This window comes from Pipistrellus kuhlii, unplaced genomic scaffold (genome assembly GCF_014108245.1).
Source record: "Pipistrellus kuhlii isolate mPipKuh1 unplaced genomic scaffold, mPipKuh1.p scaffold_m20_p_3, whole genome shotgun sequence".
In the NCBI taxonomy this organism is placed as follows: domain Eukaryota; kingdom Metazoa; phylum Chordata; class Mammalia; order Chiroptera; family Vespertilionidae; genus Pipistrellus; species Pipistrellus kuhlii.
The window spans coordinates 26,609,896-26,681,984 of record NW_023425529.1 but is presented as its reverse complement, the minus strand read 5'-3'; the positions used below and the strand labels follow the sequence as shown (position 1 = coordinate 26,681,984).

At 38.5% G+C, this 72,089-nt stretch overlaps 1 long non-coding RNA gene across 3 annotated transcripts; it reads right to left on the bottom strand.

Moving 5' to 3' along the window:
• Nucleotides 1-23,384: 23,384 nt before the first annotated feature.
• Nucleotides 23,385-58,770, bottom strand: LOC118730643. 3 transcript variants are annotated; one of them, XR_004991544.1, is made up of 6 exons: nucleotides 58,733-58,770; nucleotides 43,459-43,466; nucleotides 42,933-43,062; nucleotides 32,824-32,829; nucleotides 27,445-27,448; nucleotides 23,385-23,395 (listed from the first exon to the last, which is right to left on the bottom strand). It is a non-coding gene; the product is annotated as an uncharacterized LOC118730643 (long non-coding RNA). The 3 variants fall into 3 exon arrangements; XR_004991546.1 differs by lacking the exons at nucleotides 43,459-43,466; nucleotides 58,733-58,770 and adding exons at nucleotides 48,416-48,418; nucleotides 51,578-51,592; XR_004991547.1 differs by lacking the exons at nucleotides 43,459-43,466; nucleotides 58,733-58,770 and adding an exon at nucleotides 43,222-43,245.
• Nucleotides 58,771-72,089: the final 13,319 nt, after the last annotated feature.

The following is a 72,089-nucleotide window of genomic DNA, read 5'->3' as shown; positions in this document are numbered from 1 at the left end:
ACTAAATTAAGAAATACACAAATTCTCTACTATAACAAAAAGCTTTAATATAGTTCATTCGGTGGCTATTAGAACAAGCTGAAAAAAAATTAGTAATGATATAAAAAGTCTGAATGACACAGTGAATAAACATGACCTAATTGACATATATAGCATGTGCCCCCCCCACAATGATATTAGAATTAACATTCTTTTAAAGTATTTGTGGAACTTTAACCAAAATTGATAGAAAACTGCACCATAAAGAAATCACTCGCTATATATTTTCTGATCCAATGGAATTGAACTACAAATAAACAATTAACATATAAAGAAACTAGTGAAATTCAACTGCATGGAAATAATAGCATAGGTCAATCAGCATATTAATTTCTTCCTTGCTTTTATTTATTTTCTTGTACCTCAGATAACTTTTACTGCCTCACCACATTTCCTTTGTGGACTTTTATCTCAATTAGAATATCCCTTTGAGCTTCTTCCTTCCTCCTCCATGCTCTCCTCCCTCAAACAGAAAAGGGTATGGAAAGAGAAGACATGACCTTGGTGGCCTCCAGTTATTGCTTGACTTAGATCATGGCAACAGGAAGTCTGAGTTCACACTAGTGTAGTTCACACTAGTACTGTTCACACTAGTGCTAAAAACCTGTTACCAAATTCAGATTTTCATCCCACGGTGAGGGTGTACTCATTTCCATTTCTGGGTAATACTGTTTTATTTTTCACTTCTTCCCAACAAGTATGCAAATATGTATTCAAAACCAGGTGGCCAGGCTAGATCCTAATTGTGGCCATTTGTTAGGTAACTGTGATCTGGTTGATTCAATCAAAGGAGGAGGCTCTTCAGTCACCCCGATGTTGACCAAAGGGGTTATTGTCCATTTCAGAAGAAATTCTTTTTTTTTTAATATATATTTTATTGATTTTTTTACAGAGAGGAAGAGAGAGGGATAGAGAGTTAAAACATCAATGAGAGACAATCATCGATCAGCTGCCTCCTGCACACCCCCTACTGAGGATGTGCTCACAACCAAGGTACATGCCCTTGACTGGAATCGAACCTGGGATCTTTCTGTCCACAGGCTGACGCTCTATCCACTGAGCCAAACCGGTTTCGGCAAGAAGAAATTCTTGTTTTTTGTTTGCTTGTTTTTAGTACTTGGGAAAGGAAGACTTTATTAGACAAGAATCCCAGCAACAATGTCAGTGAGTCATCTGCAGTCCTACTAAGTAATAAGCTTAAAAAAACACAACCCACACAGAGAATAAAGAGGCCATGTGTTCCAGAGGGTACAGCTCAAGCATGTAGACCCTCTGTCAACCTGGGTCCTTGAGTGACTGGGAAGCCTCCACCTGTGAATTATCAGACCAAGACCCAGCCCTTGACAATTCACAAGGAATGTGTAATGTAAGAAATAAAAGTGTGTTGTATTAAGCGGCAAAAACAAAACAACCATCACAATCCATGCCCAGTAATAATTAATATGTTCTGTCCTACAATTGACTTACATTTTTAAATCTCATCGACTTTTTAATCCCAGTCTACTCATGGTTTATTTTCAAAGGGAACTTTAGAATTCCCCCTCCTTTCCCCACCATCGGTGACTCTTGCTGGGCTCCCTGTGCCCCTTCTGATTGCTCCTACAGTTTAGGCAGCCCAGCTGCAGGACTCCTCCAGCCACACTCCCTCACAATAAGCTTAATGTCTCAGGTGCTCCTTCCCATTGCCACATTAGGCACCCACAGACTAAGTTCACCTGTGCTTTGATTAAGCAACCAAAATCCCTGTGTTTTCTCTATAAAAATGTTGTAGATTTGCAGAAATCGGTTTGGCTCTGTGGTAGTGCATCAGTCTGCAGACTGAAAGGTCCCAGGTTTGATTCCAGTTAATGGCATGTACCTTGGTTGCGGATACAGTTCCAGTAGGGGGTGTGCAAGAGGCAGCTGATCCATGACTCTCTCTCATCGATGTTTCTAACTCTCTATCCCTCTCTCTTCCTCTCTGTAAAAATCAATTATATATATATATATATATATATATATATATATATATATATATATATATATAAATGTTGTAGATTAGAGCAGCGTTTTTTAACCGCTGTTCCGCGGCACACTAGTGTGCCGCGAGATGTTGCCTGGTGTGCCGTAGGTGCAGACAAGACAAGAATTTTATAATTTTTCACTATTTTGTTTACTTAATATCTCATAATAAAGTAATTATAAAATACTTTCTTTGTGTTTATTTGATTCCTATTCAAGAGAATTACTTTATATATAGTCAATATAGGCACAGAGTTAAAATTTTTAACATTTTCTAATGGTGGTGTGCCTCGTGATTTTTTTCATGAAACAAGTGTGCCTTTGCCCAAAAAAGGTTGAAAAACACTGGATTAGAGAACCATATATATATAAATGTTGTAGATTGGAGAACCAAGATGGTGGCATAGGTAAATACCTGTACTTGCTGCCTCTCACAACCACATCAAAACCAGAACTAAAAGACAAAACAGCCAAAACCGGTTTGGCTCAATGGATAGAGCGTCGGCTTGGGGACTGAAGGGACCCGGGTTCGATTCCGGTCAACGGCATGTACCTTGGTTGCGGGCATATCCCCAGTAGGGGGTGTGCAAGAGGCAGCTGATCGATGACTCTCTCTCATCGATGTTTCTGACTCTATCTCTCTCCCTTCCTCTCTGTACAAAAATCAATAAAATATATTTTAATTAAAAAAAAAAAGACAAAACAAATATCATCCAGAATCATGGGAAAGCTTGCTGAGTGGAAGTTCTACAACTAGAAGGAAAGAAAAAAGCCCATTGAGACTGGTAGGAGGTGCAGAGGTGCAGAGGTACAGAGGCCCTCACAAAATGGGCTGGCAACTGGGTGCACTGTTATTTTTTTCAATCAGGAGGGAAATAAAAGCTCCTTGCTGCTCTGAACTCCAGTTCTGGTTGAGACTCTGAGGACCCAGTCTTATACGGGGAGAAACTGGACTGTCTGACATGGGGCCAGAATGCAAGGGTGGCTTTCTCTCAGAGGAGCTAGCTAGGGGTCCCTGCACAGGGCCTGAGCCTCAGTCAGAGGCTTGTGGCCTTGGCCGGAAGTGGAGCTGGACAATTGGCATGAGCTGGGGGTCCCTTGAGCCTTGGCCAGAACTTGAGGCCTTGGCTGGGGGCAGAGCTGGGCAATTGGAGTAAACTGGGGTCCCTTGCCTAAGGCTGGAGGCTTTAGGTCTTGGCAGGGTCGAAGCCAGAGATTGGAGAAGACAGGTGTGAACTACAGAGGAAACACCTTTTCTGACCGCTTATTGGCTAAACTCTCTGTATGCCACTGGTAATATTCTTAGTAGCTTGGGTATAAGAATCCAAAAAGGTGATCTAGGACTTTTCCACCACACTCCTGGAGAAAAAAACAAAGGTCTGCTCCTGGAGGGCTAAGAAATATCATAACCTGCCCTAGATGGTTTGGCACAGTGGATAATACCGTGTTTCCTTTAAATAAGACATCCTCCGAAAATAAGACCTAGTGCAACTTTGGGAGAAAAAATTAATATAAGACACTGTCTTATTTTCTGGGAAACCGGGTACCTAGGTTTGCCAACCACAGGGTCCAGGTTAAATTCTGATCAAGGGCATGTACCTAAGTTGCAGGCTCCTCCCTGGCCAGGCCCAGTTCAGGGCTCATGCAGGAGGCAACCAATCAAACTATTACTCTCACTTTGATCTTTCTGTCTTTCCCTTTCTCTTCCACATTCTCTAAAAGTCTATGGAAACATATACTCATGTGAGGAAAAGGGAGAAAGAAGGAAGAAAGAAAGAGAGAGAGAGAGAGAGAGAGAGAGAGAGAGAGAGAGAGAGAGAGAGAGAGAGAGAGAGAGAGAGAGGAAGGAAGGAAGGAAGGAAGGAAGGAAGGAAGGAAGGAAGGAAGGAAGGAAGGAAGGAAGGAAGGAAGGAAGGTCATATTCTATGAAAGACACATCTTGAAAATACCTAAAGAAAGTTGTCATGGGAAAGCTTGCTGAGTGGAAGTGCTACAACTATAAGGAAAGAAAAAAGCGCATTGAGACTGGTAGGAGGTGATGGAGCTGGTGCCTTTCTCTGATCAGCCCAGTTGTCTCCCACAAAGGGAAGCCAGACTGCTGTCAGTAGGACATCCCCTGTGGGTTCTCAGTATGTGAGAGGGGGCAGACTGGGCTGAGGAGAACCCCCTCCCTAGTCCACAAATTTTGTGCACTGGGCCCCTAGTTTATAATAATAAAAGCATAACATGCTAATTAGACTGGACAGTCAAATGACCTTTCAGACACGCTTCCGGTCAACCTTCCAGATGAAGCCAGGACTGCAAAGGCCAAGTCCTTACAGGAATTTCATGCATTGGGCTTCTATCAGGCGTCTTCAAACTACGGCCCGAGGGCCACATGTGGCCCGCAGAGGAGTCTGATCCGGCCCGCCAGGTTTTTTTGGGCAGTGAGCGCAGCTGAGGTGTTACAGTAGGAATTAGTAGTTCAGATAGTCCGGCCCTCCAGCTCTCTGAGAGACCGTGATCTGGCCCCCACTTTAAAAAGTTTGAGGACCCCTGTCTAGCTTGTTGTTATAATGGAGGAGGATGAGCCATGATAATTTAATCTACAGAGCTTGCACAATATTTGTGTGTGTGTGTGTGTATTTGGAGGTATCAGGTATCATTTTGATTGTTTCACAATCCTATTTCCACAGGCCCCTTATCTGACTCTTATCTAATCTCTCAATGGTATGTCCTTCTGTTATCATCATAATTATATTAAAAATATAATATTGCATTTATTATCTGGCAAATTTGTTTTGCTAATGAGACTTTGCTTCCTTGAAGGAAAGAGTGTATTATATATTCTCTGGTGTATATTCCCAATGCTTAGGATAGTACATAGCACTTGACAATAAACTTTGCAGAATAAGTAAGATAATAAAATATTGGGTGGATGAGTGATGGACATGGGGCTTCACTAAGGGTCTTGTGCATAATTTAATACCAATGAATTTGTTCTTATCTGTAAGAGCAATTGTTTGAAAATTAGCTTAAAATAATTAAATGATTTTAATGACATCAATGCTAACTAAACTTTCAAAGAATGACACTCACTGACACTTGATAACTTATCTCCAGGGATAGGCAAACCACAACTCAGCCTATAGGTACAGATCCTATTAAAGTCTGAAAGGCCATTCTTATTAAACTTGTTAACCTAAACTGAGTGCATACATTCCTTAAACAGTCTTTAATCTTTCTTCCTAACTTTGGGGTTATGCTTTAATCTTAACTTTTTGAAAAAAACTAAATTGAAGAAGACATAATTTAACCATTTTATTACACACAGAGACAACAACAACAACAACCAAAAGCTTGCTTTTTGAAACCAGGCCTTTTGGGGGGGGGGGGGAGGGAGGGGGAGAGGCTGATAGGGGGTGGGTATGAAAAGTAGCCTCTCAGGTTGACCTGGTCATAAATATCTAGCTGGGCAGGTCTCAGTGGGTAGTCATGCCCCAGGCCTATATCTTCTTTAGTAAAAGGTTTTAAACCAGCCCTGCCCATTATTCCCATGCATAATCTCATCAATTATCCTATAATCCAATCCCCACCTTGCTTTCTATGATCTTCTTAAATCCCCTCCTTAATTTCAAATGCATAAAAGAAGCTGCAAATTATTTTTCTCTGGAGCATTTGAGATCTTGCTCCCCTAGGCCCATCAGCTTGGCTCAAATAAACTCATAAATATTCTCTATAGGTTTGGACACTTTTTATGTTGACCACTTCATAGCATTCCATGAAATATATATTTCCTTTCTTAAAGAAAGATAAAACTCTTATTTAAAGAAGAATAAAAGAGATTTATTGAAACTGCCACTTTCCCTGGGCATCTCTATTGATGACATTCTGCCTCTGAGGTTTTAGAAAATACTTCCCTGGCTTGCTTCGTTCTCTCTTTCATCACTGAGCAGAACAACTTACAAGTGGGTTGATTTTGAGAGGAAGTTTGCAAATCTTTAGATTTTAATTAATATTCAACCTCTGTCAGTTTCCAAATAACACCTGAAAGGAACACTGAAGAAAGGAAGTAGAAATGATTTTGATTCTCAAAGATTCTTTTGTCTCTTTCCTGATAGAAAGTGAAGTTATATGTAGGAGGTGGGTAGTGCCATCATAACCTACTTTATTCTGCTTGAATAAGGAAGGTCAATGTATTATCCTATCAGAGAGGAGAAAATTGCATAGACAACTCCCAAAATGACAATAAAGACATCTTTGACAGCATGTTGAAAACAGTGGCAAACTTTCATTTTTTTCCCCATGGGAAGGGAAAAAAAAATCAGTATTTAAATGACAGATGAAAGTAAATGATGGGCAAAATGCATTATTCTTATAGTGTCTCCCAGTTTTCCTGAAAGAACTATTACATTTTGAAGACTGAATTCAAGTGATTTGAATAATAATATATCAGTTTATCAATAAGACAGTGTAGTTGTTCTGTGAAGCCATTTTCAAATTACTTGTAACGTTGGCTTTGTCTCCAAACAACTGAGAAAAAGAAAGAAGAAAAAAAAAAAAAAAAGAACCTCTTGCTTTATTTTAATACTAGAGGCCCTACTTATGCATGAAACTTATATAAGAGTAGGCCTTCACAGTCCTGGCTACCTCCTCGGCTGACCCAGGCTTTGTCTGCAAGGTCATCTGGATGGTCATTCCACTGTTTGGCCATTCAGTCAATTTGCATATTATACTTTTATTATTGTAGATAGAAATTTTTACTTAGAGTTTTCATTTTATAGACATTAATCAGGAATAACAAATGATGGAGTTTATTGTTGTTGTTGTTTTTAAGGTTAATGACTATTCTCTTGAAGACTTTAGCCAAATATAAACTATCTTTGTTTGAGTCAATAATCTTGGGCGACTTAAAACTCATTGTTATAATTTTTAATATATTTTTATTGATTTCAGAGAGGAAGAAAGAGAAAGATGGAAACATCATTGACGAGAGAGAATCATTGATGGGCTGCCTCCTACATACCCACACTGGGGATCAAGCCCACAACCCAGGCATGTGCCCTTGACCAAAATCAAATCTGGGACTCTTTAGTCCGCAGGTCAATGCTCTATCCACCAAGCCAAACCAGCTTAGGGCCATTTTTATAATTTGTAATAAATCTGCAAATTGCCAAAATGACAGTACAACTGGGTTAGTCTTGATTTAGGCTAGTATGGCTCCACAGGGCAAGTTACCCTTCTATTTCTATTATATCAGAATGGACTTAACAAAAAATACAGATTCAGAATATAAAAGAATATATTTTACAAAGTGTTCCCCCTATTTCTGCCAAGACATAGATTTCAGGTTCTTGTCTTTTTGAAGAAAGGATTTCAATCAAGAGACAACCCTAACTGGTTTTGTTCATTGGATAGTGTGTCAACCTGTCCACTGAAGGGTCCTTGGTTTGATTCTAGTCAAAGGCACATGCCCAGGTTGTGGGATCGATCCCCAATAGGGGGTGTGCAGAAAGCAGCTGATCAATGATTCTCTCTCATCATTGATGTTTCTATCTCTCTCCCTTCCTTTCTGAAATCAATACAAATATATTTTAAAAAGAAGAGAGACAAATGGTAGAAAAGAAAGCAAGAATAGAACTTTGAATCTCAGAAGGAATGCAGGGAGGAGGGGTGGGAAGAGATCAACTAAAGAACTTGTATGTCTATATACATAACTCATGAACTCTTACAACAAGTTGGTGAAGGTAAAAGGGTTAACTTGAAACATAGGCAGACAGGGCAGGGGTCCAGTGGAAAACAAAAGCAGGTGGAACATAGGCAGGGGTAGACACGGAAGTCTGAGCAGCCTAATCACAGAAACCAACCAAGCAAAAATAATAAAATGTTTCTGGATTCAAAGCAGGAGGCATGGGAAACCAAGAGAGGGCCTACAGTCACAAGGTGTTTGAATGCATAGAAATCGAGAAAGTTCGGTCTGTTGCCGGGCAAGAACAATAAGAGAATCAATCAGGTGAGGATAAGGACAGATATAGAAGCAGGCTTGTGGCCAATATACATCTGTGGACTACAAGGCTTTAATGGACAGCCCATTATTATGTCTCCCTCACCTTGAGAGGATTCTGAATCTGCTCTTAATAAATTTTCCATACTTTTGCTTAAATCTTCTGGTCCAGAGCTCATTGTTAGGCCTCAAGAGATACACCCCAGGAAAAGAAGCCACTTCATTCTTCTGGTCATCAAAGGTCAGAGGTGAGTGGCAGGGGTGCATTGGAAGACATTAATGAGTGGGGGGAAATGGGGCAAAAAATGGGGCATATGTAATACTTTCAACAATTAAGATTTATTTAAAAAAAAAAAAAAAGTGAAAGCAGCCGAGACCGGTTTGGCTCAATGGATAGAGCGTCGGCTTGGGGACTGAGGGACCCGGGTTCGATTCCGGTCAAGGGCATGTACCTTGGCTGCGGGCATATCCCCAGTAGGGGGTGTGCAAGAGGCAGCTGATCGATAACTCTCTCTCATCGATGTTTCTAGCTCTCTATCTCTCTCCCTTCCTCTCTGTACAAAATCAATAAAATATATTAAAAAAAAAAAAAGTGAAAGCAATAATATATTGACCACAACAAAAACATGCTTAGGACAGTGAAACAAGGACATTGTTTCCCTGGTTGCAAGTCTCATGGGATCCCTTAGAAGTTAGGGACACATGCCTGAGGGGGAAAGAGAGGGGAAAGAGAATGGTACTGGTGTGCTCCATGGAGGGAGAGCATGCTGAGATATTCTTACTCAGGGGTTTTAAAAGGCTGAGCATCTAGGGGAGGTCTTAGAGGAGAATCAATAGAATATTCATCAGATTTGTGCTCTTAATTTATTACCTTAATTTGTCTGTCCAAGTGGCACTTAATTGGATTTCTGTTATCTGTCTCCCTGAGTATGGTGATTTAAGCCATTTACCCTCTGATTGGAGAGGAGATATGCAAACCATTTACTTTTAAGTGTCCTTGTTTTAGGGAAGTTAGGATTTACCTATCTGTCTTAGTTTCCCTGTTGTGCTTGCCCTGAAATTTTCCTGGCTTTTTACAGAATAGTAATTTTATAACACCTCTGATATTCCCAGTACCCTCCTGCCACCATACACAGTTATTACAATACTAGTGGCCCTGTGCATGAAATTTGTACACATTAAAAGGGGATTAATTAGAGAAAATATTTTAATATTGCTATTTACCCTTTCTCTATAATAGAAGTATCAGAGATAAAAGAAAATTAGTAAAATGTATAAGGAAATCTTCCTCCTGTCAGAGTGGGGTGTGCCACGGGACCCAGAGTCAAGTCTCTGCCCACCTGCAGAGCCTCAAAATCACACAAGACCCAGAACCAGCAGGCCCTATCCCCATTGGTTGAGATCCAGACCCAGATAGCCTCACCCTGTCAATCCCCACTGGGTGGGGGTGCAGCCTCAGGTCCCTTAGCGCACACTCAGGTCCCCAGACCCAGCACCATGGTGGGGGGCACAGCCTTAGGACCCCATCAAGCCCCACCAGGTGGGTGATGTGGCCTGAGATCCCCCGTTAAGCCCTGCTGGGTGGAGGTGCACCTTGAGGTTCCCCATCAAGCCCTGCTGAGTATGGGACACAGCCTCAGATCCCCTAACAAGAACCACCAGGCAAGAGGCATGGTCTGAGATCCCCTGTCAAGCCCTGCCGGATGGGGGATGCAACCTGAAGGCTCCCATCAAGCCCCACCTGGTGAGGGAGTAGGTGCAGCCTCATGTCCTCCATCAAACCCTACTGGGCTAGGGGTGCAGACTCAGATCCCCTGGTGCTGGGATGGGGGGCATGGCCTGAGGTCTCCTAGCCTCAGGTGGGAGGAGTAGACTGAGGTTCCTGGCCCAGCACTAGGGCAAGGGGCACACCTAGAGGTCCCCTGTCAAGCCCTGCCAGGTGGAGGGCATGGCCTAAGGTCCCCTGTCAAGCCCCACCATGCGGGAGTGGGGAGGGTGCACAGCCTCAGGTCCCCTGGCCCAGTGCCAGGGAGAGGGGTGCGGACTAAGGCCCCCCATCAAGCCCTGCTGGGCAGGGGACATGACCTGAGGTCCCCTCGCCTAGTGCCAGGGCGGGGAGCTTGACTTGAGGTCCCCTGTCAAGCCCCACTGGGCTGGGGAGGGGGCGCAGAGCCTCAGGTCTCTTGTCTTGCCTCAGAGCCATGCAACACCAGGTTCCTGCTGATTGCTCATTTAGGCTCATTATGGGAACTTGCCTCTGCTATGGGTGCAGCCATTTTGTGTTACAGAAACTCTGCCCATCTTGTGTTATGGAAACCCTGCTTCCACTGTGGGCACCACCATCTTTGTGGAGTGATAATCAATTTGTATATTCCTTCTTTATTAGATAGGTTATATTCTCTATGCTATCCTTTACATTCCATGACTATTTTATAACTAGCAATTCATATTTCTCAATCCCTTCACCTTTTTCATCTAGTTCCTTAACACCCCTCCCCTCTAGCAACCATCAGTCTGCTTTCTGTGTCTGAGTCTATCTGTTTTGTTTGTTCATTTATATTGTTCTTTACATTCCACATATAAGTGAAATAATATGGTATTTGTCTTTCTCTGACTGACTTATTTCACTTAGCATAATACCCTCTAGGTCTCTCTATGCTGTTGCAAATTGTAAGATTTTATTCTTTTTTATAGATGAATAATATTCCATTTTATATATGTACCACACTTTTTTATCCACTTGTCTGAAAATGTAACTTCCATATATCATTGCCCATTCTAACTCATCAGACAGGCAGCTGCTATGCTATTAATGCAATCATGGCTTGCTATTTTTAAAATCTGTTTTCCAAGCATGGGAGACAATAGTTTGGAGTCTCTGGTACAGATGAGGTGATTTACCAGGATAAATCTGGTCAGGAGTTTGCCAAACAATGACTTCACGAAGAAATCAATTTCTGTTCCTTTCAGCTAACATTAAGACTACCTTCTCAAGCTTGCTTTTCTCCATTGTTATACAAAAATTAAATTTTAATATTTATTAGTAAAAAATAGAGGAATGTCAATTTAAGATATCATGATCTTATGCTATCTAATAAAAGAGTAATATGCAAATTGACCATCACTCCAACACACAAGAAGGCTGCCCCCATGTGGTCAAAATGGCTGCCCCCATGTTGACACAAGATGACTACCACAAGATGGCCAGCAGGGGAGGGCAGTTAGGGGTGACCAGGTCTGCAGGGTAGGGCAGTTAGGGTTTACTAGGCCTGCAGGGTTGGGTAATTAGGGGCAATCAGGAAGGCAAGCAGGCGAGCAGTTGAGAGCCATCAGTCCTGGATTGTGAGAGGGATGTCTGACTGCCTGTTTAGGCCCAGCTGCCTGTTAAGTGGTTTTCAGGCTGCCCCACCCCAGATCAGGGTAGAGGTTCCCGCTGGGGGATAGGGCCAGCCCAGGCAAGGGGCCTTGGGTGGTTTTCAGGCTGGCCATGCCCACAATCTGTGTGGGAGATCCCCGTTCGGGGTGGGACTGGCCTGGGCAAGAGGCCACAGCAGTTTGCAGGCCCACCACACTCCCAATTGGGGTGGGGTCCTTTCTGGGGGGCAGGGCTGGCATGGGCAAGGGACCTCAGACAGTTTGCAGGCCAGCCTTGCCCCTTATCGGAATGGGGGTCCCCCAGAGGGGCAGGGCTGGCCCCGGTGAGGGGCCTCAGGAGGTTTTCAGGTCCATCACACCCCAAATTATTCTGGTCTCTGGTTGTTCTGGTCATTCTGCCATTTTGGTTACTGGGCTTTATACTAGTGACCCAGTGAATGAAATTCATGCATGGAGGGGGGGTTCCCTCAGCCTAGCCTGCACCCTTTACAATCGGAACCACTTGGGGGATGTCTAACTGCCAACCACTCACCTGCCTGCCTGCCTGATTGCCCTTAATTGCCTCTGCCAGCCTGCCTGCCTGATTGCCCCTAACCTTTCTGCCTGCCTGCCTGCCTGATTGCCTGTAACTTTCCTCCCCTGCTGACCTGATCTCACCCCCAACTCTCTCCCCTGCTGATCTGATCTAGCCCCTTACTGCTGCTGCCTGCCTGGTCACCCTAAACTCCCCTCCCCTACAGGCCTGATCTCACCCCAACTGCCCTCATCTGCTAACCAATTGGTTCTGATTGGTTGGTTTCTATGCCAATCAGTGTCAAAAGCTCCACCTCCTAGACAGCTATTGGCTTCTCATAGTTCACCAAGATTTGATTCTGATAGGTTTGTTTTCTATGCTAGTCAGCATCTCAGGCCTATCTCCAGAGAGGTGGGGCTCATCAGCAGCCCCAGTGGAGGCCTGGAGAGAAACAGAACCATGGCAGCTGGTGAAGCCTGGAGAGAAAGAGAAGAAATAGCTGATCAACAGCTGCCATGGAGGCTGCGGATCAGACCCTACCTCTCTCTCTGGGCCTGATCTGCAACCCCTTGGCAGTCAGTGCTGGTTTGCTGCGCCCACACGAGTAGTAGTCAGTGCTAGGTCACCATGGCAATCCAGCACCATCTGCAGGACTGACTTCCGATGTTTGGTTGTGCCTTTGGTCATTTTGGGCGTTACAGACCCTGGCTTTTTATATATTGTCATGATATAGTCACTTTGGAGTTTTTACCTCTGAAGACTTATTTTCACACATGACATTTTACAAAATTGAAACATAATAAATATAATATTTATTTTTCTTTTTGGATTTAAGTTTTTTGCATTCTAATTGAACATTTAGATAATTTTCAATCTTTGCTATATAAATAATGTTGTGAAATTTATGTATATAATAAATCATCATTGGTACTTCTTTTCCTTATAGATATTAACAGATCAAAGTGGTTGAAATAAAATTTTTCTGGTCAAATCTTTTTTCTAACAATGCAATATTTACATACTAGGATTTAATGTCCAGCTTCACTACCAGCTGAATATATAATATAACTTAGGGTGATGTATACTAAGCTTTACATCTATAAAATGATGTCATTTGACTCAGTGATCTTACCGTTTTCTCCAGATTCAAAATAAATTTTACTTACCACTCCCTTGAAGTCCTCAGTCAGAATTAAATTCTCTCTTTTCTCAGTCCCAATGGTAACATTTATTGCTTAACTGGCTTGATCAACATAGGTGCTGGGGAAAACAATTCCTAAATTATTGTATTATATGATTATTAAATTATTTAATAAATTCATAAACTTATCCATGAAATAACCAAATCACATGGCTTGAAAATATTAGATCTTTTCATTTTAAAATTTAACAAGTATAAGCTCAAACCCCTTTCTTAAAAAAAAAAAAAATTGCAAGGTAATATCTAGTAGCCCATCAATTTTATAAAAATTGCTAGGTTGATTTGAATATAGAACACAGCTTTATAAAACATGCATATTTAAAAATCGTTCAAAGGCTATTATCAAAAAAGCAAAAGTTTAGAAGGATTGGAAAGCATGTGAAGAAAAGTGAGCCCTTGTATGCTGTTGGTATACAGTTGGCTGTACTGGTACAGCCAATGTGGAAAACAGTATGGAGGCTCCTCCAAAAATTAAAAATTAAAAAGAGAGCTACCATATGACCCAGGAATCCCACTTTAGCGTATATATCTAAAGGAAATAAAATAAGTACCTTGAAGCAATATCTGCATTCCCATGTTCAAGCAGCATTATTCACAGTAGCCAAGGCAAGGCAACAACTAAGTGTCTGTTGGCAGATAAATGAATAAAGGAAATGTGAGATCTATCTATCTATCTAATCTAGATATATAATGGGATGTAATTTAACCTTTAAAAAGAAAGAAATCCTGGGGGGCACGGGGTGGGGGGGGAATAAATAAATAAATAAAAAGAAAGAAATCCTACCATTTGTGAAAACATAGATAAACCTGGAGGATATTATGCAAAATGAATACAACAGACACAGAATGACGAATACTGCATAATCTCTCTTATATGAAGAATCTAAAATAGTCAAAGTCAAAGATGCAGAAAGTAGAATGACAGTTGCTAGGGGCTGTGGGACAGGAAAAATGGAAAGCTGTTAGTCAAAGAGTGCAGTTTTAGTTATGTGAGATGAATTCGCTCCCAAGTTTCAATGTACAGTATGGTGACTACAGTTAAGAAAACAGTGATGTGTACATGAAATTTGCTTAGAGCAGTGGTCAGCAAACTGTGGCTCATGAGCCACATGCAGCTCTTTGGCCCCTTGAGTGTGGCTCTTCCACAAAATACCACGGCCTGGGTGAGTCTATTTGGAAGAAGTGACGTTAGAAGAAGTTTAAGTTTAAAAAATTTGGCTATCAAAAGAAATTTCAATTGTTGTATTATGGATATTTGGCTCTGTTGACTGAGTTTGCTGACCACTGTCTTAGAAGGTATATTATAAGTATTATTATCACACATATAATACAAAAGCAAGAAAAAACTGTAACTGATGGAAATGTTAGCTTGATGGTGGTTATCATTTCACAATAGAAACATATATAAAAATGTCCAGTGTTACACCTTAAATATAAACACATTTTATTTGTTAATTATTCCACAATAGCTGGGGAAGGGGAGAAGAACAATTGTAAGTTGGTCTTGCTAGAAGATAAGAAGATAATTTTTTCCTGCTGGATTTAAAGAAGCTGGATATAATGTCACATTCTGAGCTGCCCATGTAGAGGGCCAAGTAATAAGGTCTTCATGGCAGCCTCTGGCCAAGAGCTGGCAAGAAACAGGCTTTCCAGACCCTGCAAGAAATTTAATTCAACTAACAACCGCATAAGTTTGGAAGTGGATCCCAGTCAAGACTCAGATGAGACCGCAAACCCAGCCAACAACTTTGACTGCCACTTTGTAAGACTGAAGTAGAGAACCCAGGAGCTTGGCCCAGACTCCTACCAACTGACACTGAGAGATAATAACTGTGTGTAATTTGAAGTACAAGTTTAAAGCAATCTAGTTGGACAGTTGTAGATAACTACAACATAGTCCATTAATGGTCTTCATGGAATTGAAGAAATACATCAGAAACCCACCAATGTTTGTTCTCACATTCACTCTTCATGGAAGAGCAAGCTTAGTTTCCTATTTTCAGAATTCTCCAGAACCCAAGTTGATAATTGCTACTGTTATATGTAATTGAGAAAAATTATATTTTTATTACATCTAGATGCAATGATAGTTAGTAGCTATCAGATAAATTTTGAATCAAGCCATACTCCAATCAAGCCAAGTCTCAACTAAAAGAAGAGTGAGAAACCAGATAAATATGGCAGCTCTCTTCATAGTCAGTAATTAATTATCAGATGAAAAAAATGCTTTCAATATAATGAACAGGGTAGTCCCCGGTAAGGTTCTTACCAAAGTAGTTTGTATTATTCTAAATTCTACAATTAAAAAATTACCACCTTTCCACACACATTATTTTATTTCTTCTCCTAACATATTTTAGCCTGATACATGAACACAAGTTAAATTATTCTGAAAATCTCAGAGTCTGTGGCTCTAGGTATTGAAATTATTCAAAAGAAGATTTCACAACTTTTAAAGGGCATTATGGTCACTTTTGCTAAATAAAAATGAGCCCTCAAGAAAATACTATTTTGGGGTGACAAAGTGATAATGAAAGAAATGTGCTTAAAATGGACAACAAATATGCCTTTCAAACTGAAATGATTATATAAAGATACGCCTGTGGAAGTGATTGAAACTGGAGAAGTGCTGAAATTCAAGGCTGTGCTCAGAACATCTAAACTGGAATAGCGTTAGCAGTGTCTGCCAGGAAAATCAAACTTCATTTAAAATTTTTTTCTTCATGTCAATGACATTCTGTGTGCAAGGGCTTCGTTAGCATACAATCTAACAGAAGTTGTGTTCCGCTGATTGGGGAAAGAATACCATGGTTTACTTTGATATTTTAAAATGTGCTATCCTCTCCTTGTGTTCTGAATATTTCTGTTCATGGAAATGTGTGTATGTTTTTTTTAACAAGAGCATTTCTTTGTGACATTTTAGTTCCCAGACAATCAACTTGCCCTACTAAGCTCAAAAGAGCTTTTAAAAGAGTAAAGTGAAAGGAAAGTGTAACTCCAGGGTTATGTGACTGGTAGTGGTTTCTAACCTTGACCTTTTTTTTCTGACAATGAAAGGAAAGAATCAATGGATCACAATTACTTCCTGAATTTAAAGGCAAAAGGAATGTAAGAAGAAAAAAATGTATCCGTGTGTGTGTGTGTGTGTGTGTGTGTGTGTGTGTGTATGTGTGTGTGACTTCACAACCATCCTATGGTTTCCTTAATGGTATGGATTTTTATTATAACTTTTATCATGTTTTTAAGTCTGCAGTTACTTTATATAGTTACACATATTTCTATGAGATTAAGTGATGAATTTGACAGCGTTTGATAGTTCCTGGATAAGTCTTCTCTTCTGTACAATGTGATAGTGGATGTTTATATCTCACAAAATCTCCAGGCTTTTATGGTGATCTCATTGACCTGTTCTTCTAAACTTCATGAGATGAACAGAACATTCTTACTATTGCTTGAAATATTACTGAGAAATTAAAAACTTAGAGGTTGGGCCTTTATACATATGTAAGAGAATAAAATTGGACTTTATCTTACACTGTACAGGTCAGTGTTCTGTTAAAAATTTTACTCCTTTCTTCTCATAGCCACAACTTACTACCTCCCTTAACATGAATAATAACCTGATATCTAAAAGATTTAGAATTTAGCAATATAGTAAAACATAAAAATATATGTACAATATTTGTGAGAGACAATTTTTTAACCAAGATGGTATACCAGAAACCATAAAAGAAAAGGTAGATATTTCATTATTGAAAAATGTGACATTTTTATAGGAAAGGGTACTACACATGTAGAAAATGATAGACTTGCCTTGATTCATGTGGTTCAGTTGGTTGTCAAGTCCAGGTCAGGGCACATGTTGGGTTGCAGGCTAGATCCAGCATAGGGGACATGCAGGAAGTAGCTCACTGATGTTTCCCTTTTACATCATTGTTTCTTTCTTCTCCCTTCCTTTCTCTCTGAAAAGCAATAAAACATATTTATAAAAGAAAGAAAATTATAGATTTGGAAGATATTTGCAATTCAGAGGTTAATCCTATATAATAAAGAGATAATATGCAAATTAAACCTCATGCCTTCACAAATGGATGCCTACAACCAGGCCAGCAGGGGTGTTAGTGAGAAATGACCAAGTGACTGAACAAGCAGGATGCATGGGGTGACCAGGCCAGTGGGGAAGGGGGGCTATGAGGGGTGACCAGGCCAGTGTGTGGGGGGGCAGTTGGGAGTGACCAAGCTGGAAGAGGGCCAGTTAGAGGTGACCAGGATGGCAGAAGAGAGGGGGCAATTGGTGGCTTTTAGGTTTGCAGGGGGCATTGAGGGGCAACTAAGCTGGCGGGGGGGAGGCAATTGGGGGTGACTAGGCCAGCAGTGGGGACAGTAAGATGTGACCAGGCTGGTGGGGGGGAGGGGAGAGTTAGGTGCAACCAGGCCAGCAGGGAGGGTACAGTTGAAGGTGGCCAGGCTGGTGGGGGGGGGGGTCAGTTGGAGGCAATTAGGTTGGCAGGGGGGCAGTGAGGGGTGTCTAGACTGGCGAGGGGGACAGTTGGGGGTGACCAGGCTAGCGAGGTGGGGGTAGTTAGGGGCGACCAGGCTGGCAGAGGGGGGAAGTAGAGGGCAACCAGGTCAGCAGGGTGGAGGAGTTAGAAGTGACCAGGCAGGCAAGTGGCAATTAGGAGACGGAGGTCCAGGATTGTGAGAGGGATGTCTGACTGCTAATTTAGACATTTAGGCCCCTGGGATTGGGCCTAAACCAGCAGTTGGACATCCTCTAAGGGGCTCTGGATTGGAGAGGGTTCAGGCTGGGCTGAGTGGACCCACCCAGTGCATGAATTTCTAGTAATTATAATGAAGCTCTTATAATTTGATAAGAAGATAACAAAAACCTCAATTAAAAAGGAGCAAGGAACACAAGTAACAATTAACAATGGAATAAACACAAGTGACCAGCAAATATTTGAAAAGAGGGATGGAATTTTCTTGACAGATTAATAAGTGCAAATTAAATTTAAAATTAAAAAATCGCTTTACAATTATTATAATGCCTACAGTTAAAAAGATATGTAATATCTGTGTTCAATCAATGAAGAAATGTGGAGTTACAAACTTTTTAAAACACAAACTACAGCTATTTAGTGAAACATAGATACACACACACACACACACACACACACACACACACACAAACACGCACACACACAAATTGATAGAGAATGCCTGCTGCTCTCCAAAATCTAACTTTCTCTCTTTCCTTGGCAAGTGGTTAGATTACATTTTAATTCCTTACTTGACTTAATTCCAGCCAATGACTAAGGAGGATTGGTTTGTCAACTTGTGCTGCTATAACAAAATACCATAGATGGGGATGCCTAGCAGATTTTTTTCTGCTTTACTGAGATCTGACTAATAAATAACCATTGTATATATTTAAGGTGTACAACTTGATGGTTTGAAATATGTATATAACCCATGTTTATTTCCCACAGTTCTGGAAAATGGAAAGTCCAAGCTTAAAGTGCCAGAATATTCGGTTCTTGCTGAGGGTCTTCTTCCTGGCCTGCAGCCTTCTTGCTATGTCCTCACATGGCAAAGAGAGACAGATATCTGGTCTTTCTTCTCCTTTTTTTTGAGAATATTAATTATGGCTGGGCCAGTGCTGCTCAGTGGTTGAGCATGGACATATGAGCCAAGAGGTCATGGTTGGATTTCAGGTCAAGGCACATGCCTGTTGCAAGCTCAGTAACCAGTGGGAGGCATGCAGGAGGCAGCCAATCAATGATTCATTCTTTCTCATCATTGATGTTTTTATCTCTCCATCTCCTTTCCACTCTGAAATATATATATTTTAAAGAATAGTAATCATGGAAGCTCCAACCTTATGAGCTCTTTTAAACCTACCGTAATTACCTCCAAAAGATTCCACTTCCAGCTTTATTTGGTTTGGCTCAGTGGAGCATCAGCCTGCAGATGAAAGGGCCTCGGGTTCAATTCCAGTCAAGAATCTTGATTGCAGGCTCCTTCTTGGTCCAGACCCCAGTTGGTCGGGGCTCCTGCAGGAGGTAACCAATTGATGAGTTTCTCTCACATTGATGTTTCTCTCTGTCTTTCCCTCTCTCTCCCAATGTCCTTAAAAATTAATGAAAAAATATCCTCTGATGAGGACTAACAAAAGGGTTTACTTCCATATACAATTGCATAGAGGATTAAGGATTCAACATATAAATTGCGATGGGGAGAGCACAATATTCAATCCATAAGAGTAACATTACCTCTACTAGGCCAGGCCCATATAAGCCTCTCCCACAAGGGAGGTGCTCCTCTGTCTCTTTTCTCCTTCCAGCTGAGTAGGATGGTGAGGTAGGGAGCAACTGAAGATGGCAGAGCCTGAGCTGTAGCTAGCCTATAGTAGCTGACGTATCTTTGGACCTAATCATTTCTCTCTTGGGCATCTATTCTAAATAATTGAAAGCATCAATATGTATGAAAATATGTACAAAGTAATTATTACAGTATAGTTCACAGTTATTAACATTTTTAAAAACTGGAAACAAAAGGAATGACTATGAAAAGAGATATGATTGAACAACTTATGGTAAATTCATACTCTAAAATACTTTTTAGTCTTCAAAAAGAATGAATTTTTGCTCAGCTGGAGTGGTTGAGCATCAACCTGTGAACTAGGAGATCATGGTTTGATTCCAGTCAGGGCACATGCCCAGGTTGTGGCTCAATCCCTTATGGAAGCATGCAGGAGGCAGCTGATCAGTGTTTCTCTCTCATCAATGTTTCTTTCTTTTTATTTCCACTTCCTTCCTCTCTCTAAAATCAATAATAAAATATAGATTTTTAAAGAATAAATGTGTATCACACCACTTTCTAAGAGCTTTTGTTGAAGGAGAAAATCAAGATGTAAAAAGCATATTTACTATCATCCCATTTTTTGTAAACTAATCAAAGACCTAAAAATCTCACATCTGTGTATGTTTTTGTAGACAGTGTCATATATCTTCATTTAATATAATTATATAAGTATGAAAATAAATATATCACTAGCTATATACTAAACTGTAAGCTGGTTTCCCTGTGCCAGTTCTACAGAAGATGGTAACAATATAAGAATAATAAAGAAGGTTTTTTAGTAAATTCTTGAGTGAAAATGGAAAAGACATTTAAAAAGATAACATCCTAAAAAGCATACTTTAAGTATGCATTACAATATTTTATTTATGCATTTATATAATTTATAGTCAGTGTATATTTATATACAAAATAAATCAATAACAAAGTTGTGACTGAGGTATAGAATTTTTAAATAGTTCTCTCTTTGTGACCTAAAAACCTTTTCTCCCTCCTTCATTAGTCCTCTATTCAATTTTATTAAAATAAGATTTTTACAGGAAATTACCCTTGTATTAGAATATTATTTGCTTAACCAGTGATTTTTTAGAAATTGCCCTTATGCATAAGTAAATAAGAACAACCAATTAAAATAAATACAAATACACAAGCAGTAGATTTTTAAAATTCTACACATCGCCCATGTTCTCACCTGAAGGAATTAAGGAAGGATATTTGGCATCAGTTTTGTGGAGGATATTCTTCATCTTAAAAGAAACCTGAGTAAGTAAGCATTTGCCAAGAACAGATATAATTCTTCCATATACAAATTACTCACTGACAAAGAGCTTAGGGCAAGATGTAGTAATGGGACTGAGGTTTTTTGTTTTAGCTTTTTCACTTGGGCACATGCCCAGACGGTATAGGTCAAAGGTTTAATGACTTCGGATGCAGCTTTGGTTGAATAGATTACTTGGGACACTGAAGTATCCTTCTTTAGAATTTTTACCACTGCTGCATAGTTAAACAAGTTTCCATTAACAAAGAGAGGGAAAATAACCTTGCTGACCTCAGACTTCACTAGCAACGTCAAAAGTCCTGAAGCAAGTTTATGCTTAAGGCAAAATCAAAATATCAACAGAAGCTGAAGATGGTGGCCAAATGATCACCAATGGCTTATCTAATATTTTCTCTTCTATTAAATTTCAGAGACAGATAAAAACAAAATCACATGCCTATATTAATATTTTGTATCCTCCATATTGCTGTACCCTTTCAAAACTTATAGGACTATCTCAGTCAGTTTGGGCTGCTATAACAAAGGTAACAAAGACTGGGTAGCTTTAAAGGCAGATGTTTCCAAGATTCAGTGTCTGGGGAAGGTCTTCTTCCTGACCTGTAGATAGAATCTTCTCATTGTATCCACATGACTGAGAGTAAATACTCTTGCTCTAGACTCTCTCTTTTTATGAGGACACTAATGCCACTATGGGGGCTTTACTGAATGACCTCATCTAAGCCTAATTACTACCTCCTATTTGCATATTACTATTTTATTATATAGGCTGCAGTGAGATAGCAAGTTTTGTTGTTACTGAGATTTTTTTTCCAACTCTCAGAAACTTCCATATCTACCTTAAGTTAAGCACCCTCTTTGCTTAGGTACTCCCTGCCCCTAATATAAAGTTCGCCCATGTAAACACCCCAGCTCTGCCTTGAGAAATTTGTTTCCTCAGAATAAATATGTGTAAAGCCTCTTCAATCCAATTGTGCTAAAAGGTAATCAGTTTGGAAAAAAACTGACCATTGTACTCTTGCAAATGATTTGTTTGTGTCGCTTATAATTAGCTGGCTTCCGTGGGATGATTCTGGCTGAAGTTGCTTTCTCCACGTTAAACGTTTAGATTCCCTCCCATTCCACGGGCTGGGGTGAGTTTCTGCATCCAGGTTAGCAATTTCCAGTTTGGCAAGCACTTTGGCTTTTCAGTCTCTTTTGAGTGAAAATCAATTTACACTCTTTGCAAACATGTGACAGCATAAAGCAGGCAATTGAGTTCACTCTTAAAACACAATAGGGGCTTGTTTCATTTTGCTGAAGAGATGGACAAACCATTTTCTACTAGTTTCAAACATATCCCTGTCATACTGTGACAATTTGACAAGCATACTGTTCCACCATACTTAATTCCATAGCTAATGAAAACAGAAGCAAGATTATCTGTAGAGGGCGACACACAGGCAGGCGGGAATGGAGTCAGGTTCAGAATTCATAGGTTCTAAATACACTGACCATTCTGGGCTGCTTAATGCCTCCCTGTATTACCCCTGACATTTGATGCTCAGATTTGGTAGTACCCATTGTCCTAACTAACCTATTCGGGGACTCTTCTCATTCAGATGTCTTTTCATTAAAGATGAAAGTGGAGCTTTCAATCAAAACTCCAAAACAGTTGGGTGCTAGAAAACTAATTTAAAATGGAATAAAGTGGAAAATAAAAGAGCTGGTTACAATTACGCTATTTAGGCATTAAATGGCAAGTAATTCCAGTGATTAAGAGACCATTGATGTAATGTGGTTAAAAAGGAATACATAGAGCAAAATGGAACTGGGGTTGGGCCTGGGTCATTTTTCAAATCTGTCTGGGAAACACTGATGGTAAACTGAAGAGATCATTCTTTTGCAGGAAACTATCACTAAAAAATACAATTTTTTGTGCTATCCAATTATGCTCGCAAATTCTAACTTTGTTTATGTCATCTCTTTGCTAAATGTATACACACACACACACACACACACACACACACACACACATAAATATGTAGCTATTAGCTTCTCAATGCTTTGGAAGTAAATTATTTTTACCCCTTCCCCCCTCAGTTTCTTAGCTAGATTTCTTCAAATTAAGCCTTATATTTTTCACTACAGTGGACTAAATTTCTGGCAGTTTTTAATGATTTATTCCACTCCAAATATCTGAACAATCCTGTAAGTTTTGCATGAACTATTGTTTTTCAATTGCTTATTTTTTTAATAATTATTTATTGTTGAAAGTATTACATATGTCCCCTTTTTCCCCCCATTGATCTCTTCCAGCCCTCCCCCAAAGTCCTCACCGACCCATTGTCTGTGTCTATGGGCCTTGCATATGTGCATACAAAGTTGTATGGTGCATTTTTTTTTATTGTGTTTGTGCTTAAAACCTGCCAGCTTCCTCAGTATGAAGGATTATAAGGTGAGTTCTTCCTTTAGAAAAACTCAATTTGAGCTAAACTAAAGGGTACCTTTGCCCAGAAACAGAGTTCTCGGCTGACGGTGGACACATATTTTTGGTGTAATACTGAGCCACTGTGACCATCTTCTCCAAAATGAAACCATGGACTTAAAAGAGGGTTATCCTAGTTGTTCAGGACTCCCAGGGACTGAGTGGTAGTACCCTCTTGCCTGTTCAAAATCCTTTAGAGAAATTGTGACTGAACTCATATCAAATGTAAATCGGTCAGTTCTGTGGCATATATGTTGTGGTGACTCCAAGTAATTTAGTAGAAATAAAATCATTCTAAATTGATATTGTGGAGAGTGGCTACAGTGTTTGGACAGGTTCAAGTCTTGGACTGACTTGTGGCAAAACCACATGTAAGTCCCAGCTTGGAGGGCAAAGCCCTCTCAGCATACTTATAGCCAAAAGGCTATGGTTGTGAGCTTGACCTTACAGTCCGACCCCGCAGTCCTAGGTAGCTAAGGCGATGTGGGCTGCAGGGGGTGCAGCAAGTGCTGCCAAATCAAGGCTTGATAGAGTTCATAGAATGGCAGCAACAAGAAAGAAACAGATTTGAAATGTGCAAGAACATTGTAAACACCCTGCCCTTGTTTTGCTTTGTGTGATCAGACTATCAAATAAAGCTTTGAGTTATAGGTTGTGTCACTGTTTCCTCATCCAGGCCCAGTGATCCACCTCGTCCCAAATGTATTCTCTTGTCTGTTTTCTTTAATCCTTAGCTACCCCTCCTCAGGTTCACTGCTGGCTGTGCTGGATGTGGTTCAGATATGGGCAGCCTGATGACATATGAAACTTAGTCATGTGCAATGGTATGTCAATTTAAAACAAGGTCATATTTTAGCAACTCATATCCATTCAGAGATGTGTCATTTTGCATCTTTATCTCGACATCTTAATTCTAATATGCAGAGGTACTGAGACATAGGGGGAAAACTCAACAGCATCAAAGAGTAACCCTTGAGTGAGATGCTCAGGAACAGTTTAACATATCTCTACATGTTTTCTAAGCCTGAGGTCCCCTAGAGCAGCGGTCGGCAAACAGTGGCTCAAGAGCCACATGCTGCTCTTTGTCCCCTTGAGTGTGGCTCAGCGTTAGAATCACTTCTTCAAATTAGACTCGCCTAGGCCAAAAACTGACTTCTGCGCATGGGCCACGAAGTTTCAATTGCACTGTATGTGTGCTCCCGCACGTGGTATTTTGTGGAAGAGCCACACTCAAGGGGCTAAAGAGCCGCATATTTCTCAGATATAGTGGACATGAGAAAGTTTATGTCAGCCCGGGAACATTTGAATTAGGAAGCTTACCACATTGTAATTTCCTCTTCCCCAAGTGTGAGGCCAAGATCTTACCCTTTTGGCTTCTTTGCAGGTGAGGCAAAGCCAAGTGACCCAGGTTTCAACAATCAGATCCAATCATGACAATGACTTTCCTGCAGCAGAGAACAACATGAGGGATGAATTATCTGCAGCGGTCATTTTGCTGACATGTACAGAGGAATATGGCATAGGGGACAATGAGTTATCAGATGTGGCAGGGACAGAAGTCCTAACAGTAACTTTCCAAGGTTCTATACGCATTCCTCCCAGGGGAAGGATATGCCATACCTGTGGAAGCGGCATTATGCCTGCAAGCACTCCAGGGGCATATCTGGATATTTTTCCTGGTAGTGTAGCTTTTGAGGCTCGTTTGCTGGCTCTCATGGAGATGATATGAATTGCAAAGTATGACTTAATAAATTTGTTTACTACTTAAAAATAACTGGAGTGTTGTTTAAGAACTCTTACAGAAGCAGAAATTGGGATCAGAAGTGCTTGCAAGGAATAACCATTCAAGGAACAACAACAACAAAAAACAAAAAACAAAAACAAGAATAATCCACTGGTTATTCTTGAATATGGTTTTGGCAACCTACTGTGAAAAGTGGTAAAACATTTAACCAAATTATGACCTGGAATTGTTGTCCAGGGAGAGAAAATTACGGAGCCCTAACACTTTATCAAGACTATCAGGAATACTAAGGCTGCTGATTTGGAAGGCTCTTTTAAATTGCCTAGAGAATAAAAGGTATAATGGTATCAACTACTACATTTCATGCTCGAGATATAACCAGATGAAGTGAATGCTCCAAAAAATTCCTTTGACTAATACATTAGGGAAAAACTACTCATCTTATGACATTGTATTTCTCTTGGATACCAGAAGACACTGGTCAGTAATTATATTATACATAAACCAATTGATGTTCATAATACTTTTCACCTTACGCTACAACTCTGCAGTAGGAATTATTTTTATGGTACTTGTCTGTCTCAGTCTAACAACAAAACGTAAACAAGTTCATAAAATTTTACATTTGCTTTGAGTTTGGGGTCTACTTTCCTCTTTTCTTAAAACCTATTTTTACATTGTTCCAATAGTCAGGTTATAGGCATGCAAACTTTCTTAATGGATTCAAACTTAATAATGTGACAAAAGAAGAAATCTTTCAATTAAATGGATGTCTATTTTGGCAAGTGACAAAGGTTCAAACTGACATTTTTTTTAAAGAAAATACTGAAATGTCCTGTTAGTTTGTACCGACACTATGAACTAAACATTGACTTTCTTCAAAACATAAAATTATTTTTTGCTCTTCAAATAACTATTTTTAAAGGGCTAAATAAAAATGGTTTCTCATTTTGTGTTTCTGCTTTGTTTCTATGTTTATGCTTTTACAAGATAATGCTTTTACTCCTAATAAAATAGCATAGTCATTCATTAGGGCTCAAAAGGAAAAATGCCAAAAAGTGGCAATGATCTATTAATCCAAACCTGAAGGCTTGTAAAGCTCTCAAGTTTCTATACTATTTATAAAAGAAATTAATCTTGATGATGTAATTTTACATTCTATTTATATCATTATTCTTTATACAACACAAACATAGAACTCTGTGATGTTATTACATGTCATAAATGTCATCATAATTTGTCTTTACACATCATAAATATCTTAGTTTGTGACGTTATTATACCTTTGGGTGTCTCTTTCCATATTTATGGTAATTACATCAAAGTATTTACTATAATTATGTCATTTGATGAAATTACAGTAATTACTTCAAAAAATGATAGCCCATGACTAATGAATTAAAATAGCATGGAAATTCACATTAGAAATGACATTAAAATAATGCTAAGAATCTGTGATAACCCACAAGAACAAGAACATTCATTACTGAGTTTTTAACCTCCCAACTTGTCTCTACAGGTTTTCCCTGGTTGAAAAATTTATCTTTATTGAGGGCTGGGAAATGCTTTGTAATGGTGCAATAAAACTTCAACATGTTGAATAAAAAAGATTGAAATCTAGTTGCTAGCATTATTTTTGGCAAATTGGCAAAACCAAATTATAAATTTAAAATATAATTTATTAACCATCAAAGAAGATAATTCAAATCCTTCCCAGTCTGTGTTCTTACTTCTCCTCTCTCATACTATTATAGGTTTATATCTATATATATTATGAGTATATTATATATATATATATATATATATATATATATATATATATATATAATATATATTAGGTAACAGAGTGAATACATAGTGAACTCATTAGGGACTTGTTTTTCAAGCTGAAACTCATATTCATAAATCACAACACAACTTGAAAGAACCAAGTTGTGATTTCATTCGGCCTTGACCTACACATAGATTCAACTTAGCAATGGCTGAGAAATGACTTTGTTTTTAGCATTCTCCATGAAGATCTCTCTGATCTTCCATGACAACATGGAAGAATATGCCATAGCATCTCATGAAGGCCTATAAAAAGGTTACCTTTCATTACTATCAAGGATACCTTTCCATCTATAGCTCTGAAGCATGAAGGCTCTTCCAACCAAACTTAGCTTGCTCTTACTGTGTTTGCCTCCCCACATCTGTCCTACGAGTATTTTCTGCTCTTTCTGGATGTCATGACTTTCATATTTTAATATAAATATTTACACATTAAATAGACATTTGAGTGCCTACTAGATGCCATTCTAGGTTCTGGGAATAAAGTATTCCCCCCTCTATCTGCAGATCTGCTTTTTCTGGTTTTAGTAACCTGCCCTTTTAAATTGAAAATTTCAGAAATAACATATATTTTTTATGTTTTTAATTTATTGTTGACACTACTTCAGATGTCCCCCATTCTTCCACTTTTCCCTACCTCCATGTATCCCCCACCCTACTTTCCTCTGGCCATCAAAGCATGCTGTTCGGGATAGCATGATTGATCTTGTGCTGACTGGCTCTGTCTGCCCAGGATATGAACAATCACTTTGTCCAGCATTTCCACACTGTATACACTCTCTGCCCATTAGTCACTTATTGGCTGTCTTGGTCATCAGATAGACTGTCACGGTATTGCACTACTTGTGTTCAATTACCTTTATTTTACTTAATATTGGCCCCAAAACATAGTAGCCTGACACTACCTCACAAAACCACATCATTCACTCCATTTTATCTAATTAGTAGGCACTTTAGCATCTCACATCATCACAAGAAGGGTGAATATAGTACAGAAAGCAATTTTGAGAGACCACATTAACATTTTTTATTATACTATATTTTTATTATTGTTCTATTTTTAGTTGGTGTTATCTATTACTGTGTTTAATTTATAGATTAAACTATATCATAGGTATTGATGTATAAGAAAAAGCATTGTCTATGCAGGATTTTGTTCTATCTGCTATTTCAGGCACCCACGGACATCTTAGAGCATATTCCCTGCCCAGAAGGAAGAACTACCATACATACATTAGCAAATACAGCAAAAATTCTTGTCCCTGTGGAGCTTATTCAGAAAGAAAATAAAATTGGCACCTATGGGGGCAAAACAAATAAATAAATAATTATATAAAATGTTAGCATGTAATACATGGTATTGAAACGCGGGAATCAAACTGGAATGCATTGTTTTCCTCTGGGCAGGATGCAAAGGTGATTTCCTGGGTTCCTGTCCAGGTGGATTCAAAGAACGAAGCCATGGACAAAAGATAGGAATTTGTTGGGAATCGAGAACAGATTCCCACTGTGGGAAGGGGAAGACCCACTAAGTTCCTCTTCTTCCAGTTTATAAAGGCTGCAGTTCTTTGTGTCCTGATATCCCCTCTGATTGGTCATTATAGCTGCTTCAGAGCTCAAACCCTGCATGAGGTTCCCCTCTTTTTCTCCCTTTTGTTTTTCTATTCCCTGTGGCCTTCTTTATTCTGTGTATGGGAGGCTTCCTCTCCTTTATTCTGTGAATGTATACCTTTCTGCAGCTCCCAGCTTTGTAGCCCTGTGGTTCTCCCCCGTGAACCCTCTATTTCCTAAATGTAGAGGGCCCCTTGGGAATGCACATGGATGACTTTTAATTATCATCAGCTGAACTCAAGGCATAGGCAGAGCCACGCCCTGGGAACATGTTTCCCCAAAATGTGGGAGACTGTTATCAGTACTGATTTCTTATCTTTATCCATGTGCTTGGAATGAGGAATGAATAGGACCTTGACTTACCCAGGTCTTGATATGCTAAATCCTAGGAATGAGAAAATGAATAGGACCTGAACACACCCAAAACTTCTTTGACCTTAAAACCTCCTTTGGAAATAAATGCACTGTGTTGTCTGTAGTGGATGTTGACTATCCCTCAGAGTGACAGTCCCCTACCTGGATCCCAGCTTGAATCCATTTCTGTGTCTTGGTCTTTTTTTGTCTTTTTTTAATTTCTTAATCCCCAGCTCCTCCACTCAGTAACCTGTTGCGGAAAACAAAGAAACAGCCCTCCACACCTAAAACTTCCTAAACCGCCTATTTTACCCTTAAAAACTTCTTTCCCTTCGGTATAATATTACAATATAATTAGTAGTGTAGAGAGTGCCACTCTACACTAAGAGTGCAGGAAACAATGGGAAGCAAAGAGTTCTGATTTTAACAAGTTTGTAGGTTTTATGAGTTTTTAAAATGTTTTATTGATCTCAGAGAGGAAGAGAGAAGGAGAAAGAGATAGAAATATCAATGATGAGAAAGAACCATCGATTGGCTGCTGTCTGCACTCCTCTTACTGGGGATGGAGTCTGCAACCCAGGCATGTGCCTTTGATTGGAATGGAACCCAGAACCCTTCAGTCCACAGGCTGATGCTCTATCCATTGAGCCAAACCAGCGAGGGCTTGTAGGTTTTTTTCAAATCCTCACTGGAGGATATGCTCTTTATTGATTCAAAGAGAGAAAGAGAAAGAGAGAGAGAAACATTGATCAGTTGCCGCCCATATGTGCCCTGCCTATGAATTGAACTGGCAACCTAGGTATGTGCCCTGACTGAGATCAAACCCACCACCTTTCAGTGTAAGGGACAATGCTCCAATCAACTAAGCCACAATGGCTACGGGTAGTGTATAGTTTTTAAACAGGCCTAACTAAGAAAGTGACACTGAAGCAAAGATTAAATAAGAGGGTGCCACTGTATTTTCCGGCGTATAAGACGACCCACCTAATTTTACAGTTAAAACATAGGTTTAGGCCTATATTTGCTGTATAAGACTACCCCCCACTTCCGAGGCAACACCAGTTATTTTTTTTTAATAGACCGCCTCTCTGACTCTGGCCAATCTGAGAAGGCTTTTTTTCATTTCAAAAGTCGTCTTATACGCTGGAAAATACGGTATTTGGAGAAAGAGTGCAATAGGTGGAAAAAAGAGCTGTAGAAAGAACTTATTGGAAAATCAAGGAATCCTGTGCATCTGGATAGGAAGGAAAAAAGGAATAGGAGATGGAGTATTATATTCTTATTGGTCCTCCACATAGATATGCATGATAGGTAGCTAGTTATTTAATTTTAGGGGCTCACATTTGGGATTCATCAGCATAGAGGTGTTATTTAAGGTCAGGAGGGGGAATGATGTCACTTAGGAAGTAGTGAAGAAGTAGTAGAGAAGAGAAACAAAGTCTATGCCTTGGGGAAACCAACAGTAATTTCTCAGAGAGAAGAGGAAGAGCTGAAAAATCATGACCAGGTAAGAAAAGGAGAGGGCAGCATTCTGATTGATAGTCTGATTGACAAAGTGTTTAAAGGGATAGAGACTGACAGCCAGTGACAAATATTTCAGTAGGGCATGTGGGATGAAGGAAGACTCAAATGGATCATTGGACATAGCACTAAAATGGAAGATCTAAATTCTCTCTGATCTACACATCCACATGCTAATTATCCATTCTTTGAATCCCAATTCAAAGTCTCACTAAGGAAAAAAAAAAAATAACATTGGGTATAAAAAGCTTTATACTTCATAAATCATTATAATTTAGAAAGATTAACTAAAAAAAAAAAATCCCATTAAAGTTTCCGTATTCTTCCAGTCTTATTACTCTGTTTTGTCTCAGATTTCCTGTGTCAGAGATTCCCAAAGTGTGGACCTGGAGATTGGTGAGATCAAAACTATTTTCATAATCAAACTATTAGTAAGATCTTATTTGCCTTTTCTCTCTCATTTTCTCATGAAGATAGAGTGACATTTTCCAGAAGCTACATGACATATGAAATCTCAACAGAATAAATGCAGAAGCAAATATGAGAATCCAGCTGATTGCTATTGAGTCAGACATTTAAGAGAACTTTTTAAATGTCTAACACTAGTAAATACTACTTTTATTAATGACTTTTGAACCTAAATCCTTCTCAATGTATGACCTCTACTCCATTCATATATGTAATTTAAAAATAATAAAATTGTTTTCATATAAAAAATAAATAACTAAAAATGTCTAAGTGTGGTTCTTTTTCCTCATTTCTGTTTTGACAAATATATGCCTGCAAAATAAAATATTACCAAGAAAAAAAAAAGATTCAGTATTATGCTAAGACTCTAAAAAAATCCAACAGTTATTTCCATTTACTTTATTATTGAGTAATTGCTTATACATATTAAAAAGTATGACTTGAAACTAAAGCAAAAATGAAAACAAAACAAAATTAAAAAAACTGTTTATTAAAAATTAAATTTGTCAGAATAAAATACTCTATCCTTTGGGTGTAATACTGGTAAAAATATATTATTTTATTATACATTATTCTGTGAATGTTGTGACATAATCATTGTAATGATCTTTTTTATTTGGAGTAAAAAAACCCACAAAAAAACAGGAAAACAAATGAGGCAAATTTTCATTATTCTAGTTTCTGACCCTTTTAGATGAGGGAAAGAAATATAAAGGTTTGCAAACAAACAAAAAACAAACAACAACAAAAATAAAGAACCATAAATTATTTGGCTTACTATCTCTCCAAAAAATTGTTTATTTTTTGTATTATCCAAATTATTTACTTAATGTTGCTTTCTGGCTTCAAGTTTGTTTCTGCATTAATATTGCATTTATAATCATATCTTGGAAAGAGTGGTTAGCTTGAAAGGATTAGAAGTCAGATAGGGAATCTGGTCCCTTAGGTCATTTGTTTGCATCCAGCTGAAGTCAGCAGTGGCTAAAATTCATTACCATCTGGCAGTTTTTCCATGGCCTCTGTGACAGAACTTGTGGTCCTCGTCTAGTACATACTAGACAGATGTCCAGGTCATAAAAATCACAACGATACTTGGCATCGTGTCACCCCCTTGTTGACAGTACCATCACACAGGCCAGAGATCGAAGTGGAATAAAGAATGAGCTGTCTTTATCCCATCCAGTGGTCCATTGGCAAGCAGATACTCAGTCCTTATGTATTCTGTGTGTGGGGGTAATCTCTTGGCTATATTCAAAGGAAATGGAAATAATGCTAATGAATACAGCATCTCTCAGAACATGATCAAGTGTTCTGAATTATCTGCTGCACAAACTCAGAATCAGATGAAATGGTTAAGCTTTCAAATTTTTCCTTTTTGATGGCAAATGGTGTTTCATGTAATCATAATGTCTTAAAGTTTCCAAACTATTGGATGAAGTGTGGAAGGCCAGCCACATCTGTGATTGTAAACACAGCCTATAAAATTGAGCTAGCCAGGCAAACCACACTTCTTTACAAGCTCTGTATGTGCCATTCTGACCTTATCACATATCTGTCTCAGGCATCCCAAACATTTTCCCATGACAGACATATGCTCGTCCATCAGTTACAAAAAGTATTTATATCCTCAGTCTTTTATCTGAATATTTTCTTCACTTTTTTTTTCTAACTGAAATCTTCTGATTACAACAAAGATATTTCTCCTTCCATTTTCTCAAGTAATGCCTGGTTTTCTTTCATTGGCCATTTTGAGATAATTATACTTCCTGTCTATGTGATTTTCATATCCCCTTGGATGATCCAATGAAAAAGAGTTCTGGTCCCTCTCTGATCTAGTTGTCCATTAACCTTAGCCACTTACTCCCATGGTTTTACCCTCAATCATATCAACACCAGTAACTACACAATGTCTAACTACTCAGTTTATTTTAAAAAATATATTTTTATTAATTTCAGAGAGGGAGAGAAAGAGAGATACATTAATGACGAGAGAGAATCACTGATCAGCTGCTTCCTACACACACCTATACTGGGGATCGAGCCTGCAACCTGAGCATGTGGCCCGACCGGGAATCAAACCACGACCTCCTGGTTCATAAGTCTATATTCAACCACTAAGCCATGCCGGCTGGGCAGCCTCTCAGTTTAAATTTTTGTACTTTCTTATTGTTACCAACTATAATTTCATCTGACATTGTCTAATTTCTTAATTCTTTACTAAACCAATACCTCTAATCCATTAACCCAATTGCCTTCTCACTGATTATCATTTCTCTTTTGTAATCATATCCCATCCAGTAAATTCAGGTTGCAGGATCCCTCATCATTCCCATCATTACTACATTCCCTTATAAAACTACTACTTCATTGTTCTCCCCCTCTGTCATGTATAGCTGGTAATACTTGATTCTGTTAAGCTCCAGCTCTCCTACTATGTGTTTACATTTCAAAGAATGGCAAGTGGCAAACACAATCAAGCAATTGCAATCAATGGCTTCAAATTGAATTTATGACCACAAACTGGAAATGGGCCCTTGACAGTGACTATCAATTCTACTAAGTTTTCTTAGTCATTTTCCAATTAGTTCACATTATCATTTGTCCCAGAGAGACTAGTTCACACCTAAAGCTTTCAATATGCCTTCCTTCTCCTCTTTCACAGCTCAGAAGCATGTTTCATATTTATGTTTAAAAACAGAAGGAGGTCAATTGCAGGCTCCTCAGTTGTAGCAAATGTAGCACTCTGGTGGGAGCTGTGGGTAATGGAGGAGGCCATGCATGTGAGGGAGGAGGGGGTGTATGGAATATCTCTGTACTTTCTTCTCAAATTTTCTGTGAACCTAAAACTGCTCTAGAAGTAAGCTTTAAAACATCCCAATGAGAAGGAAACAACAACAAAAAGCAGCAATTAGAAGAGACTTCTAAAACCTCCCATCACATTACACATCAATTTATCTATATCTCTCCTATACTACCTCCTTATCCAACTGCATTAGATTCCCTATTAGTGTCATATACACTATAACATAATCCATTTTACAAAAAATTCAAGGACAGATCCTTGATCACATACTCTCTCCAGCTCCAATACCATTTATTTCTCTGCTTTTCTTTATGTAAAAATCCTTGGAATATTGGGCAATATTTGTTGTCTCAACGTTCTCTACCTTTCCTCTTCTCTCTTGAACTCTGTCCAATTATTTTGCTAAAAAAAAAAAAACTGTCAAAGTCAATTTATTGAATGATCCAATGCTAAATTTTGAATATTAATCTTATTCAACAACTTGCATCATTTAATGGAGTTAGTCATTTCTTCATCCTCAAAAGAGTTTCTTCATTGGGTTCTAGTGATTTACTTTCTCCTTGTTAGCCTTGTCCTTGACCATGGCTGCTCCTTTTTAAAAAAATATATATATATTTTATTGATTTTTTACAGAGAGGAAGGGAGAGAGATAGAGAGCTTGAAACGTCGATGAGAGAGAAACATCGACCAGCTGCCTCTTGCACACCCATTACTGGAGATATGCCCGCAACCAAGGTACATGCCCTTGACCGGAATCGAAGCCTGGACCTTTCAGTCCACAGACCGACACTCTACCACTGAGCCAAACCGGTTTCGGTGGCTGCTCCTCTTGATTGCCATATAATGTGATATTATTCAGAAATAACAAGAAATAAAGTACTGATTTATACTATAACATGCATAAATATAAAAATGGATTTTTTTACCTTTATATTGATGTTTTTTAATAAGATGGACTATCTCAATTAAAGTATAAATTGATTTATTTAAATTTCAAGTTATCATTTTTATCGCAGGAGATCATTTGTATAAAGTATACAAAACCACAAGTAGTATAGAGAATAATTTAAAGTGGGAATACTCATAACAAGAAGAAAGATTCCTTCTGGATATTAGCAAGATTTCTAGGATGAGTAACAAGGAAGACCTGAGAATCAGACCTGTCCACCCCACTTAACATCAACTATTTAAAACAGCCTATGTTATCTTGTGCTTCGTATTCAGTGACAGTAAGTTTTCATAGAAGGCAAGCAGTTTGTTTGATAAGCTTTTAAGAATCATAAGTAGATGCATTTTGTCTCTGGAAATTTAGAGAGTTATTGCTGCATCTTGCCTATAATCTTTCTTTTTAATCTCTAATTTGTTATATAATATCCATCTTAATTAAAATGCTCTGCAGATAGGATATCTGTCTTCATCTGGTATCTACAGGGCTTAATACAGTACCAGATGAAAACAGGTGATCAATAGATGCTTATTGAATAAGTCAATGAAATGTAGATATTTCTGTAGCTTTGATAGATAAAAGTTGAGTTCCACTAATTTTATTTTGTGCTAGACAAGTAAAAACAAGCAACTAAATATAATCTGGGTAGCTGAGGAAAGTATCATAACTTCATTCCATTTTAGCCATCTTGCTATACATTTTAGAGTCAGAGGATGAAATGGCAAGGAATGAGTGGCAAGGGTGACATAGAATAGTTTTACTGCATTTAGTCAAATGTTTCCTATTGCAGCTCTTAGCTGTTGCTACTCCTTTTACATTTAATTTCCCAACTGTAATAGGCCTACAAATGCGCAATCTTCCCATTCAGATGAGATTGAGTTCCTATTCACGTAATTACAACCCAAAATATCATGAATTAAGTCATGTGCCATTCAAGAATATAATATTCACATTTACTAAAGAATTAATATGTACAGCTACATTGCCTTTAACAAATTATTACTAGCCAGATATGAAAAGCATTAGTAAGAAATACTTAACAGATGATATTGTGACAATGTGCTATTAAGCATGTTGCTGTAATGTCAATATTATTAAACCTATGTACCCAGCTAATCCATGAATATAAATTACTTTTGTATCAGCCACACTTTATTATTTATTAGGATCACCATAATAGCTATAACTATTCCTTTGAGGCAGCCAAAGAGCATGTCTCCATCAAAACTGGAGCTCAGGGAATAATGGAATTCAAATCTTAGATAAGGAGGAGTCCCTTAGGCACTTTTTGTCCGGACCATTTTGTTGAATCAAATGTGACTAAGAAATGGTATTGTTTTACATTGCAAATTAAGAGAGCCACAGTAACTATTACTGCAATTTGTTGAGGTGGGCCAGCTACCAGGCATTGTAGCCATGAGCTTTTCATCTAGCATTGGTCACTATCTCCCCAATCTGTAAGGTATTAATCCAAATATGGAAGGAACAAACTATAGCTAAAAGATTAGGAAGTATCTTGTATACAATTCATTAATTCATTAATTAAAGAAAAATTTAAAAACAAACAACAACAAAAGGAAAGTAACATATGTAAACTACAATATCTAAGCTTCAGTGCAAATACTAGAGTTCAAAGTCAGTCACAGATTTTTACAAAGGGCTGAATTATGTGATAAGCCATTGAAAATTGGAATAATTGCAAAAATTGGAAAATTTGGAATAACTCTTGAGTTCACTGCCAGCTGATGATACTGCTTTTTTCCTCAGCTTTTCTCTTTGCAAAAACAGAGATGTTATATTATTATAAAAAAAAAAAAAAGTTGTGCACCATAAGTATAAAATTATTTTAAAAGGTTTCCCACAAAAATCACTGCTATTTCTAAAGTACAATTGGACAGTTGGTTTTATTATCCCCATTAAAAAGAATCTAGTGAAATGCACAAGAGTATGTCCTTACTTTCAGCCCTTCTTACACCCAGTCTAATGCTTAATTTGTTTTGAGATTTGAGGATCATTTATTATTTGGGTTGTTTTCTATTTCCCAATAGTACTTTTGTTAGCAATTTTTGCCCACTTTTAGGTATTCTGGTTAATTAAATAAATGCATATAGATGCACATGTAAAACTTACCTTTTATTTACATCACTGTCACATACTGAGCAAAGACAAAATTAGCATAGGATGTAAAGAGCAAGGGGTTAGGGGAGAGAGAGCAATTGCTGAGATGAAGAAGTGACCCCCCAGACTGCAGATCTACTTATCTTTCATATTCTTCTAAATACAAGGTATAGACAATGCAACTCAAATTCTGACCATTTCCTCACAAATTTGCTATCTTCTTGGAAACAAATACTGTATCTAAGATTCATTAGCAGTTATACATATTCCAAATATCATCACAGTCCTTTAATACTTGTATTCATTTTTAAAATATATTTTTTATTGATTTGTGCCCTGACTGGGAATCAAACCATGACCTCCTGGTTCATAGGTGAACGCTCAACCACTGAGCCATGCTAGCCAGGCTGTATTTATTTTTATAGCAAAAAAAGAACAACATGCACCTAGAGTGAGCAGAAGGAAGAAGATAATAAAGATCAGAGCAGAAATAATTGACATAGAGACCAAAAAAACAATGCAAAAGATCAATGAAACCAAGAGCTGGTTCTTTGAAAAGATAAACAAGATTAATGAACCTCTATCCAGGCTCACCAAGAAGCAAAGAGAGAGGACCCCTAAATAGATAATTTTTGAAAGAAGACATAAGGAAGGCCAAGAGACATATGAAAACATGCTCAAAGTCACTAATCATTTGAGAGATGCAAATCAAAATGACAATGTGATACTATCTCACACCTGTCAGAATGGCTATCATCAACAAATCAACAAACAACAAGTGCTGGAAAGGATGAGGAGAAAAAGGAACCCTTATGCACTGCTGGTAGGAATTCAGACTGGTGCAGCCACTGTGGAGAACACTATGAAGTTTTCTCAAAAAGCTGAAAATGGAACTCCTTTTTGACCTAGTGACCCCACTTCTAGGAATATATCCCAAAAAACTAGAAACACCCATCAAAAAAGATATATGCATCCTATGTTATTAGCGGCACAATTTACCATAGCTAAAATTTGGAAACAACCTAAGTGCCCATCAGCAGATGAGTGGATTAAAAATCTGTGGTACACAATGGAATACTATGTGCGGTAAAAAAGAGGGAATTCTTACCATTTGCAACAGCATGGATGGAACTGGAGAGCATTATGCTAAGTGAAATAAGCCACTCGGAGAAAGATAAATATTACATGATCTCACTCATTTATGAAATATAATGAACAACATAAACTGATGAACAAAAACAGATCCAGTGACAGAGAAGCATCAATCAGACCTTCAACCTCAGAGGGAAGGTAGAGGGTAGAGGTAAGGGGGAGAGATCAACCAAAGGACTTGTATTCATGCATATAAGCCTAACTACTGAACACAGACACCAGGGGGGTGAGGGCATGAGTGTGTGTGTGTGTGTGGGGGGGAGACAATTAGGGGTAATACTTAATTCAATAAAGAAAAAAAGTTTGAAATAAAAAGAAAGCTGGACCACAAAAAAAAGAAAAAAAAAAAAAAGAAAAAAAAAAAGAACAATATGCAAGCTGCAAGTTTCTTGGAAAGGAAGTTGAGTCAACAGCTAGTCATTTCTCTTCTTTCTATTTCTTTCTCATGGAACTCTGTACAAGTGCATTTTTTTCTGCTCTAAATATGAAATCTGGAAATAAATTTATGACACTACTTCACAGATGACTAAAATCTATTGACTATTGTTGCTTGTTCTCATTCATATTAATTTGGTTTATTTTTGAAGCCCGGCTCTTTAGTCATTTAAAGGAATGAACCGAGTTTTGTGGGAGAACAGAAGACAGGACCAATGTATTGGTCTGTGAAGGTTAGTGAAGAGTCCATGGAGGAGGTGACAATTAGAGCTGAATTTTGAACTCAGTAATGAGTGTTTACATCATCTCTGGAATGGACAGACAGCCAAATACCTCATCTGTGCCTCTGGAATGATGCAAAAGAACAACCTCCATTACAATTGCTTAATAACTGTTCTAGAAACCACTGTGTTTTAGTTTCACAGTTTTCATTCATTTACATTAAATCCTTACTATTAAGTTGCCTTATGCCTTTAGTTGAGAAAAAAAATATTGTAAAACATTAATATCCCTCTCACAGGATTAAAAAATCAATCAGATTTTAATTGATCCCAAATTAACCTCAACTAGGGTATCATCATTGTCAAGATTTTAATGTCTTTATTGCTGAGCTGAATGTTTATGACTGTCAGCAGTGAATAAATAATGCAAAAATGAATGGTATAAAATAGTGGGATATGAATTTATATTTACTTGAAATATGCATAATTTTACCAATAAGAGTTTTATTTCAATTTTATATTTTATGACTTCTATTATAAAGCTAGAGAAAATCCAGTCCTCTAGACATTCCTTCAATATTTAGTCAATATTAATTTAATAAATACCTATTGAATGATCTACTCCTTATCAGTTACCTTGTGTACTATGCTAGTTCTAGGAATGGAAAAATCTATTAAATGCATTTTCATTGAAATCTGCTTTGGCTATAAATGAATGATCTTCCATCATTTCAACCTGTGTTTTTTTGTTTTGTTTTGTTTTGTTTTGTTTTAATTAGACCTTGATGGTATTTGAGTAAACATGTAAATTGAAAAAATATTATCTAGTGTCTCCTAGGATTATTAAAATTTTAGATGTTTCATGCAAAGCACCTAGTACTTTACCCTATCTGTTGTAAGTAGTTAACACTTCGTGTTATTATTATCACCGTTGTTACTTCTACTTCTATTACCATTACTACTGTTACTACTACTACTAAACAAGAGCTAAGTTGCATATATAATGTTTGAATTTCATGGATTTGGATTCAAAATAATGAGACTCATATGAGAGTGTTGGCATACAAAATACTGCAAAAAATAGAGAACTTGAAGCAATGATTTAAAAAAATGTGCTACCAATTCTGTTACTAATATAAATAGAGTCTTAGAATTCCTTGGGTAATTTGGTAAAAAAAAAAAATTTTCAGCCAAACTAAATAAAATTTTTATCTTGTATGTGATTTTGATCAATAAGATAGGAGGAGATAATCAATTTAATTAGTTACATCTGTTACTTGAGCAGACAGAATCTTTCTTATTCAAGACAAATTATAAATATGAACTCTTCTTTCATCACGGTTATTCTTTCAGTTAAAGTGTTGACCAATCTATTACTAAATAAATTGGATTCTGTAGAAGCCAATTAAAACCAGCTTTATTCTGCCTTATCACTGTATTCCTCCATGCTCAGTTGAGTCTCCTTGAAATATTTTGGGTTGATCCCAAATCCTTCCTCATCATCTTCAAATGTGAGCTAATTATGTTATGTTCTATTTATAGTAAAAAGTATAGTCAAACCTGAACATTAAACATTAAACCTCTCATTCAATTCAAAGTATTCTTTCTCCCACAGCTCAATCTGAGAAATCTTGTGTTCCACACCTTGGTCTTCTACTCTCCCTTCTCCATTCACTATGGAGTCTCTGGGATCTGTGGGGAGTCAAATGGGAATAGGAAATAGAGGTGAAAGATATAAAGACATAGCTTGAATACTAATTGTGCAATCTGGCAGGAGAGCAATTCTTCAAATGTTGATTAGATCCTCCCCCTGGGAACTTGGGCTTCAGTTCCCTGATGACTTTCTCCTAATACCTCCCACACCACCCATGTTATTTTAGGTCCATTTTATTTTTCTTTGCAATTTGCATTAGAGTTTCAAGGCAATTCAGGGCCATGTTCCTTGATCGGAGTCTACATTTGACTCCAGGAAATAAACTTGTACTTCATCATTGGTGAGAGTGTGATACATTCTCTTTAATATTCCAACAAAGATCCAGCCTTTTATAATTAGCTTACTTTTCAGACATGAGTCAGATTCCTAAATCTCTCAAATTTGAGAAGATACAGGAATTGGTACCAATATGGTTCTCCTGATATTCCCTTCCTCCTCTGTCCGTATGTGTTTTCAAGGTGAACGATGACTAAGAATTATCTGATATATTTTGAGTCATTTCTGGGGAAGTTATGCAACAATGATCAAACAAATCTTTTTTATTGTGAAAGGGTATTAACATCCTTTGTTCTCAGAGTTTTAGGACATCAGCCAAGATGGAGACAGCAGGAATTGTCCCTTTTAACATCGGGATTTAGAGATTAATTTATTATATTTATTCCTTTGTTTAAATGTTCATTTGAGGAGAAAGATTATGTCTTATGCAACATTCTACTATTGTAACAAAGAGCATAGTGCCTTGCATATATTATGTTTTCAATAAATATTCACTAGCTAATTCTATAGCTAATAGTAGTTTAACCATTTCTTTATTCTACCAAAATAAAGACAGGTAATTCTTCATTATTAGATTTAGTCTGGTGTGTGGCAGGAAAGAGGTAACATATTCAAAGGTTTGAACTAAGGAAAGATCAATGAAAGAACCAATTCTAGTAGTGGGAAGCCAACAACATTAACATAAAATAATAGAACATTTTAATAAAATTAATATTTTTTTCTTGAACATTAACTTACCAAATGTGGAGAGCGGCTACAGCATTTGGACATATTCAAGCTTGGGACTAATGAGAGGGCATGATCCTCTCCCCACAAAGCCACATTCAACTCCCAGCACAATTATAGCCAAAGGCTATATTTGTAAGCTTGAACCTAGGGTCGGAACCTGTGGTCCCAAGGTGGCTGAGTGCTGTGGGCTTGATAGAGTTCAGGCGCATGTAATTGAGTAGATTCGAAACCCAAAAGAACATTGTAAACATCTTGACCACACCCTTACTTTGCCTCCTGGAATCAGGCTATAAAATAGATTCAGCTTGCAGGCTGTGTCATTGTCTCTCCATCAGAGAGCGCAGTGTCCCACTCAGACCCAGCTTTCTTCTCTTGTCTGTCTTTTCTTAATCCTTCACCATCCCCTCTCAGGCTCATCCATGGCTGTGTGGACTAGGCACAATCAAATACTGAATAACTGCATAAATCAATAAGAATAAGGCAAATAAACCTATTTTTCTTGTTTTCCAAAAGCGAAATATTTCCTGTTGCGCACACTAAACAAGTCAGTGCAAGACTAATGATGATCAATCAGCTGCTAAAATATTTACTGCCAGTATTAGTAGAAAGAAATGGTGTGCCTGCACATAAGGTGCATAAGGGAAATGAATGCAACATGATTATAGTAACCAGTCATTAGCAAACGTTGTAGTTCATTATTAATAATTATGTACAATAGGATATTGTAAAAATTAAGTTATGGAATTTTTATTAAAACATTTCTTACATACCTTTATATGGGCTGGGCCACAAATATATTCATTGTGGGTCACATGGGAGCTGCGGGCCACAAGTTTGACATGCTTGCTGTAGATCCAAGAAGAGAATGTTATCACCGTGACTGCCTTTTATGTGTCTTCTTAAGACATGAAAATCTCTCCATGGAGTTCAAGAGCCAACTCCTAGGCAGTGCTCCCAGACTGCAGGCCATGGAGATAGTGATCAGAGGAACTCTTTGCTCCTGCCTAAGCCTGGCTTCTGGGAGCTCTTCTCTGCATGGCTTAGTCCCCCACACACCCACACTACCCACCCCCAGTCCTTCTCATCCTCTGTCTCTGCTTCTGTGGACTCACAATGCTCCAGCTCTGAAAGGAGCAGCTGGGCCCAGTTGCTCTAGGTCTGAGCTGGTTCTGTAGATCCAAGGAAGATGGGAGGCAGATGGGCGTGGCCCTGTGTGGGTAATGGCAGGCCACTTTCCATGGCTAGTGGAATAGTCAGTCATGGACAAATCTTCCATGCCCTCTTTTTCTCTTCTATAATACTCTCTGAGTCATCTTTTTGTAATCAGTTCAGTATATTCTGTCGAACTAAATCAGGTCTGTGAATGAGCTTTTTCATTGTAATGAAAGGGGTTAAATTTTATCAGCCATGGAATTTCTATCACCTTCTCTTGGATCTCAGAGAACCTAATGGAGGCTCCTAGAGGCAGGTCCTGAGCCTACGGGCTTCAGTCTCCTGGATGGAGAGTGACAAGTGGAGAGGACCCATTCTTTATTTTCCTGTTTGACCACCTAATAACTGCCTGTGATTTTCATATGCCTTTACACTTGACCACATGTAACATCTTCCATCCTGATGATAAGCAAGATCATATGGTCCTCTTAGGCATTTTTGTAGGAGAGACTATTAAGGATCAGAGAATGGGAGTGACTTGTCCAAGGTCCCACACTACCAAAATGTCCTCTGCCATACCAGGGCCCAAGCAACCTAGAGAAGTCACCCAGACTCACACAGGCTTGAGGAAGATAAGGAAACTCTCCACCATCTTTAGCAGGCCATGCTTGTCAATCTTGTCATCAAGGTTTGATGTATTTGTGGAACAGGATGACCAAGTCCATCATGGACTGCTCAACTGGAGTATGACTCATCTTGGTTTTTAAGGAAGCTACCAGAGAGAAAGATAGGGACCTTCATTGTTCTCTCCCCCACCCCCAATCCCCAGGTGAGGATCCCTAAGTCAGGACAATGGGGTGGGAACTGAGCATCCAGTGAAGTGAGGTTCAGGTGGAGCAGAAGGAACTGTATCACACCAGCAGATGGTCACAAGGAGGAGAGTGTGACCAAGACTGGGACCTGAACCCATGCAGGTCAGAGTCCAGAGGAGATGGAGGAGAATACAGAAGACAGAAGCAGAGAGGATAGGGACCAACCACACAGAAAAGGACTGAAGTTTTAATTGGGACTTGAGCCAATTACAGCATTTGGATGACTCCATTCTTCAAGAGCATCAATAGCATCTCTTCTAGTGTCAATGTCAGGGTTATAGTCATGGCATAGTGACCAGAGCGACTATTTGCTCCTGCCTAACCCTAGCCTCTCCAGCCTCTAGAAGCTCTTCTCTGTGTGGCTTATGCCTCCCCAACTCCCCAGCCTCTCCTAGACCTCTCCTTCATCTCTCCACCTCAGTGGGTTCAAGGTGCTCCTGCTGTGAATGGAGAAGCTGCCCTGATGCTCCAGGTCTGGGCCTGGAATGTTGTGCTCTATGGAAGCTAGCAACATCATCAGGCAGGGAAATTCTGGAGGATGAATTAAATCCTGACAGTACTGGTCCTGCCAAATGTCCAGGATGGAGGAGATGGCCCTAGGGAGAGAGATAGGTGAGCAGCCGAGTCTGAGGCCAAGGCTTTCCTTCCACATTGCCTTCCCAGAGCACCACTCAGAGAGTCTGGGGTCTTGTTCTTCCTGCTCTTGCCTATTCAGAAGCCCTACCTATCCCTTGTTCACCTTCAACCTGGCAGTGCTGGCAGAGATGAGTCTGATCACCCAGGAGGGCCTGGCAGAAAAGTTATTTTAACTGAGATCACTTGATCATGAGGTGACCATCTGTCCCCTTCTTCAGAGGAACCTGACATGCTTTCTCATTGTCCCTGCCCCATCCCACAACAATTCCATGAGGACACGGAGTGCAGGTGTCTTCTGTGTTCATGGCACTTATTGGCACATAGTAGGTGCTCCAGGAATATCTGGCCAGTGAGTGAACAAAATAACTTTGTCTCTACCCCTGGCTTCCCAGAGCCCTCCTAACACCTCAAACTTTGGCTCCTGCACCTACGTGCTATCAAATTCACTGGCTTTCCTGTGGGGTTGGTCTCCTCCCACTGGCACTCAACTCCCACAAGGCGGGGAGCACCAGCCAAGCTGCCACTGTGGGAGTTCTATCAGATTAGTGAGCAGGGACCCTGGATTGGGGTGGAGGCAGGGTTGGGACTAGAAGGGGTTGGGTATGGATTTTATGACGAGATGACTCTGCCACTGACCTCCCCAATGCCCTCCCGCACCAGCCAAAACCACATACAAGCTCTTTTATTTCTAGAAGAAGTCCTCAGACCTCTATCCTCTTGCAGAAATCCCATGATGTGTGGGATTCAGGGTTCTTCCAGCACCTTCAAATCAGTCCCCATACTACCCTCATGGCTCTGATCCAAAGCCCACTCACTCTTTTTGCTGGTCAGGAGGTCCACCATCCTCTTCACAATATGGGAAGATGCAGCCACACACAGAGGAGGCCAGGAGGATGTCACATTGACTGTCCTGTGGACACTACCTGCATGTGCAGCTGGTGTGACTGAATCACTCCTGACTAGAAGGAAGCTCTGGAGTGCAGGGTTGGAGTCTGCTTTGTGCCTAGAGACATATCTGTACCAGGTAGGGCTTCTAATTCACAACTCATACCCAGAATATTTGAATATACAATACATATTGTTTATCCTCAAATCTTTTGCAGTTAACTAAAGATCTTGACAGGTGTAATAGATATATTTGGAAGGAACTTTTGCACTGCCTTCCCTTCTAGTTAAAATAAAAGTATTGTGCCTCTTTGTCTCAAGTTGGTTTAGATAAGTACCTGTGGGAAGGCAGCTATCTCAAGAATTACACACAGGAAAGGGGTCCCATACCCCAACCTGTGTCAGCTCATCTCAGCAAGGAGGAAGTATAAATAAGCAATGGCTTTTCCAAGTCAAATAAACTACCTAAATAAACAACTTAACACATGTAAGGCATTAGGTTAGAAAAAGTACTTGATCAGAAGACTAATAAGACATCCGAACATCCATTCTATATTACTATACAGTTGAAAAGTTGTCAAGGAATGGTACATAGTTGTTTGGCAAAAGTATTGCAAAAAAGTATTTTCTGTAATAATTGAGAAGACAAAGTTTCCTTCAGGTACAAGTGAAGAGGAATAGGAAGGTCTCAGGGAAAACAAACACATATTAAAAAAAAAAAAAAACTTAGCCTGGGGCAAGTAAGGTAGAAAAAAATAACTGTTCTTGAAGATGCTCTCTGCAACATAATGTATGGCATCCAGATAGGCATGAGATATGTTCTAATGAATGCTGTATAATAATAATAATAATAATAATGATAATAAAACACTTATTTAAACCTTACCACATGCCAGTCACTTTTATGAATCCTTGCTACTCTAAGTATAGTTCACAGATCTAACATTATCTAGAGCTTGTTAGAAATGCAGAACTTCTATCCTCACTTCAGTCTTACTGAAACAAAATTTACATTTTCACAAGATTCCCTGGTGATTCACATGCACATTGACGTTTCAGAAGGGATGTATCAGAATGTTTTCCTTAGTTAGTCCTCACAGCAACAATAAAGGAAGATACCATTATTATACCCATTTTATAGAGGAGAGAACTGAGGCATGAAGAGGACAAATAAATTGAATTTGCTACACTCTTGCAGTGAGTGAGTAGCAGAGCAGAATTCAAACCCATGAACCCAGAGCCCATGCCCACAGGGGCTACATTATTCAGTTCCCTTGATTGGCTCACAGTGGTCACAAGAAACTCATGAGCCATTGCCAGTTGGGTTTGTCCAAATATTATCCTTCAATAGCATTTACATTTCTTCTTTTGATTTAGGACTAGGGGAAAGTTTCAGAGTATCCACTGAGAACAGAGCTAGCCAGAGTCTGAAATGAGAACTAAATGCCAGCTGCTCTCTAGAACATTCTAAAGGTAATAAATATGCAGCTGATTGTAAATAATAAATGGTGTGACTCTGTTTAATTTCTTCCTAGGTAGTGGGGAAACCCTTAGAGGTGAGTGTGGCTAAAGCAAATGTTTTCTCTTGGGGTCAGGTTGGGCATTGTTCTCTGGGCCCTCTCTTTGCTGTCATTGTCAGGTGCCACAGCAATAATTTTTTTTTTTTTCTTACAGGAGTCAGAATTCTAATGGCAGAGAAGTCTCAGTCTCCCATCTGCACTTGCTTACAATTCAAACTAAGTTCTGCCTTAACGTACTTAATGACGCCTAAATTTAAGTGGCGACCTTCTATTTTAAGGACACTCTGCAAAGTTCTCAATGTCTCTTTTCTTTCCTGGGGCTTAAGCCTTTCCTTTGTGTGTGTCATAGTGTTCTTCTCCAGATCTCTAAAGATTCTCATGATTTGCTCACTGTAGTCATGATGTTATCTATCTTAATTATGGATCTTTGGATAATGAAATGTTTCCATGCTGAAATGTATCTGCAAGGGTTCCCCAAAAGGGTAGAGAATCTGGGAGCAAATGATAATATCTGAGCATCTCAATTTATTGTCCATCTTGCAGCCATAGGACCCTAAAGTTAACTGTTTCCTTGCTGTTTTGCAGACTGCATATGTCTGAAATAACTATCAAGCAAGGAGACAACAATCTTTTAAACAATGTATTGAGATACATTGGCTAAGATTATCAATCTCTCAGGGTCTATTTTACTATCTGTCCTGAAAATGATCTTTTGATGGGAATGAAAATCTACCAAATTAATAACCAAAAGAGAAGGGGACAATCTTATAAGTCGGTATCCTATACAAATCTTAACTTAAAGGCATAGCTTGAAGACAATCAGCTAATTTTATTGTAAGCACATTTCTTTCAACATTGTAAAATAATGCATTGGCAAATTAACATAAATACTGTTTTAGTTCATCACAGAAATAGAATATATTTTATACTGCGTGCTATAGAATGAAGCTAAATATTTAAAGAGTTATATTTTGAGGGCCTGAGAAACATTACATATGTACAGAGGAAGAGGAAAAGACAAGAGGCAAGCTGTACTTACACTGTAGTACAGTGGAAGTGCCCAGAAGTTGGGGGAGACACACTTCGACTCTGTGACAATGTTATTCCTACACTAGAGGCCCAGTGCACAAAATTCGTGCAGGGGGCAGGGGTGTCTCTCAGCCTGGCCTGCATCCTCTCCAATCTGGGACCCTTCAGGGGATGGGACCTAACTCGACAGTCCAACATTCCTCTTAATCTAGGACCACTAGCTTCTAACCATTTGCCTGCCTGCCTGCCTGATTGCCCCTAACCTCCTCTGCCTGCTGGCCTGATCACCCCCAGCTGCCCTCCCCTGCCAGCCTGATTGCCCTGTAACTGCTCTCCCCTGCTGGCATATTCACCTCAACTACCCTCCCCTGCAGGCCTGGTTGTCCCAGCTCCCCTCCCCTGCCAACCTAATCACCCCCAGCTGCCCTCCTCTGCTGGCCTGATCACCCTCTAACTATCCTCCCCTGCCAGACTGATGGCCCTCAGCTGCCCTCCCCTGCAGGCTTGATTTCACCCCTAAGTGCTTGCTCCCCTGCCAGCCTGATCATCCCTAAACTGCCTCTGCCTCAGCCCCCACCACCATGGCTTTTTCTGGAAGGAAGTCGGACATCCAGTCAACCCAGTCTAATTAGCATATTACCCTTTTATTAGCATAGATGTTATTGATGCTTTTGGTGTGCTCTGAGTTCAATCCCCTTCTCTGCTCTGCACCCCAAGAGGCTAACAATCTGCAAACTACAATACAGCTAACACCCACCCATGTGATGGGAGGTGGGAGGGCAGGAAGGATAATGACAAAGTATCTCTTCTCCTTATTGCTGCAGGCTCCCCCAAATAGTAACCTCTGTTCCTAGCTATCCCTGGACACCTCTTTCAACCTCTCTGACTGGCATCTCCTGGGTCCTGTTAATGTCACTGCCTTCTAGTGGATGGTGCAACTTCCCTCTGTTGCTAATTTTAGGTTGTGTTTCTAAACACTGGAGGCTTCTTAGCACTTCTGACACTCCTTTAACTAGTTCCTTGTATCAAATTCACTTGAAGGAGGTCAGCATGTATTCGCAATGAGATCTTATATATACTAAATCTATCTGAATCCCAGTTTCTTCATCTGTAGAATAAATTCAACAATAATATTCTTTGATGTTTTTCCAGTGACTAAGGTAATGTAGATAGCAGAGGTCACCAGCTATGACTCGGCAGACAAATGCAGCCCACTCCTGGTTTTTATATGGAAAATGTTTTTAGAACACAGCCATGCTCATTCATTTACTTCTTTTCCAATGTTGCTTTAATGCTACAATGGCAGCTTTGAGTAGATACTAATCAAGGAGACCAAATGGCTTGCAACTTAAAATATTTATTCTTTAGCCTTTTCAGAAAAATTTTGCTGACCGCTGGCATATAGCACAGTGTCTATCCCATAGTAGATGTTCCATAATTGGTAGTTTTACTTTCCTTTCATATTGTATAGTCATATTTCTAGTTACACATTCATAATTATAATACTGCATAAAAAATTATCCTTGCCCTAGCAAGCTTGGCTCAGTGGATAGAGCTTCAGCCCATGGACTACAGGGTCCTAGATTCAAGTCCAGTCAAGGGCAGGTACCTCTGTTGCAGGCTGGAACCTGGTGCATGTGGGAGGCAGCCAATTGATGTGTCTCTTTCACATCAATGTTTCTCTCTGTCTCTCTTCCTCCCTTCCACTCTAAAAACCAATGGGAAAATATCCTTGGGTGAAGATTAACAACAACAAAAAAGGAATTATCCTTGAAGTGTTATTAAATAATCCATGTAAATTAAAATTCAGAGGGGACATTAGAGGTTATCTATTTTTTTCCTCCTATTTTCTATTGATTCTTGTGCAAGTAGTTCACATACAATAAACAGAAAAGAGTAGCTTAATATGGGTGACCCATGCAATAGGTATAGAAAAACTGACATTATTGACACTAAATCTCAACTAAATAATGAAGTTACACAAAGAAGTATTTTTCAAGTTCTTATTTGAGTATGTGATGTAGTACTCAGACTATATGAAACTGTAAAAAGTATAGTCAATAAAAAATCAGTGGGAGAAAATTGCTCAATCTACTCTCACTTATAAAGCAAAAATGAACTCTGTTTTTGAGAGAACTGCCAGGTTAATTAAGAAGCCTGTCAGTGATTATGCTAAGAACACTGACTCATTTTAAATTTGGCTTGATATTACTGGATATATAGTTGTAACTAATGTCTGTGTGAGAAGTTTAAAATCACATATGTGAGAACTTTGTTATATACTTTGCAGGTAATTTCCACCCAAAAGTTGAGTGTGATCTCATAAATAAAAAATGGTGTATAAATTGAAGGAATTTCACAAGGATATACTTGAAAAACATGGGAAGGTTGTTTAAACACTTATTTTTCTTAATTGTAAAATAAAAATTATATTATCTTTCATAAGGAGAAAATGAATAAAAAATGCAAATGTTTAGCTTAACCCCTAGAACACAGCAGTTACTCAAAAAATTGTAGTTTTCATCTCTGTTTCTTCAGGACACAAATTAGAGCCAGTTTATTCTCATTTAAAACATATTTATCTTGTTCCAATTGATTTATATCATGCATTGTGCTCCAAATATGAAAAAAAATCACTCTTTAAATTTCTTAGAATATTTGATGGATGAAATCCAAAAATCAAAGTATAAGACAATGGGTTGGCATATTATAACAGTAATCTAACTAAGGTTTTTTTGCATAGTTATATATTATATAACATTTTTAAATGAATAAATATCATTATAAAAGATAGGACATCAGTAAAATGAGTGTAAGCTTTGTTTCATTTTTAAGTAGAATAAAATAAAGAGTTATTGTCTTGCATCCATGTTGTTCTTGCCATTAGAGAAATATCATTATTCTAACATGTAAAGGAAATTATAAAATCATTATTTGGGTAGCCTTTATTCATTCCTATTATAATTAATTCAGTTAAATATGTTTCCTACAAAGAAGTTTAATGGTCAAAGATGATGCTCAGTTATTATTAGCACATACATACACTACAGAGACTATAAAATTACTGAAATATTTTAACTCTCAGAACATGAATACCATTTAAAAATGGGGACAGAAAAATAAGATAGCCTTGTTATCAGCCCAGTGAATGACTTCAAATGATGTTCAAAATATGCCAAAACAAGTGGTTTTAAAGATACTCTTGCGTGTGAGAGAAATCCTCACAAGTTAGGAAATCAATATTATGAACATCTAAAACTCAGGGGAAAAATTGTTGAAAGGTTTTCAATTCACATTTACCAGAAAATACTGAAGTTAACCAACACTCTCTCAGAACTATTAAAAATACATCCACATCTTGTTACTTATGACATCTTGCTTGATTGAAGGATCCCTAACTTTGGTCTTATGAACAACTGGCCAGGTAAGAATAACTGGAAAAAAAATTTTTTTGTTTGTTTTAGCTTCTGAAGAATCAATTGGATGATTAAGACAACGACAAACTTACGTTAGTTTGACAATTACATTTTAGGCTACTTGAAAAACTGCTAGGTCACTTAATAATCTGATATTCTGAGTGTCATGAATCTAGAGTTTATTTTAGAAAATTAATGGAAACATGTCTGAATTTGTAAAATCTGATAACCTAACCACCAGAATTTTGCAGCTGGAAGACCACATTTCAGAATGTTTCAGTTCTCAGCACAATAAATGGCAAGTGTATGATCTAGAAAGAAAGGCAGCGACAGCGTATTCAAAAATGTCAGTGCTGCAACTAAAATCAAACACTTAATGTTACAAAGTGCAATTACTTCGTATTGTCCATTACAAGCCCATATGCCCTCTAACCATGTTTTTTAGTTCATCTGAAACTACGTGGGAAGTCTGTGCTCCATTCACCTAATAGTTTGTTTTTCTCCTACCACCAGATTTTATGTGGAAGATGCTTTACTATTTTAGTTATCTAAACACAAGATGAGACACATAGAAGAGCAATACCGTGGAATTTTAATTCCAATAAGTTTGAAAAATTGGCACAGCAATAAGTCAATTTTATAATTCTTCTCTAAAGGAAAAAAAAAAAATTCCACTTCCCAGAGTGAGAGGTATATAGAAATGCTGTTCATCATAATTAAGGCTGTGTAACTAGAAATGTGTAGTATAAACATACTTAGTGCAAAATGTAAATATGGCAACAAAGTGGGTTGGGCACCTGGGTCTCATCTGGATTTCCCTAGAACCGGTTCTGGTACACAGGTAAACACAGGTGTAGATGTTTCAGACATGCAGTATGCTATTCTAAAATTATACACTAAATCATCTTGTAATGGCCACTTTAATTAACAGCTGCACAAGCTTCGAAAATTAACTAGAATGCAATAACTGTTGGCAATAGATGAGGAAGTTTGCATATACACACACATGCATGCATGTGTGTAAAGTGAAAATATATACCTGGAGAGAAAATCTTTGTAGGAAATTATGGTAACAGAGATATGGAAGCAGATAAATCTGAATGGAATTTTAACGATTTTTTTAACGATTAAGTGGGGGAAAACAGAAAAGCAAAGTGGTCCCCTTAACTTTGTTTTCTTACTCAGAGTGGATGCCTGTCTACATTGAAGATGTTTCTTTAAGGGTAAGGGGAGAATGAGTCCCTACTTCTGTCATGGCCTTCTTCCCATGATTCTCTGTGGTGTAGCAGAGCATCCAACTGCGAGTCACAGCCTTTCAGGGAGGCTTTGTTCCAAGGTTCTCAGCACACACATGTTCTCCACAATTAGCTTTCCATGGAGCCCATTGAATCCAGGAATGTTTAACAATTTGAAATGCCACCGCGAGGCAGGACTGGCATTTTTCCCTACTGAGGCTTCCAACCGATTCCATGACACCTAGTTTACCACGCAGGATGTGATCTAGAAAAATCAAGCGAAGGCTATCATTTTGATAATGATCACTGCAGATAAGGGTGATAGAAATTTGGAGAGGATTGGTGTTAAAATTCCACAACAAATGCTGAGAAATGCAAAGAGAACTTAGTGCAACTTTTTGTATGGTAGATGGCATTTAAATAAATAAATATACCTTATGCAAACATTGGCAGGGAGTTGGAGAGAAATGCAGATGAAAATTCCAAAAATATGTTCAAGGAGAATCAGTATCATTTAATGACCCTTCTGTATTCCAGGCCAACCTCCTATCATACCTATTACAGAGTGCACACATCCTTTAGCTAACTCTCAAAAGTTGGCAATTTTAATGGGTTGGTGCTTTCTGTGACCATTGACAGGGGTCAGGGTATAGGGGACCACTGCCCTAAGAATTTGTATGTTTAAAACTCATACCCCAAGACATTCTAGCCTATGAGTTTTACACTAAATTAAAACTCAAACTCTTGCCCTGGTCGGTTTGGCTCAGTGGATAGATCCTCGGCCTGCAGACTGAAGGGTCCCAGATTTGATTCCGGTCAAGGGCATGTACGTTAGTTGTGGGCACATCCCCAGTGGGGAGTGTGCAGGAGGCAGCTGGTCGATGTTTCTAACTCATCCATGTTTCTAACTCTCTACCCCTCTCCCTTCCTTTCTGTAAAAAAATAAATTAAAAAAATATATATATAGACAAACAATCAAACAAAAAACTCAAACTCCTGTGTTTAGTAGACAGTAGTCAGCTCTTATCCTCAGGGTATATGTTCCAAGACCTGCAGTGGATGCCTCAGACCATACCAAAACCTACATATATTATGTATTTCTTATACATACATGCTTATGATAAAGTTTAATTTATAAATTAGGCCTAGTAAGAGATTAACAACTGTAACTAATAATAAAATATATCAATTATACCAACATACTGAAATACAAACTATGTGAATGTGGTCCCTTGTTGCAGGGGACCCCTTGCTGAAGTCCTTGTATAGGCTCAGTACTTACTGATGCAACACATTGTCATTAATCAGAACACATTTTCTGTTCACGTTTTGCACCTACAACTGTAATGCCTTTTTCAAATTAACTAAGCACTTATCACACGCAGTGGCCAGAACTTGTGTAGTTTGAGGTGGATCAGCAACATTGATACACATTTCCTTTTACTTCTATACAATTTCACAGATAGAAAATTCATCCTTAACATAGATTTTAGCAACCGCTGCATATGTTGTGTTTTTTTTTTTTCTTCCTTTATAAACTCAGGAACTTTCATCTTTTCACTTTAAAGGAAGCCCTTTACAGCTTCTCTTTGGCATACCCGAATTGTCAGCATCCCTACCCCTATTTTTGTGCTTCGAGGCCATTAGTAAGTAAATTAAGGGTTACTTGAACACAAGTACTGCAATACCATGACAGTCAATCCGACCACTGAGATGGCTTCTAAGTGACTAATGGGTGTGGCTCAGGTACAGTGTGGAAACGGAACAAAGGGATTATTCACAGCTCAAGACAGAGCTTTATGGCATGAGATTTTAGTACAATACTTAGGACAGTATCCAATTTAAAACTTGTGAATTGCATATCTGGAATTCCCATTTACTATTTTCACTCCATGCTTGACCACGGGTAGCTGGAACCATGGAAAGTGAAACTACAGAGAAGGGGGACAACTGTAAACTGATGAACAAGCTCATTGTTCACCCTTGTAATCCTCTTCAGTTACGTCTGATAGAACTTTGGGGTGTCTCAGATGTATTCAGACATAATGCTCTAATGTTCTCAGGCATTCTCCTGTCTTCTACTGAGAAACTACCTCAGGGTGAGATCCCATCACTTTTCCCTAGGTCAGAGGTGGGCAAACTCATTAGTTAACAGAGCCAAATATCAACAGGACAACGATTGAAATTTCTTTTGAGAGCCACATTTTTTAAACTTAAACTTCTTCTAACGCCACTTTTTCAAAATAGAGTCGCCCAGGCCGTGGTATTTTGTCGAAGAGCCACACTCAGGAGGCCAAAAAGCCACATGTGGCTCTCGAGCCACAGTTTGCCAACCACAGCCTAGGGCAAGGGCTAATACTTCCAATACCGTCAACAGGTATAGAGCCAAATAGCAGCATTTCTTACATCATCGTTGAACTGCCGTCACTCTGTCTTCTACCCAGAACTTTGTGGGGAGAACTTTGTCCCCTGTATACCAGAGAAGTACTGCTTATGACCCTCAAGACTAAAACCTCCTTTAAAAACTAGTAGTTCCTTTGGCTTCAGCCAGCAGTCTCTTTCTCATGGTGCCTGGCAACAGTCCTAGAGGAAGGCCAGGACATTGACGGCTTGCAGTCTTCTTCAGGTGTTGCTCATACATCAAGCTCTATCTCGGGGACCCCTCAGTCCCATGCAAGTCTACTAAAAATAAAAATAAAAAAATTAATGAATCCACAATCCCATTGCCTCATTAAACAGCTATGTTAGAATTCACTTAGCTCATTGGGATCCTGAATTTCTGTATTTCACTAAAGTACATCAGTGATTAGTAGCATAGTCCTTTGGGATTTTTGCTCATTATGCAATCAGATGCCTCCTTCAGCTTTTATTTTTATTTCGCTGTCACTTACTAAAACTAGTTTTTCTTTTGGCTTAATATGTTCCCCCAGCTTCCCCCCATTCCAAAGCTAACATCTCACCACCCCTCACCTTATTGGAAATATAGTCTGTTTCCTGTTAAAACAATATGATAGTTATTATTTGTTTACTTATTTTTTAATATTTTTATTGATTTCAAGAGAAAGCAGGAGTGGAGGAGATAGAAACATCAGTGATGAAAGGAAATCATTGATCCCCTGCCTCCTGCATGCCCCACACTGGGGATTGAGCCCACAATCTTGGCAAGTGCCCTGACCATCGAACCGTGATCTCTGGTTCAACCACTGAGCATGCTATCTGGGCTGGTAGTAATTTTTCACTCAACCAAATGGCCAGTGGCTCATAAAACAAAATTCCACTGAAAAGTAACAATCTGCTTTGTAGTCATCCCTTCATCAATGAGGGGTGCTGTGGTCTTTGGAAAGTTACCCAATTTTCCCCTGATTTGATTCTATAAAATACTAATTGTAAGAGGCATTAAGTTATGATGTCATAGGAAATTGTGAGTGATACTCCAGAAAAATATTTTGAAAGATGTTATAAAATCTGTGATAATACCTTAAATAATTTTAGTTTTTTAAAAATATATTTTTATTGATTTTCTACAGAGAGAGAGGAAGGGAGAGGGATAGAGAGCCAAAAAACATGGATGAGAGAGAAACATCGATCGGCTGCCTCCTGCACATCCCCCATTGGGGATGTGCCAGCAACCAAGGTACATGCCCTTAACCAGAATCGAACCTAGGACCCTTCAGTTAACAGGTCAATGCTCTATCCACTGAGCCAAACTGGCTTCAGCTAATTTTAAATTTTAATAATTTAAATTAAATGAATTTAAACTGAAGATGTCTCAACCCACCCAATGGTTTCATCACAAAAGATGGTTTGACTTTGGATGGGGGGCACATGGTGCAATATACAGATGTTGTACCATAGCAATGTACACCTGAAACATGTATAATCATATTAACAAATATCACCCCAATAAGTTTAACAAAAAATTAATTTTTTGTTTTGAAAATTAGTTTTAATTTTCCTTTTGTGGAGTTTGTCAACATTTGTTTGTGAACAGATAAATCTTATGAAACCCGTAGACCATAATAAAAAAACAAAACATTTGCAGTAGGTTGGTATTGAAACCTGCTGTTCTCATTCCCAGTTTTTCTTATTTAGTGCAAATGTTCAACTGTTTAGCAGCTCAGATAACTTAATCAATGAAGCCCTTATTTTTGGCATTCTCACATTCCAAATTAATATTACATTATATTTTTTTGGGGAAAGCCCCCCACCAGTACCATCTGTGAATTGAATGGTGTCATTACATGAAAGTACTGCAATTAGAACAATAGGGTAAAATTAATGCCAATGTTAAGTACAGATGTGCCAAATATGATGGGTAGTTGATACACAATTCAAATTGATAACCACGTGCAATGTGGAAAGTGTCCAGGCATAACCCGAGATCCAGTTGGCCAATGGCTGTCATGAATGCCTCACAGAGAACATATTTAAAAGAGATTTGTTTGGCAGTAATAAAAAGTTAGTTTCCAAAGACTGTGGTCTCTCCTAGGTTATTCATGCAAAGCTTTTATTATTTCCGGGTAAAAAATGAGCCCAAAGAAGATCATCCAAATGGGACATAACATTCCATAATCACAGAACAAAATTCCCATTTTGTTCACTTCAGGAACACAACATCCGGTATTAGCATTACATGGCAGGCAGGTGATATGGCATTATTAGTGTAATGGTGCTGCTCTTTCATTGTTGTAGCTGCAACAAGCTAATAGATTTAGCATGCATTGGGGATTTCTTAGTATATAGGTTAACGGGATAATGTATTTTATTAGTTTCACCATTTGAAAACGTATGATCACGGGCTAGCGTTCCTTTCAGTTAGGGTCTTCTAATGATTGGTATGAATGTAAAAGCTGAAAATATGGTTTTATTCAGGCAATCATTAGCAGTTTAATCTTTGTCATTTCATGTTGATTTCATTTCATGTCAAAATATGGTTCAAGGTGTGAAAAGTATTGATGTGTGGTGGTGGCTCTCTATCAGCGCTTAACTAAAAATGATAAATAGCATTTTTGTGTTAAAATAAATTTGATACTAAACCCAGAAACTTTTAGCAACAATTTAAAAATAAACAATGGTGTTTTTTTTGTGAATAGGCACAATTAACCTAGAAGCCTCATAGCAGCAGCCCTTATCTAATCAAATACATTTCCAAAATCAGACAATATTTATATGGCAAGGGTATCAGTTGCTAGGTGGACAATTACATTGAGATATCATATCTAATGTGTTTCTGTTAATGAAGACTATCTTGAACAGAGGTAATGATGATATTTTTTTTCTACAAAACAAAACAAAAAAATAGCCCCCAAATTATGGCATACCCAGGTTCTTTACTGAATTGCCACATTTCTGAATTCTTTTCTTTCATTATTGCTTACTTTTTTTAGTCTTAATCAGGATTTTGAATAGAAAATGGAGCATAAAATGATGTAAATATAGGGCACCACATGGCATTAATTCTCATCTCTTTTCATCACTAATTGTTACTAATCCCAAAATTTTCCAAAAATCACTTTACAAGTAATAGTAGAGTATATTATGACTTATAGCTCTTAATATTGTCCCTGTCAAATTCTATTATCTAAATATAGAAAAACATAAGTATATACTTACTTAGAACATAGGATATTCAAGCTGTTGTAGATGCAACAATGTTGACTAGAACTGCTCTCACCGTAATGATTATCACCCTATAAGAGATATCAAATAACTGTAGCAGAGCAAAAATAAAGCAAATTATATAAAAGGGGTTGAAAGGGTTTGATGTGAGAGAAGTCAGAATCCAATGCCTAGTAGAGGGGACATTTTTGGCTGAGTAGATGGAGAACTCCAGGTAGAATAAACCTAGAAACAATGTTAGGAATCAAGACTCATTTGTCCATTCAATAAGTTAAGAGATGAGGGCAGCTTGGACTAGAATGACTGAGGTGAGGATCTGACTCAGGAAACACTAAGGCTTAAGAATTAGTTGATTATTAGGAAGTTGGGTATGAGAAAAGAGAAAGAGTGAAGGTTAATTATGACTATAAGTAATTTAATGGGGATGAAACACAGGGAACAAATATTATGATGGAAATAAAAAAATCAGAAATAGGATTTGTTTCAGTTTTGTAGGTGCTTGAATACCTTGACTAACCTCTTTTAGCTTAAACCCAAAAGGAGACTCACAGTTTGGGTTACTGCGGAAGACTGTAGAAATGACTTAAGGATGCCCGGCCAGAATGGCTTATTGGTTGAGAATCAACCTATGAACAAGGAGTTCATGGGTTCCATTTCTGGTCAGGGCATATGCCCGAGCTGCAGGCTGGATCCCCAGTGTGGGGGTGCAGGAAGCAGCCAATCAATGATTCTCTCTCATCATTGGTGTTTCTGTCTCTCTCTCCCTCTTTCAAATCGATAAAAAATATATATTAAAAACAATAATAAAATGCAGTGGTAGTAAATTGTTATTTTTAAAAAAATGACCTTAAGGACAGGACACAAGCAATGTAATATATTCTTCTCTATCTCCTCTCTTTGACATTTTTGGGGCTTAATTGAAGAGCTTGTCAATAAGGCAGAAAGCCTTGAGCTTACAGCCTGGTGTTATTGTGACCAAGGTGAAAAGAAGTAGCTTTCCTCAGATTCTATTTTTAAAATTCAGAAAAGGACACTAAGCGGTCACATGATTATATTTGGACCATTTATTATAAACCACTGTGAATTAAATCTTTTTTAAAAAAATATATTTTATTTATTTTGTACAGAGAGGAAGGGAGAGAGATAGAGAGCTAGAAACATCGATGAGATGAGAGAGAGTCATCGATCAGCTGCCTCTTGCACACCCCCCACTGGGGATATGCCCGCAACCAAGGTACATGCCCTTGACCGGAATCGAACCCAGGTCCCTTCAGTCCCCAAGCCGACGCTCCATCCATTGAGCCAAACCGGTTTTGGCTGTGAATTAAATCTTTATCACTCTGGTCATTTGGCAGCCTACATCCCTCTCCAGAAGCACCTACTTTGAATTTTCTAAGAAAGGGGAATGGAGAGAGGGGCAGGCAAAATGTTACTAATTAAATGAGACTTAAATCTGAAATATCTTATATCCTATCTAATAAAGAAGGAATATGCTAATTGACTACCATGCCCTCACAAAGATGGTGGTGCCCATAGCCAATAAGAAGGGAATATGTTAATTCACTGCCACTCCCTCAAAGATGGCAGTGCCCACAGCCACAAAATGGAGGCTACCAGTCCCCCAGTTCCCGTAGCCCCCAGCTGCCCAGGGCCAACCCAAAGTGCGTGCAAGCCTCTGATGTCAGCTGCCCAGCCAAAGCCCCAAGCAGAGGCAAGCATCAGATGTTGGCTGCCCAGCTGCCCAGGGCTACTGGAGGCTCAGGTAACTAGGGCCAGCTAAGGCTTGTGCTGCCAGCAGTGGCAGCAGCAGAGATGTGATGGGGGTGTCTGATTGCCAGGTTGCCTTCCACGCCTGAAGACTCCCAGACTGTGAGAGGGGGCAGGCTGGGCTGAGGGACCCCCCTCCAGTGCATGAATTTTCATGCACTGGGCTTCTAGTAGGTAAATAAACATATATTGTAATATATAAACACATTATATATACGTTAAATATATATTGTCGTATGTCCTTTTATATTATATGTATTACATATAAAGTATATATATAATATAATTAAATCTGAAATATATATGTAAATAAATATATATTAATATATCATATAGATATATGTAGTCTAAACAAAGTTTATATGTATAAATATATATATGTCTATTACTACTTTTTCTCTTTTCTATCTGGTAGGTTGCATTTTCACTAATTTACTTGAAGAAATTGTTCTAGAAATTCTTTTTTCTTTCCTATATCATCCATTTTCCACTCTCTATGGGATCTTTGTCATCAGCATACATATATACGATTTATTTTTCCTTCTTAAAAATAAAAAATTTCTCTTTATCCCATATTCCTCATCTCCTCCCCTTTAGAATGAAATTTCTTAAAAATAATTATCTTTACTCTGACTTCAATTTCTCTGATTCTATTCTGTCTGAAGCTCATTGCACTCAGGCTCCTGTCCTCTACCATGTCACTAATATCACACGAATCCATTTCACCAGTGACCTCATACTGACAAATTCAGTGACCAATTCTTAGATATCATCTTATTTGACTTATCAGCGATACTCACTATGTCTGATCTCTCTCTCTCTCTTCTTCTACTTCTTAATTTTTTTCATGGTTTATTCTATTTTCTTATAATCTTCCCTCAGTTTCATTTGATAGGATCCTGCTTATCATTGATTATTTACTCTTAGGGAGCCAAATGGCTCCAACTTTGGTCCACTTACTCTTGTCTACTTATCCATAATCTCAAGTCTCATGACTAACTTCACTGCTGACAACCTAACATTAATATGTTGAGCTGTTCTCTCTTATCTAAATTCCAGACACATCTTTCACACTGCCTACTCAATACCTCTAGATAGATGTACAGAATATCTTAAAATAATATGGATATTTAAACTTCTTAATCTTCCATCCCCAAACCTACTAACCCACTGTTGTAGGCTCAATTGTGTCCCCTTTTCCAATTCATATGTGAAAGATCTAACCTCCAGTACCTCAGAGCATGATTATATTTGGAGACATGGTCTTTAAAGAGGAAAATGAGGTAAAATGAAGTCATAGGGGTGGGCCCTAATCCAATATCTAACTGGTTTGCTTATAAAACCAGGAGATTGAGATTACACAGGGAAATAGAAGACATGCAAAGAGGAAAGACTATGTAAACACATAGAATGCGGCCATCTAAAAGCCAAGCAGAGAAGCCTCAGAAGAAAATAAAACCGCTGATATCTTCATATCAGAACTATGAGAAAATAAATTTCTGTTGTTTAAGGCACCCACCCTGTGATACTTTGTTATGGCAGCCCTAACAAACTGATACACCGCATTCTTCCCCAAGTCAATTGAAGACATCTCCGTTCTTTTGCCCATGCCAAACACTGGAGTTTTCCTGGACTCTTTTTCTTTTTTCTTCTTCCCACATTCTATGTTCTGTCCATCGAGAGTTTCTGTTGTCTCTAAATTTAAAATAGAATCTGGCTACTTTAAAAAAGTTATTTTTCAATTACAGTCTGCATTCAATGTTATTTTGCATTCAACGTTATTTTGTATTAGTTTCAGGTGTACTGTATAGGGGTTAGACAATCATATACTTTACAAAGTGTTCTCCCAGATATTTTCAGTACCCACCTGGCACCATACATAGTTATTACAATACTAGAGGCCCGTTGCATGAAATTCATGCACTTGGGGGGTTTGTGCCTCAGCCCAGCCTTCACCCTCTCCAATCTGGGACCCCACAGGGATCTGGCCTAAACCGGCAGTCAGACATCCCTCTCACAATCCAGGACTGCTGGCTCCCAACCACTCATCTACCTGCCAGCCTGATCATCCACTCACCACCCCACTACCAACCTGATTAATGCCTAACTATTCCCCTGCCGTCCAGATTGCCCCCAAGTGCCCTCCCTTGCTAGCCATTTTGTGGCAGCCATCATTGACCACATTGGGGGGGGGGGGTCGACACAACTTGTGCGAGGACATGAGGGTCAATTTGAATATTGCCTTCTTCTTTATTATAAAGGATTATTGACTATATTCCCTTTGCTGGTTTTTCATACCCATGACTATTTTGTAACTGCCAACCTGTACTTCTCAATCCCTTTGCCCTTTTCACTTGGTCTTCCAATCCCCCTCCGCTTTAGCATCCACCAGTGTGATCTCAGCATCTGTGAGAAATCTGACTACTTCTCACCAGTTCTTGTACTTCCAGTTTGGTCCAGATCACCGTCATCTCTTGCCCTGATTACTGCAGTGGCCTGTTAAGTGGTTACCCCACTTTTATCCTTGTCCCCACACAGCCTATTCTTCACACTATTCTTCAGACCTCAGCTGGACAGATGCTTTAAAAAGTAAGTCAAAATATGTCAATTCTCTGCTCAAAGTCCTGCATTGGCTCCCCATTTCACTCAGACCAAAAATAAAAATCCTTACATTTGCTTTCAAGTTCCTAGAATATCTCTGGCCACCATCCATGACATTCCTGACCTCATTTTCTGCCACTTTCTCTTTAACTCACTCTGAGCCATATATGTGGTCATCTTGGCTAGTCCATGAACTCTCTAGGCTGCCCCAGCCTTAGGGCTTTGCACTAGCTCTTGAACCTGCCAAAATGTGTTTTTTTTTCTTCAACATATTTTATACTCTCTCATTTCCTTTAAGTTTTTGCTAAAATGCACCTCAATGAGATCTCCTAGCCTACATTGTTCAGAATGAATGTTCCTTCTATAACCTGTACTATTCACCCTTCTTAGGTTGCTACACCTTTCCTTCTGAGGTACTAAATAAATGGATTTGATATATTTTTTTACTTATACTAGTAATATATTGAATTTATTTTTGTATTCCTCCTCTAGAACATTGAAGCTCCACAAAGATAGTGATTTTTCATCTGTTTTGTTCAGCGATGTTCCAATTGCCTTAAACCTGCCATATAGTAGGTGATCAATACATCTTTGTGGAGCAAATAAATGAATTGAGCATAGAACATAAACAGATGTTAGTAAAACAACACCCAGCTTGAGAGATAAAATATTATTAAAACTTTGAAGCCATCCATGCACTCCTCACACTCCCATTTCCTCTCCACTTCCGGAATTAAATACAAGCAGACTTTATCATTCCTTTGAACATCGTCATGGTTATTGTTCACAGGTATGTATGCCTAGATTAAAGCACATTCTTTAGTTTGCATGTATTTTAAATTAAAAACATGTTTCTCTACTTGCTTTTTTGCTCAACATTATGTTTGTAAGATTCATCCATGTTGATAATGGGGCTGTAGTTTGCTTATTTCTAATACTGTCCATTTTCTATTAAATATTAAAAATATTCTAGACATTTGGCTTATTTTCATATTTGTACATGTGTCTTGGAGCATGTACGCAATCCGAGCATTTCTCTAGGCTATATGAGCAATGGGATTGTCTGGCCCAAGATTTCCCTCTGAGCTCATTTTGCCACAAGATAGATTCTACCATGTCAATGAGGGTACAGCATTGAGAGATCTGGCTTTTTCTGGGATCCAAGTTCAGTTTCCTTGTCTTGTATGGGCCAAAGGCCCTGGCATTTTATTTCTTGATATAAAAAATGACTCCACCTCTGTTTTCAATTCTGTTTCCTACTGGGTTTTAATTCTCTTTTCATTCTGGCTTTGGGTGGATTGAGCTTACTTTAAGCTCAGAAATATATTATCAATGTAATTTGTTGACTCTTATCTAGAATTTCTACATTCTAAACAGAGTGCTATTTATTTATTTTTAATATTTTTATTGGTTTCGGAAAGTAAGGGAGAGGAAGGGACAGAAACATCAATTATGAGAGAGAAACATTGATGGGCTGCCTCCTGTACACCCCATCCTGGAGATCTAGCCAGCAATCCAGGGAGATGATCTAATTGGGAATGGAACTATAACCTGTTGGTTCACAGGTTGATACTCAACCACTGAGCCACACTGGCCAGGCTAAGCAGAATGCAATTTAAACAGAATACCTTGTTTGCCATATTGCAAGAAGCAATAGCAAACTTAAACTTTTATATTTAATTTTTTAAATATATATTTTATTGATTTTTTTTACAGAGAGGAAGGGAGAAAGGGGAGAGAGATAGAGAGCTAGAAATGTCGATGAGAGAGAAACATCGACCAGCTGCCTCTTGCACCCCCCCACCGGGGATGTGCCCGCAACCAATATACATGCCCTTGACCGGAATCAAACCTGGGACCTTTCAGTCCGCAGACCGATGCTCTACCACTGAGCCAAACCAGCTTCAGCTATATCTAATTTTTAAAAACTGTCACATATTGCTGGCTTTGGGTTATTTAGAATAGAGTAGATGTTATATAAGAACAACTGTGATTTGTAATATTAGTATAACAATAACAGCTGATGCTGAGGAGCTATTGATAATGAAAGGTGCTTCATTTATACATCTAGTAGTATACTGTATTAAAAATTATCAGATAACCTGAGACAAAGCTGAATGTTTGAATATAAGGTGTTGTGAGAAATGAACAGTTTTGTTTAAAGATAAAATTAGTTTCATGCTTCACACCACACACAAAAATAAATTTTGAATGCACAGGTGATCTAAATATAAAAATTAAAACCAGACAGGTAGAAAAAGCAAGTTAATTCCTTTAGTTCCATATGAGAAATGGCTTTCTAACTATCACTCAAGATTGTATATTGATACATCTAAATATCTAAAAATAATTTTTTGAATGAAAAAATTTACCATAGGCTATTTCAAAAGATAAATAACAAAATGGGAGAAAATATTTGCAATATGTCACAAATGAAAGGCTAACATTCCATATATATATAAATAACTTTTTAAAAGTTGAGATAAGAAAGCAGAAAAATGACGAGAAATTTAAAAAAATCATCTCTAAACAAATGGATTTTCAACTTTACTAACAATAAGACAAATGAAAATTAAAACCAATTAAGATTCCACTTTTACCTATCCTTTGGCAAAATATAAAAAGTTTGACCACATACCTTGCTGTTGAAGCAGTGGAGAAATAGTCACTCTCCCATATTAATGGTGGAAATGGAAAGTGATACAATGTCTATTAAATGGGATTTGGTAATAGCTAATAATACCACATCTGCACTTACTTTTGCCCAGCAAACCCTAGGTATTCACCCTAAGGATATATCTCCATTAATATGAAAAATTGTGCAAGGTATTTATTACAGCATTACAGCACATTGCATTACGTATAATTGCACAATTTCAGAAATAACCCTGTTTAGGGAAAATCTAACTTCTCTTATGTTTCTCCTTCACCCATGTTTACAGCTCTTCTGACACCAGGTTTGTGGGGGGTTTTCCCACACCAAGAAGTTCTGAAATCATTTTTTTGTCAAACATGGGAATCAGGAAATGAGTAAATATATTGATATTGTTAGCATCTAGGGTTTTCACAGTGAGTAAAAGGAGATACTAAACAGGAATTGGGGGGATGCAAGGAAGAGATTTGTGGTATATATCTTCATTCTGGTCATTGAAAGGTCCTGGTAACAATGATATCCCAGTAGCAATGAACTCATTTTGCACCCATACCTTGGTTTCTGAGTACCCTTCCTCACTGGAGGAACAAGGAAACCTTGAAAAAAGGACTGTTTGCAGGGCTAGGTAAAAGGAAGAACACGTTGTGCTTGAAACACGTTGCTGTACCAGAAAACAAGAAAAGGTTCAGAAATTAGAAGGGAGTTTATTAAAAAGATATAAGAACCTAGATAATTTTGTTAACAAATATCATCCCAATAAATTTAATTAAAAATAAATAGATGTCAATTAAAAAAAAAAATGGACACAAGAGCCTGCTCGATGCAACCCCCACTGGCCAAATATGAGTCAGTTTGAGTAGCAAGATGGATAAAGTCAGTAACGGATTATAACACAAACTTCAAAAATTCTAATAAAGACAAGAAAGAGGGGCAAAGATAGCTTGGGAAGATTTTCTTTATAATGTAATGCCAACCAATACTTATTAAAAGCATCTTAGAGTTAGGAAATTACCACTTACAACCACAGAATAATAGTGTCAGGGAGGAATCACGAATGCCCCCTCACTGAGTGGGGGAATCATTTTAGGTAAGCCAGTGTTTTCAGACAGTCTCAAGTATCCGTCCACTATCATGTACAGCGTATGAATTAAAAAGGGAAATGAATGCACCTTTTGGTAGAAAAATTTGGTGGGTGCCATCTTTTGCCAAGTTACCAAAGGGGATGTAGAAAATAATGAGATGCGGTGACATTCTGGGATTCCTGAGGTGATGTCTTGAGAGACGCGTGTCTCATGGAGACTTTCTCTCCAAATGCATAGCCTAAATGTAATCATGAGCAAATAGACAAACCCAAGTTGTGTAATACTTGTATAAAGTGTCCCTGGTTATGGCATTTTATAAATGTCATAAAGAAAAGGAGATGAATTAATGTGCGTGGAAGAATGACTGCAGAATGTGGCCATTCAGAGATGTCTTAGATCACATGATTAATTTGGCCCCATATAGAGTTGACTTCAAATGCACTCAGCTCTTCAGAAGCTGTAATGAATAAAACTAATGCCTGGTAATAGCACCCAGGGAGTTGACATAGGAATACCCCTTTGTTCTTCTTTTTCTTCTCTTTTCATCTCTACCCTATTTCACTGTGCTGGAACAATTGCAGTGCTAATGTCACCCAAATAAATAAATGGCTAAATAAAAAAATGTTGACAAAGTTCAGATTCAGATCCCGATGTTACTTCCAGGGCTATGTACTTTAGTTTTCTTATCTATAAAATGGGATGATAATAGTGTTTATCTTACAAAGGTTATAAGGATTAAATTGATTAAAATATTTAATAAATACAATTAGAGGCATGCATTTTCAATTTCATAGCTGTAATCAAAGAATAAAATATCATTCCCAATAAATTGAATGAATAAAATAATTTATTGTCCAAACTAGAATACTTCTGAAGGTAAAAGAGAGCACATGAACAATTATGCTGGGATAATAGGTGTAAACAAGGACTCTTCTAGGAAAGCCAGGCTGTACGATATATTAGTCAGGGTTCCCAGAAAAATAGAACCAGTAGGACATTAGGAGGTCAGGAAGCCCCACTGGTTGCTGTTTGTAATCTGGAGAACTAGGAAAGTTGGTGGTGTAATCCAGTCTAAGTCCAAAGGCCTAAGAACTAGAATTGGGGGCATGGGAGTTTAGGGGGGTGGGTAATAGAATAAAGCCCTGTTTGAGTCAAAGGACTGAGAACCAGGAGCACCATGTCTGAGAGCAGGAAGAAATGGATGCCCCAAGTCAAGCCAAGAGCATATTTGCCCTTCCTTTTCCTTTTTGTTATATTTAGGCCTTTAATAGATTTGGATGGTGTCCACCCACACTGTTGGAGATGACTTTTACTCAGTCTACTGATTTGAAATGCTCACCTATTCAGAAAACACCCTTACAGACGTGCTCTGAGATAATGTTTTACCAGCTACAAGTCAAGTTGACATATTAAATTAACCATCACATATGGGGCAAGCCCAGCTATTATTATTATGCCTCTCAAAGTAATTATTATGTCTATCTAATGAGTTTATTATATTTATGGCACTGAATAAAAACTCTGTCATGGCTTTACTTAATCCTATTAAAATACATTTAGGGAAATGTTTGTTATTCCTATAATTTGGATAGGGAACCCAATCGACTTTCCACAATCACACACCTCGAGAAGGTTAAACTGGGGTTGAGAGAGGCTGCTCTCATTTCAGGACCCATGCTCTTAGCGAATATTATATACTTGCCCCACTCACATCAATCCATAATCTCTCAACACACTGGCATATGAAGTAAATGAAGGTTTCCAGATTCCAGACCATTTTACATTTCTTTTTTAATGCTTTTTTAAAATGTATTTTGGAGACAGAGATGAAGGGAGAGAAAGAGAAACATTGATGACAGAGAACCTTCTATCAGCTGCCTGCCTCCTAAATGCCCTCTACTGGGGATTGAGCCCAAAACCCAATCATGTGCCTTCATTAGGAATCAACCTGTGACTTCTTGGTGCATGGTACCACACCCAACCGAGACATACCAGCTTGGGCCATTATTTATTTATAATCTTAATATGTGTTTTTAGTGTACAGGAAGACATGGTGTTTGTCTTGCATGTTTGACCCCTGCTTCATCCATCTAGAATAGTGCTAATATGTAATGGTCTCTGATTTAGCACAAAGTTTTCACAAGAAAGAAAATAAAAAGAATGAGCAGAAATCAGTTTGGCTCAGTGGATAGAGCATCAGCCTGCGGACTCAAGGGTCTGGGGTTCGATTCCAGTCAAGGGCATGTACCTTGGTTGCGGGCACATCCTCAGTGGAGGGTGTGCAGGAGGCAGCTGATTGATGTTTCTCTCTAGCTTTCTATCCCTCTCCCTTCCTCTCTGTAAAAAAATCAATAAAATATATTTTTTTAAAAAGAAAAAAAGAAAAAAAAACAAACAATGATAAGAAGGTAGAATCTTATCTAATAAAGAGGAATATGCTAATTGACCCTCGTGCCATCACAAAGATGGAGGCACCCACAGCCAATAAGGAGGGAATATACTTATTGCTGTCTCACCCTCAAAGATGGCGGCATCCACAGCCACAAGATGGCAGTGGCCAGTCCCCTCAACCCCACCAGAGCAGCAAGTGCACGGCAAGGCATGCCTGCCTATGGAGTCCCCTAGTCCCCTCAACCCCTCAGCTGTCCAGGGTGGCTTGAGGCTCAGGCAAGCCTCAGATGGCAGCTGCCCAACTACCCAGGGCTGTCTGAGACTCAGGTAACCAGGGCCAAGGCTTGCGCTGCTGGCAGTGGCGGCAGCAGAGGTATGATGGGGTGTCACCTTCCCCTGATCACTCCTGAGGGCTTCTGGACTGTGAGAGGAGGCAGGCTGGGCTAAGGGAATTTGTATGCATCAACCTCTAGTAATAACGTAATGGCCCTGTGTCTGACAGCTCAGGTGAAAATCCTCATTCCATTACTTATTGTCCATCTGATCTTGAGCTTGACACCATTTCAGTACCTAAGTGCATTATTCGAATTGGAGGAAATAAAGGGAATATAGCAAGCTTGAGGAGGGCCAGGTTCAGGATATAAAGCTGTAACCAATTAAACCTCCATCACCTCTGAGTATGTCTACTTACTGGAGCAACCTGCAAGCCCCTGCAACAGTCCCAGGAGCTATTTCTCCCCCCTCAGAAGGGTTAGGTCTTCTGTAACGGAATGCCCTGTTTGCATCACTGCTCTCTCTCTTTCTCCTTCCTTTACCAATCTATTTTTAAAACCTATTTTGAAAAGTCCATATTTACCTCTGTTCCCACCAGATCTCTCATACTATGCTATGCGTGCTTCCACTATGAGTATTACATCAAATACTGAAATAATGGGTGATTTAACTAATATCCTATAATGCAATACCCATTAGTGCAATACAAAATAATATTATGAGATTTTATTAGCTCATAGTAGTAAACACAGATTGCATTAAAAGCTGTTCCTATTTTATTTCTGAAATGCCTGGATATGATAGACTCATATAAAATACCCAATTATGCTGCTCTGAAACTGTAAAGTTGAGTTTCCTGCTGAGAAGGTTATGTTAAATCTTTGCCTTTTATTTTATTCTTATGAAGGATAAGGAAATGGTGGCTACGGGGGTTTCTCTTTGTTCACCGTCCCTACTGCATAGGAAACAGTTTAAGAGTACTTCCCAGGAAACTGCTCCCGACCTCATGCCCCTAACTTTGTACCAGACACTAGTAACAACATCAAATGCCACTTCTTAGCATTAAAAATTAGATATTACCTAGCATTAGGCTCTACATAGCACAAGGTAAAGGGGCTTTTTGGCAGATAGCCAGGTACCTAGCTCCATGCTGACCAAACAGCTCCATGTGAAGCCTCACTGGAGAGTCCTGCGTAGGCTTCTAAAGTTTCTCTCTTCCTTGCTATAGGAAAACCTGTCAAAAGAGGAATTTAATATTTTCACGTTAGGTTTTCATTTTTAATTTTTTTTTTACCACCCCCTATAAGAATACCAGCTCTTTCATTTAACAAAGCCATTATCACACCAAGGTGAAGGCTATGTAGGAAAACAAAAATCTCATTCAACATAATAATGCCATATCGATGGTTTTCTATGCTAATAATTTTGAGGATGAGAATAGAGTGACACCAAACGACCATATCTAAAGTCTACTGGTCAACATGCTTTTGATCTGTTAAGTCAGAAGGAAAAGATCAAGTATTGGTATTAGAATAAAATTTGGTAAGTGTAACTAGAATACTGCAACTTTTACTTTGTAAGTAAAATATATCTAATGTCTGTAAATAGGCTATGAACTGTTTTAAAAATTTGCTTGCTTAAAGAATCATAAATATTTCATTGCTATGCAAAGATTACAGATCACAGAAAAATACTTTAAAACAATGGAAGGCTACTTCTCTATCATTCCCACACAGTTATTTTTAAATCAGATGCATTAATTAATCAACACAGTGGAAAAGCGTCATCCGCTGATAACACACAAGCCATACACAAAATTCTTCAGTAAGCATCTCCAGTTAGCATGTCCACTTGCTGTGCTAACTGGTAACCCTTTGAACTACTGTCTCATCTTTCTCTTTGCCTATAAATTTCTCAGATAAACTCTTATAATTATGGCCCCTATTTACTTACTGTGCAATTTCTTCTAAGTCCATTGGAATCCAAATTTTACCCTAAGCTTTTCCAAGAACGTTTATTGATGACCACCTACTACAGGTAAATGTTTTTTTTGGTTCTGATGAGGGTAAGAGGAAGGAAGAGAGGGGAGCAGGGTTTCCCTGGTCAATGGTTCATGGTTATGCCAGACTTCCTAGGTGCTTTGGCCTGGGAACTTCCCATCTAACCTCTTTCAGGAACTCCTAACCAGGTGTAGGAAATGCTAGTTAGACATCCAACCAGGTGAGAGAAATGGATGAGAAGGAGCTGTTGGAGCTACATTCAAACCTAGAGATTCTCCGGGGGGAAGAACACCACAAAGCAAAAAGCTTTTTATATAGTTTTCATTAATCAGAGTTACCAAAGAAGAAATCATCATTGACATTACTGATTTCTGATGCTTCTTAAAGTTCCATTATTTCCCCAATTGTTTTCCTTCCAAAAATTGGCTGCATAACCTCCCTCTGCCTTTTAATGTTTACATGTAATAGTTCTCTTTGCCTTCATCTTCATTAGCCACCCTCCATCTTTAAAAGCTGTTGATGAACACCATTTCCTCTTTGGATCCCTTTCAGTTTTGTTTTGCTTATGCTAGTACAGTGGACTTATTTCTCTTTTTCCTCCTCTTTGCATATCTTCCTCCTCTTCATATTTTGATTTTACAGTTTATTCTGATTCTTTATTGGAAAAACATAACTTTCAGTCTGAGTACAATAAGAAAACCATTTCCCACGAATTCTCAAGAACTTCTTGTATCACATGATCCACTATCTCTCTGAGTAAAGCAGCCATACATTTTCTTTTAATATGTCATTCTAAATTATTTAAACTATACAGAATAAAGGCAATCCAAAATAGGGGGCAGGCTATTCAACAATTCAATGGGCAAGCTCCTTTCCATCCAAATAGAACAAATTGTACCATATTTTTACAATAAACTTGAGGATATATATTCGCATAGCCCCACTTTCCCTAAAATATGGGTGAGCTGTGACATGTAGGGGACCTGCATATTTTTAAAGAGAATAAAGAGGTGTGTGAACAAATAATCATTGATATGCACGTTGCTGATTTAATTATGTGAATGTCCTGATTTTTAAAGATGACTTCCTTGGTGGCGATCATTAGGTAGCTGTTGGTGTGATTAATACAGAGACTATCGGGCTTGCTAGAAAGTGCCTTTGATCCAATGTGGTCTTTCTTGTGTTCTTAAGAACTTCAATTTTATGTTTAACTTATAACTCTTTCTCTCTGAAATTCCATCTGTGCATGAATAATCGGAACACTTTTCCCTTATCTACATATTTCACCATTATTTTAGATTATAAAAAAAATGAATTATTATACATGTGTTTCGTTAAACCTAAGAAAGAGGGTCTATGCAACACTTGACAAAGGATGTACATGCTTCTAAAAAACAAACAAAAAAAACAGCTGAGTTGAAATGTGCTGGTTTTCCTACTCAGTAATCATGCCTTCCCATACATACACCCATATTCCAATACTAATAACCTGGAATCCTCATTTCACTGGCGGTGTAAATGACAAGCTTTCATTTTGTTGCAGGTGACCACACTGCCGCAAACAGTGTTTCATTTTATGGAAACATACCTGTGTGGGTGGAATGCTTTTGATTCTATAGCCTGTGCAATGGGACAGCTAGCACTTTATTAAAACATGGTCATTCCTAATTTATTAAAACATGTCATTTCTAATCCTGAACTCTTACATTTATAGGCTTCTACAACATACAAGGTACGCTTTTTTCTTTGCTGGAATTTTGCTCACACTGAACAGTTTTTTAAAGGTAGAGTGCTTGAGGAAGGCCCTGGAGTCTTTACCG